We start from the raw sequence: 72,089 nt of genomic DNA, 5'->3' as shown, positions 1-72,089 counted from the left end.
GGTCGCGAATGAGGAGCATTGGGGGGCCTGCACTTCGTGAACACGGCCAGTCATTCGCGAACACATAGTGAAATAGAGGTGGGGGCTGGGAGTTGACTGCTGCTCTATGCGAACGCGATAAAAAGATCGCAGACGCGGAGGATAACGGGGGCTAGCCTACGTGAACGCTTAGATCAACTCGCGATCGCGTAAGCCATTGAGGCTTTGCTCTTCGTGAACGCATCAAGTTTCACGTGAACGCGATGCACACCTGACGCCAGTGATTAAAATAGTCCTAAATACGGGATTTTGGTTCATTCTTCAAATTTTCAAAGCTAGAAAACCCTAGAGGCGATTCTCCCATTTTCTTCCCCAATTTGTTGGTAAGTGATTCTAACCTACTTTCTTTCAATTTTTCCATTACTTTTCATAAGATTTCAACCTAAAACCTAGGATTTTAATGGTGGAAATTGGGGGTTTGGGAAGAATTAGGGATTTTTGTAAAATTGGAGTTTAGACCTCAATTTGAGGTCGGATTTTGGAACAAAATACATAACCGGGCTCGGAGGTGAATGGGTAATTGGGTTTTGGTCCGAATTTCGGGTTTGGAGCAAGCGGGTCCGGGAATTGACTTTTGTTGATTTATTTAATAATGACCTAAATTGAACCTTTTTCATTCGTGGGTAGTTCCTAAAGCTTATTTTGAATCATTTGGTTGATAATTTGCTAGATTTGGTTGGTTTGGAGGCTTGCTCGAAATGAGAAGCCGTAGTTGAGTTTTGAGTTGGTCTTTGGAGCGAGGAAAATATTGTGGTTAACCTTGACTCAAGGGATTAGGATTTGCTTGCCTATTTGCTACTTGTTTAAATGTTGTATACAATGTATATATGAGGGGACGAGTACTTATGCGTTGTTATTGGGTTAAAGCATGCGGGTGGGACTTGTTTCTTGTCATTTATTTCTTTCTTTGATCATGATATCCATACTTAGACTAGTTAATTACTAAATTGATTATTCTTTCCGCATTTATGGGCTATCTGTGATAATTGAATATTGTTTTTGAAGAAGTGATTGGTGTTGTGGAACCATTGTTGACATAAGACTTGATCTTGCTTATTCTATCTCCCTGTTGGTATATGTTCATGGTTGCATGGTAAGGGAGAGTGTTAATGCACGAAGGGTGATGCCGTGTCGTATTTGAGTGTTAATGCACGAAGGGTGATGTCGTGCCATATTTGAGAGTTAATGCACGAAGGGTTTTGCCGTGCCTTGTCTATTATTCATGATGAAATTGAGAGTAAAAGCACGAAGGGTAATGTTGTGCCATATTTATCATCTTATGGTGAGATTGAGAGTAAAAGCACGAAGGGTAATGTCGTGCCATTATTACTGTTTCATGGTGAGGTTTAGAGTAAAAGCACGAAGGGTGATGCCGTGCAGTTTTATTCATTATGTTTGTTCATTTTGTTGGTTGAAAGTTTATTGACTGTTTCTTATTATCATTCCCTGTTGTAGTTATCGTATCTTGTACCCCTTTCGCATGTCTCCTCCCACAAGTACTTATTAATTATTTATTTGTTGTTATATTGTACATATATTTCCGTCTGTACTGGTTTATTTACGTAGGTGTCCTGTCATAGCCTCGTCACTACCTCGTCAAGGTTAGGCTCGACACTTACGGAGTACATTGGATCGGTTGTACTCATGCCACACTCTGCACTTCTTGTGCAGATTTTGGTACTAGTCCCAGTTGTTCGTGAGGCATACCAGCTCAGATTGGCATTTGGAGACTCGAGGTAGATCTGCTGGCATCCGTAGACCTTGAATTCTCCTTCCATTTCCCCTATTTACTGTTCTTTTCATTCGAGACATTTGTATTTATTTCAAACTGTAACGACACGGCCGGTCGTTTTGAGTATTACAACCCCGGTTCCCCATTTTCTTCTCAAATTATACTTTACAGTTGTTGTGTGACTTGTCGGGGTAATTGGTTCGAGTCCAGTGAGGTTTTGGAATGAATTGGAACACTTAGTTCCAAGGTTTAAAGCTTAAGTTAAAATAGTGATCGGATGTCGACTTATGTGTAAACAACCCCGGAATAGAGTTTTGATGATTCCAATAGCTCCGTACGGTGATTTTGGACTTAGGAGAGTGTCCGGAAAATTATTTGGATGTCCGTAGTGGAATTAGGCTTGAAATGCTGAAAGATGAATTTTTAAGAAGTTTGACGGGGGGTTGACTTTTTGATGTCGTGGTCGGAATCCGATTCTGGAAATTTGAATAGGTCCATAATGTGAAATGTGACTTGTGTGAAAAATTTGAGGTTAATCGGACGTGATTTGATGTGTTTTGAAGTTTCAAAGTTCAATGATTTCGAATTTAGGTGTGATTCGTTATTTCAATGTTGTTATGTTGGTTTTAAGGCCTTGAGTAGGTCTGTGTTATGTTATGAAACTTGTTGGTATGTTCGGACGGGATCCCGAGGGGCTTGGGTGAGTTTCATATGGTTAACGGAACAAATTTGGACTTAAGGAAATGTTGGATCTGCTGCCTACTGGTGTGATCGCACCTGTGAAGTTTTGATCGTAGGTGCGAAGCCGCATGTATGTGAAATCAGTTGCAGAAGCGGCCAAGTGTGGAACTGGGCAGTGCTCGCAGGTGCGAGGAATTTTCCGCATCTGCGAGGCCGCAGGTGCGAAGGTGTTAGCGCAGATGAAGACTGGGGCTGGCATGGGGCGAACGCAGGTGCGAAGGGGAATGCGCATCTGCGATCCCGTAGATGCGAAAAGGCACCGCAGATGCGAAATTTGAGAAGGACAGATGTTTCTGCAGGCGCGCAATTTTGTCCGCAGAAACGAGGGTCGCAGGTGCGACCCCTTGTCCGCAGATGCAGAAATCGCTGGGACAGAACCTTAAATTCGAGGGTTCGACATTTTCACCTATTTTCGGGTTTTGGAGCTCGGGTTGAGCGATTTTGGAGAGGAAATTTTTCACACAACTTGGGGTAAGTGTTCTTAACTCCCTTGTGATTATATTCCATGAATTAATCTTCATTTTAAGTGTAAGATTATTGAATCTTCAAGAGAAATAGAAGAAAATTTCTATAATGTCACAAAATGAATTTTTCAAGTTTTAATACCGATTTGGAGTTGGATTTAAGTGAAATTAGTATGGTTGAACTTGTAATTGTATGGGTTGTCGTATTTTGTGAGTTTCGTCGGATTTCGAGATGTGGGCCCCAAAGATGATTTTTGGGGCGTAATTTCAGATTTTGTGGAAAATATTAGCATTTTGATATGGAATTAATTTCTATAAATTGTGTGGACTAAATCAAATTAATTGTGGTAGATTCGAGCCATTCGGGAGTTGATACGCGCATAATGGGATTTCTGGAGCATTGTTTAGCTTGCTAAACATTGAATTCGGCTTGTTCGAGGTAAGTAACTCTTCTAATCTTAGAGTTGAGGGTATGAATCCTGAATATATGTATTTCGTGAATTGTTGGGAGGTGACGCACTTGCTAGGTGATTGGCGTGTGGGCGTGCACTATAGAAATTGTGACATAATTGTTTCTGTGGAATTTTGTAGTTAAATGATCTTGGCATTTTCCATGCGGTTTTATGAGTTAAAGAAATTGAGCTGAAAAGCATATAAAAAATCATGTTGAGGCTATGTGCCAGTATTATTGGGACCCACAGAGGTCATATTGCTGTGAATTATTTGTTTTAAATTAAAAATTCATACTCAGTCATATTCATTTCATTGCATATCATATCTCAGTCTCTGTTGTTATTTAATGATACATCATATCATCATTTTTGGGCTATTTTCATGACATTGTGAGCCCGAGAGTCTGGAGAGATTGATGAGCGAGTGAGGCCGAGGGCCTGATTGTGAGGATTATTATGTGGATCGGGGATGCCCGCCTGCAGCATGCTTTATATACTTTATGATTATAGCACGTGAGTTGTCCGTGTAGCACGTGAGTTGTCCGTGCAGATTATAGCGCTTGGGCTGAAGGAGCCCCTCCGGAGTCTGTACACACCTCCAGTGAGCGCAGGTACCTACTGAATGCCGAGTGCCGAGTGTCGAGTGCCGAGTGATTGGGAGGCATGAGTGATTGTGAGGTATGCTCGAGTGGCATGAGTGATTGTGAGGTATGCCCGAGTGGCATGAGTGATTGTGAAGAATGCCCGAGTGGCAGGAGTGACTGCGAGGTATGCCCGAGAGGCATGAGTGACTGTGAGGTTTGCCCGAGGGGCTGTATATGAGTGATGTTCTGTCCGAGGGGCTGTTTATGATTTTATCACTGAGTTGCATCGCATTGGCATGCACACATGACATACAGGCATAGAGATGTATTTTTTCTCATGCTGTACAATATCACATCATTCATGATTTCTCACACATTATTTTTTACAGATGGGCATAGTGATGCATTTGTTTTACATGGGTTATCCGGAAGGAAAATGAAACATCTTATTTATTATTGAAAATATTTTGGGAGAAATTACTGTTTTCAAACTATTTATATTTTTGGCAATTTCGGCAAACGATTTGGGTTTTCACTGGTGTATTTGAAAGGAAGAACTATTATTTTTGAAATCATGATTTGGCTGAACATTTTATCTCTGAGTTACTTCTGGTAATATTTGTTGTATGTTATTATGGACTGTTGTGGACTATTGGTTATGGACCCGACCTTGGTAGAAACTCGTCACTACTTTCAACCTACGACTAGGTTTGTTACTTACTTAGTACATGGGGTCGGTTGTACTGATACTACACTTATGCATATTGCGTGCAGATGTTGGCTGCTATTGTTGTTGTGCTCGGTTGCGGGACTTGAAGATGTACATGCATTCCTGTTGTAGCTGCCTCTTGTTCAGGGTAGCCTTAGATTTATAAAAGCTCTATTTATGTATTATTCAAACAGACTATGTATTTATTTCATTTCCGCTTTGTATACTCTATTCTTAGAAGCTCGTGATTTGTACTACCAGTTCTTGGGATTGTATAAGATTAAGATCTTTATTCACTTAAATTGCTTTAATAATTATTATTGGAATTGGATAATTAAAAGTTGGCTTACCTAGCGGGTTGGGTTAGGTGCCATCACGACTAGTTAAATTTTGGGTCGTGACACAAACCCTATTTTGTAGAGATTCTAGAAGCTTGTGAACTTGTAACTACAGATCCGGGTTGTACTTAGATATTATTGGTTTTATGTCATTTGTATTCCGTTTTGGTTTCTTTTCGGCTTAATTGGTTTTACTTAATTGAATTGATTGAAAATTGGCTTAAACATCCTCTAACATTGGCTTGCCTAGCAAGTGAAATGTTAGGCGCCATCACGGCCCCAAAGGTAAAAATTTCGGATCGTGACAATCGCATAGGCCTTATTATTAATTTGACAAATTACTCCTTAATTTCTAGTTAATTAGACTACAATGTTAATAATTTTGAATTAATGCTATAATTCGAAAAATGAAGTATTTATAAATAATTAATTACATTAATTAGTAATGTGTATAATAGTTATAACTTTACTATATTTTATTGAAAATTATTAAGCTTATTTAATTTAATTATAAAGGGGATCAAAAGAGGCTAAAGGCTATAATTGCAATTCTCTATTAAACATAAATTGGCCATTCTTTAAATCAAAACTAGCCCAATATCCAAGCCCAATCCGGAATTAACCCAGTCCAAACAACCCCTCCAATCCACCCTGACGATCCATGCCACTCTCTTTAAACCAATCACAGCATGCCACGTCACCTTTCCCATCCCCTCACAAAAGAAACACAACTGATCCGAGCCGTCCATCCCACAGATCAACGACTCTGAATTTGTCTCCATTTTCCTTTTAATTTTAATAGCCCCAGCGAGCTTAATTTTGGCCATTGAAACCAAGGGATCTAACGATTCTCAAATTTTGTCCATAAAAAAGCTTAAATCCCAAATTATCAGGACCGTTGATCCAAAAGATCAACGGCTCAGATCCCTTCCCTTAAGTTTAACCTAAGAGATGACCCCAACTATTCTCCTAACCCTAATCATTTCTGCTTTGAACGACCGCCTCTCTTTCCCCTTTCGTTCACATTTCTCTCAACCTCCTATGAAGATCAATCAACAGACCTTGCACAAATTCGTGCAAGGTTATCATATTTCTCAACAAATCATCTCCCATGCCTCCTTATCCGTGAATCTCGTTGTATTTCCTTCTTCATTGATCAAATCTAAAATGCCTAACATGGCCAATAAAATCAAAGCACTCATTTTATCTTCGTTCTTTAAAATCCAAACTTGCAGAATCATCTGCTTTGTCCCTAGGCTGTGAGACCAGTGATTCACTTTCTATTTTCATTGATTAAATTCAAAACCCCTCAAATTTGAAACCCTAGCTTGAAGGTGTAACTTCAAATCGCTTAAATCATCTTTCGCTCCCTCAAATCGGAGCATGCATGGAGTTTTTCAAAGGATTCATTATGAGGATTTTTTACCTAGAGGTCAAACGTAGTGACCTCTAGGTTTTAAATCTTGACCGATGGTCCTCTGCCTTCAACGATCAATCTCCCTTCTCAGGTAAAAAACTTCGTTGTTTTCCCTTCTACTCCTCTCTGATTTCACTCATATTGCTCACAACATCAGCTCATCATCATCTTCTACTATCTAATTTGAATTCTGGTGAACCCTAGAGGTATTGAATGCCACTATAAAAGGAGCCTTCGATGCTCTCACCTAACAAGACCAGACCTAACACAAAATCAAAGTAACACTAAAATTTTCATAAAACAAAATTTAGGTTTCCTTACTGATTTCTGGTTTTCTCTATTCGTTTCTGAGTGCTTTCACTGCTCAAGCTTGAAGCTTTGGGTCCTAAGCAATTAGAAAGAATCTTTTTTGGTCTGCTGACCTAGAGAAGGTCAGTATACCTCCAACCTTTCTCTTTTGATTGTTTTTATTCAAGTATCATGAACATGCTGTTATCTTTTTATTAATTGTGTTCTTTTATGATGTTTGTCATTAGTGTGTAGATGTTATTTCCAGTTCATGATAGTGTGTCGTTAATTTGTGGTCATGTTCCATACTTTTAGATATTTTAATTGGTATTGACTGAGTTGCTATGTGACCTTAATGACTTTTATTCTGATTTTAAATAGTCTACATGATTAAGTTTTCTTAATGTGCCTTAATGACTTCTCATGTTTGCCTAGACTTCATATTTTCTTTCAATGATTCTGTTGTGATCTCTATCTCTACCACACTGTTTCCTGCATTCTGTTGTTCTGTAGTCGAGATTGTTGTTTGATAATTCTAACTAGAACAAACCTGAAAGATCATAATTTAATCCCCCACCATTTAGCTCAAGCATGTGAAGTTTAAATGTTTAAATGATTTCCTTCTTTATGTGAGTGTTTGCCAACTCTAAAAGCAGCTTGTGAGTCATTGCTATGAGAGTTTATGTCTATACCTAACTGTTAGTTGCATCTCTAGGTTTCTCTATACGAAACAGTCTTATTAAGGTAAACCTTTATGAACATCAGTAATCCTTCTACATATATCCTGTTATGATCAAGTTATATTTTCATTAAAAAAAAAGGTTATAGTTATGTTTGTTATAGTTGAATGATAACAGTTTTCAAAGCTGAGCATAACTACCTCATGTTTAGATGTAAATCTTAGTCTGTATAGCTGAGTTAAACCTGTTTGGTATAATACTTTCCTTGTCTTTAATTCCCTTTATGACATTACTGACTTGGTCTCATAATATGTGAAACCTACCATGTCTATGTAAGATCATAACCTCATTTGAAATATCTATGTGTAGTTGATTAAAAATATTGTACCATTGTTTGTCTTCATGATCTCATGTCCTTGTACTTTGTTTTAAAATTGCACTCAGTCCTCTCTTTCCCTGCTAATCTGAACTGAATCTGATATGTAAATCCTAAGGGAACTTCTGATTTCTACTACTTGGACATAATAGTTTACCTAAGGTTAATACTATCGTGAAGATGTGATCTTGCCCTTAATTCCTAAATGAAGTGAAATTGATAAACTGTGATCCTGTTAAGTACCTTTAAGAATTCCATGTTTGAATTTGTAAACCTGTAGTCATGCTACGAGTTTTGATCATGTTCTAATAACTTTAATAACACATGCAGAAGTTGTTAATTATGACTGTTTGTCTGAACCTTTACTAATGCTTTAAATAGTTCCAAGTAATATTGTTAACCTATATGTATGCTGGTGGTAAGACCTAAGCTAACCAATCTATGATTAGTCTGCCAAGGTAGAGTCATCTGTATTTCTAGGTTGCTGCATATCTGAACTATGTGCTCTTTACCTATCCTTTAAATGTGATCCCAGATATTTGGTTCTTTAACAGTAATACTATAGTGTTTATGCCCCCATATGTGTTTGAAATATGACCTTCAGACTTGTTTAATATGTGTTTTATTCATTTAGTGTTGGAAATGTAGTTATAAAATGAAACTGTTTTTGTGTCCATATGTTATTATGTCAAGAGAGAAGTATACTCATGTGGTAGGTTGTATTTTGATAGTTGGTTTACATTGAAAGGGCCTCATTGGCACTTAAACTTATGGAGAAAAATGATTCGTCAGTGGTTAAGGGTATTTGGGAGTAGAGTTTAACTCTAGGTTGGGCTTCTCTCCCCGGCACAAGCATAGCCCTGGGCCTTGAGACCTTTGGGAACTTTGAAGTGTCAGGGGATTTAAAGAGGGCATCAACCTTTAGTGAAACTCTCTCCTTAGCCCTTAATCCATTGACACTTGTTATTTTCTTTGGATTTAGTGTTTAATGACAATGAAAGGTTTTCAATATAAATTATTTACCATATATAACCACCACATTAGTATAAGTTCTCATAGTATTTGAGTATTGATAGCTTGTTATATATTTTGCTCCAATCATTTACTTATGTCTTTCATGCATGATTGAACATACAGAATCTATATCTAATGACCTTCTCTTTCTTTTCTTTTTTTGAACATGCACATTTTATTTGGGCCTGCTGAGTTCTTGAGGAACTCAGGCCCAAGTCCAGCATTGTTGTATTTCCTGGAAATTCAAAGTCAGTTGTCACCGTCCCTATTACTGCTGGGCCTGCCTCTTTGAGGCCCAGATACCAGAGTCAATCCTCTCCTTTAAACTCCTTTATTATTTACTGCTTCGTTACCTTAGTTTTACTGCCTTGTCGCACTTTGCTGCATCCTTGTTGTTATTTTATCTCACATGGATATTACAATTATATATTGGATTGAATGCTTTACTTTATACCTTAAGTCATATAAAACTTGGGCAAACCTTAAAAGAACATAGGATTAAAAGAAGTATTAGTTAGTAACCAAACCCACATTCACTAATCATAAGTTATTCTGTTGTGTTTTTCGCTAACTTTTCTTAAAGATTTTGAAGCCCAAAGCTTAGCAAAGGACGACAACTCTTCTTTCAAAAAGAAAAAGAAAACCAAAATAGAATCACAAGCTTTATCTTCAAAAGGGAAATCAAATCATTTTGAAAACATGAAGTGTTGTCACCCAAAAGGATTTTCAAAATGGTTTTCTTCAAGTCTAAAAATTCAAGGTATATCTTAGACCTACTCCCATAGTACCCTCATCTCATTAGAACAGTATGCACCTATATGCTTTAGGAACAAGTGTTTTAATTTAGTTCTCCTTTTCACATACTTTCTTAAAATACAAACATCATATATCTCTTTCAAAAGCTCTTTTCAAGTATATATGCACTAACATTATTTTTCTCTATAAATTCATACCCTTTTAAACTACACCCTCCCTTTGTAAGAATTGTGTCCTAACATATACGGTAAGCCATATCTTTAGAACACTAGTTAAGGAGTAGTATAAATAATTGATTCCAGATCTAGTCTAAGTCCTATGAAGTTGCCTCAGGTAGATTTTAAGGGGTGCCTAACACCTTTCCCTTAGAAGAACAAGAACCCTTACCCCATAATCTCACCGGTTAGAAGACTAATAAAGAATATGACTTAGTAATTAAATAGGTACCTTAGTATACCTTTAAATATTAGGTGGTGACTCTCTTTCATCAACAACAGAAAAACCACAAGTTGAATCTTGTTTTGACTAGTGCCAAATAGGATGCAACAATAGGCAGTTGAACAAAGTTACAATTAAGAACCAGTACCCACTACCGCGCATTGATGACTTATTTGACCATCTTCAGGGTGTTAGGGTGTTCTCTAAGATTGATTTGAGGTCTGGGTATCACCAGTTGAAGATTCGGGATTCTGATATTCTGAAGATAGCATTTAAGACCCGTTATGGTGACTACGAATTTCTTGTGATATCTTTTGGGCTGACCAATGCCCCGACAACATTTATGCATCTGATGAACAGTGTATTCCAGCCATATCTTGATTTTTTTGTCATAGTATTCATTGATGATATACTGGTGTACTCATGCAGCTAGGAGCATCATTAGCAGCATCTGAGGATTGTACTCCAAATGTTGAGGGAGAAGAAGTTAAATGCTAAATTCTCCAAGTGTGAGTTTTGTATTAATTCTTTGGTGTTCTTGGGGCACGTGGTATCCAGTGAGGGTATCAAGGTAGATTCAAAGAATATTGAGGCAGTTCAGAGTTGGCCCATACCGTCTTCAGCTACTGAGATTCAGAGTTTTCTTGGCTTGACCGGATATTATCATTATTTCGTGGAGGGTTTCTCGTCCATTGATGCACATTTGACTAGATTGACCCAAAAGGGTGCTCCATTTAGGTGGTCTGATGAGTGTGAAGAGAGCTTTCAGAAGCTCAAGACTGCCTTGACCACAACTCTAGTTCTAGTTTTACCTTCAGCATCGGGTTCATATATATTGTATTATGATGCTTCTCGAATTGGTATCAGGTGTGTCTTGATGCAGGAAGGTAGGGTGATTGCTTATGCTTCATGTTAGTTGAAGCCCCATGAGAAGAACTACCCCGTTAATGATTTAGAGTTAGCAGCCATTGTTCATGCATTGAAGATCTGGAGGCATTATCTCTACGGTGTGTCTTGTGAGGTATTTACAGATTATCGAAGTCTACAACACTTTTTTAAGCAGAAGGATCTAATTTTGAGGAAACGGAGATGGTTGGAGCTGTTAAAAGACTATGATATCACCATTTTGTATCATCCCGGAAAGGCCAACGTGGTGGCCGATGCCTTGAGTAGAAAGGCGGTAAGTATGGGTAGCCTTGCATATATTCCATGTCACGACCCAACTGGAGGGTCATGACTAGCATCCGGGCCATACTTGTCGAGCACCAACGTATATTTTATCTAACCTTCCTTATTATCTGTAAGGGCCGACAAGATCAATATAAATGGTAGACATGGATCATGAACATCCAACAATGAAAGATAATGTCATGAACATACATAACATGGGACGACAAGACTGTCAAGAAACTATATATAAGGTACGAGCTACCATGAGTCGACACCTGTCTATGAGCCTCTAAAGGAACATAAGTTCTACAACATTGCCGGAACAGGGCCCCGACATACCCATAATGTCTATAACAAAAATGCATACCAAGACCACGGCAAGTCCGGAGAAGGGATCTCGCTAATAACCGCTGAACTGGACAGCCTACTATGGTGGGGGAGTTGCGTCTACCCGTCTATCAGGACCTGCAGCACGACATGCAGCGTCCACAAATAAAAGGGACGTCAGTACGAATAAAGTACTGAGTATGTAAGGCAGGAAAGCATAAGTAAGAAAAGTAATGTAAACAGGGATAGGGAATATACAACCTGTGACATCTGGGTACCTCTGAGGGCTACTGACATGAAACACATGATACATACATATATATACATAAACTTTTAAAACATACGCCTTTGTGGGCATCACCATCATCATATCGTACCCGGCCGTAATAGGCTCGGTAAAACGTACCCGGCCATCATAGGGCTCGGTAGAATCATACCCGGCCACGTGGAGCTCGGTAAAACCCAACTGATCAGTGGTTGCACAATAGGTGCCGTACCCGGCCAACTATAGCGCGGCTCGGTAGAGTAAAATAGATACATATATATGATGCATGCTGGACTCATTGGAATCACATTTTGAACCTTTCGGAGTGACGTAAGGTCGGTATCCTTCGTACACGTTATTAGGATTAAATCTTCATCAAGAATCTTATAAGAATCAGGAACTACCAACAACATTGATAATATAAGAATAAGAGAAGTAACGAGCTCGTTCATTACATTATGTACAATCGGAGTCGTGCAAAAGAATGAAGGGGATAGCCTCACATACCTTGTATATACTTCCCAACCTCAAGCTATGCAAATGTCACGACTCCTTAGTCTACAATAAGAGAAATGACACTATCATTATCGTTTAAGCGTCGTAACTATTATGTATCGACCGCAACCTATTTTACGATGAAACGGACAGCACCTACCCTATTTATATGACTTCACACAAGTCAATACAATCACCAAACAGCCCAAACAACATCATTAATAATCATATTGAGCCTCCCAAAACAGTCCACCAACCAACAATATTACTACCAAGCCTTTCGATATATATTTCACAAGTTCTAGCTTCAACAACTTAGCCGCAACTTGGATAATCTTAAATATATATATATAGAGTAAGAGGTTCATTATTTAAATAGAAATAACAACTCCAATTTGACCTTAATTTTCCACGAAATATCTCTCCAATTCTGCCACAAGAACAAGGAAGCGAAACTAGCAATCAATTCGGGTTTTTCGGCACTAGAATTACTTTAGAAGACTTGAAATCACCTAGGGTTGATATTAAAAACCTGAAGGAGTATTTAAAGAACATAAAACACTTAAACAACCTCCCACAGGAGTTGGAACAACACAAAAATCAGCAATAACAAGAAGAACAAGAAACTTACTAGCGCCACGGGATTCCCGACTCTTGATTTGTGTTGTTTGCCCTTTGTTTGGGTCTTGGATCATGAGAGAACCTTGAGAGAGTGTTTTTAGGGTTCTAAGGTCTGAATATACTGAAAATTAATGACTTAAAACGGGGTTGAGGTATCTTATATATATCCATATGTCTTAAACCACCTATGTGGCCCCCATAGAGAGCTGCTTGGCGCACTCTCACGAAAACGCAAATATCTCTCTATTCCGAGATCGTATCGACGAACGGTTTAATGTGTTGGAAACTAGACTCATAGATATTCAATTTGATAGGTAGATCACCCTATAATTCCAAGTATATTGGTAGAAAAATGTAGTAACATTTGACCTAAAGTTTAAGTAAAATTATAAACGTAAGTTGCGACAACTTTTATCGACTTTGTTTCATAACTCGCTTGACTTCAAGACTTATGATACGGATATTATATGATTCAAATACATTAAAACATGACCTCTTGGGACAATTAATCACCTCTAGTGTTACCCGAAAATACGGGTTACAACATCCTTGATTCGTTTAACTTCTAATACTTGTTAACCACTCTTATACACCCTTGTATCGTTTAAGACCAATAGGATTAACTTCTTATCATCTCAAAGATAATCTCTTCTTGGATTTACGTCGACTAACTTAAGGCGTGATCTAAGGTATGCAAATTTGGGTTGTAACACCCTCTCCCCCTTAGGAACATTCGTCCTCGAATGTAAGGGTTTATGGGGTGTCTAACTCATCGTGGATTCCGACGGAAATTTCCGGCTGAGCTTCCCCTATAAAATGGACACTAGCCAAACTTGCAAGCAGTTAAACCCAACCTATGGCCTTACAAGACTATACAAAGCATTATGGATATGTACATTATCTGCATATCACCATTTTGTATTAAAAAAAAGAGTATTCACAAGCTATTGCTTACCTCATAGAGCCGTTTCACCTTATAATGCGTCCTTCTTTCCCCCGGCATCCTCGTTATCTTCACTCTGGAATAGGTAAGGGTATTTAGACTTCATCTCCTCTTCTGCTTCCCATGTCATTTCTTCTATATTCTTGTTCCTCCATAATACTTTGACGGAAGCTACATCCTTTATTCTCAGCTTGCGGACTTGTCGATCTAATATAGCCACTGGCACTTCATCATATGATAGATCCTCTGTAACTTGTACATCTTTGATAGGGACAACCCGATAAGGGTCTCCAATACATTTCCTCAACATAGATACATGGAATACCGGGTGTACAAATTCCAATTCGGATGGCAATTCTAACTCATAAGCAACCTGTCCAATTCGTCGAAGAATTTTGTACAGCCCAATATACCGCGGACTCAACTTACCCTTCTTCCCAAAATGCATAACACCCTTCATCGGCGAGATCTTCAGGAAAACCCAATCACCAACCTCAAATTCCAGATCACGACGTCGGACATCGGAATAAGACTTTTGCCTGCTTTGTGCCGTCCTTAGTCGCTCTTGTATCACTTTCACCTTCTCAATGGCTTGGTGAATCAAATCTTGCCCATATAATTCTGTCTCACCGAATTTGAACCATCCAACTGGTGATCTACATCTCCTCACGTACAGTGCCTCATACGGGGCCATTTTAATACTGGAATGGTAGCTATTATTGTAGGCGAATTCTATAAGTGCCAGATGGTCATCCCAATTCCCTTGAAATCTAGAACATATGCTCGTAGCATATCTTCAAGCATCTGAATGGTACGTTCAGCCTGTCCATCAGTCTGCGGATGGAATGCAGTGCTGAGATTTACTTGTGTGCCTAAACCCTTCTGAAAAGACCTCCAAAAGTTAGCCGTAAATTGAGCTCCTCGGTCTGATATAATAGATACCGGCACACCATGAAGCCTAACAATCTCCTTGATATACAACTTCGCATAATCTTCAGCCGTGTAAGTTGTCTTAACTGGCAGAAAATGGGCAGATTTTGTAAGTCGATCAACTATCACCCAGATGGAGTCAAACTTATGATAAGAGCGAGGTAATCCAATAATGAAGTCCATATTAATCACCTCCCATTTCCAGGTCGGAATCTCTATATTCTGAATCAATCCACTAGGTTTCTGATGCTCGATCTTTACTTGTTCACAATTGGGACACTGAGCTACAAATTCTGCAATAGACTCCTTCATGTTATCCCACAAATACTGCTCCTTAACGTCATGATACATCTTTGTCGAGCCGGGATGGATAGAATATCGGGACTGATGAATCTCAATCATAATCTTCTCTCGCAACCCTGCCACACTAGGCACACATAATCGGCCCTGGTATCTCAGTGTCCCATCTCCTCCGATCTTGAAAGCTGTAATCTTACACTGCTGAATTCCCTCTCTCAATCTTACTAAGGTAGGATCTTCATATTGCCGTGCTTTTACCTCGGCTACCAAAGATGATTCTGCTGTATTCTGTACAGTAACACCTCCGTCATCAGAGTCCAACAATCTGATTCTCATATTGGCCAGCTGGTGAAGCTCTTTGGTCAACCCTTGTCTACCTGCCTCAATATGTATTAAGCTTCCCATTGACTTACGGCTGAAGAGCGTCTGCCACAACATTGGCTTTACCGGGATGGTACAATATCTCGACGTCGTAGTTTTTCAGTAATTCAAGCCACCTACGCTGCCTCAAATTCAACTCCTTCTGCTTGAAGATGTATTGTAAACTCTTGTGATCTGTGTAGATGTCAACATGGACGCCGTATAAGTAGTGTCGCCATATCTTCAAAGCATATATTACTGCAGCCAATTCCAAGTCATGAGTCGGGTAATTCTTTTCATGCTTCTTTAATTGTCTTGATGCATAAGCAATCACCTTCCCATGTTGCATCAATACGCACCCCAAACCTATACCCAAGGCATCACAATATACCACATAACCTTCTGTTCCTTCTGGGAGAGTGAGCACTAGCGCGGATGTCAATCGATTCTTTAGCTCCTGAAAACTATGTTCACAAGCATCAGACCACTGGAACTTGGTATTTTTCTGTGTTAACTTAGTCAAGGGTGCTGATATAGAGGAAAACCCTTCTACAAACTGCCTATAATATCCTGCTAGCCCCAGGAAGCTGTGGACTTCTAACGGTGTTGTAGTTCTCGGCCAATTCTTCACTGCATCGATCTTCTGAGTGTCGACACTAATACCCTCATCAGATATCACATGGCCAAGAAATGCTACTGAGTTCTTCAAGAATTCACATTTAGAGAGCTTAGCATATAACTTATGATCCTGAAGGGTCTGGGCATAAGCCTGAATACGGGAAATATCCATGCCCTCTACCAAGGAGGCTGTTGTGCACTCATTTATCAGATGTGGTCCCAACCCGTTCACGAACAGGTGCACCCTATCACTCATCTCGGCCACCATATGGGGAGTATACCTTGCTAAAGAATCAAACTGTATACTATACTCTCGTACACTCATATTACCCTGTCGAAGGTTCAAGAACTTATCAGCTCTAGCTCGTCGTATCTCAGCTGGCTAGTAGTGATGAAGAAAGGCCTCAGAAAATTCCTTCCACACGGCTGGAGGAGCATTCGGACCCCTAGATCTCTCCCAACTATCATACTATAAAATCGCTAAATCCCGTAACCGATAAGAAGCCAACTCTAATGCCTCCGTATCACTAGCATGCATAACCCGTAATGTACAATAAACCTGATCAATAAATTTTTGCGGGTCCTCCTTGGGGTCTGATCCGGTAAACACTGGAGGGTCTAGATTAATAAAATCACGAACTCTCGCACTAACCGATTTATCAGCAGCACCGGTATTCTGCCTCTGAGCTTGAGCAGCTACCAAGCTAGTCAACAACTGCACCGCACTGCGCATATCGTGGTTTGTAGTGCCAGACGGAGGAACTGGATGTACTGGGTGCCTCCTAATATCCTCTGGAGGAGACAGAGAGGTATGAGACGGCATCTCTCTCTGAGGCTCACTTTGGCCTGCTATGGCTGGAGGCACCTGAATGTTACCCTCTCCCACAGCTGTATCAAGTCGTTTACTAATCGCTTGCTTCCTAGTCGAAGGCATCGCTAAAAGAAAACAAGGTGAATATTAGATATGAACACTTATGACTCAACTCTACGCACGATCTAGATTCAGGAAGAAGGTAACAACCCTAGATGTCACGTAGCCTCCTGATTATAAATGTGGCGCGCTACACATCCATAATCAAAACTCTACTAGACACGGCTCATAGACAACCCCTAGGACAGACTTGCTCTGATACCAAGTTTGTCACGACCCAACTGGAGGGTCATGACTAGCACCCGGGCCATACTTGCCGAGCACCAACGTACATTTTATCTAACCTTCCTTATTATCTTTAAGGGCCGACAAGATCAATATAAATGGTAGACATGGATCATGAACATCCAACAATGAAAGATAATGTCATGAACATACATAACATGGGACGACAAGACTGTCAAGAAACTATATATAAGGTACGAGCTACCATGAGTCGACACCTATCTATGAGCCTCTAAAGGAATATAAGTTCTACAACATTGCTGGAACAGGGCCCCGACATACCCATAATGTCTATAACAAAAATGCATACCAAGACCACGACAAGTCTGGAGAAGGGATCTCGCCAATAACCGCTGAACTAGACAGCCTACTGTGGTGGGGGAGCTGCGTCTACCCGTCTATCAGGACCTGCAGCACGACATGCAGCGTCCACAAATAAAAGGGACGTCAGTACGAATAAAGTACTGAGTATGTAAGGCAGGAAAGCATAAGTAAGAACAGTAATGTAAACAGGGATAGGGAATATACAACCTGTGACATCTGGGTACCTCTGAGGGCTACTGACATGAAACACATGATACATACATATATATACATAAACTTTTAAAACATACGCCTTTGTGGACATCACCATCATCATATCGTACTCGGCCGTAATAGGCTCGGTAAAACGTACCCGGCCATCATAGGGCTCGGTAGAATCATACCCGGCCACGTGGAGCTCGGTAAAACCCAACTGATCAGTGCTTGCACAATAGGTGCCGTACCCGGCCAACTATAGCGCGGCTCGGTAGAGTAAAATAGATACATATATATGATGCATGCTGGACTCATTGGAATCACATTTTGAACCTTTCGGAGTGACGTAAGGTCGGTATCCTTCGTACACGTTATTAGGATTAAATCTTCATCAAGAATCTTATAAGAATCAGGAACTACCAACAACATTGATAATATAAGAATAAGAGAAGTAACATCAATATCAATCGTTTCATAAGAAGGGCAGCAATGTAAGTACTGCTAGCTTCTAAGAGTAGAGTATCTTTGGGAGCTCGTTCATTACATTATGTACAATCGGAGTCGTGCAAAAGAATGAAGGGGATAGCCTCACATACCTTGTATATACTGCCCAACCTCAAGCTATGCAAATGTCACGACTCCTTAGTCTACAATAAAAGAAATGACACTATCATTATCGTTTAAGCGTCGTAACTATTATGTATCGACCGCAACCTATTTTACGATGAAACGGACAGCACCTCCCCTATTTATATGACTTCACACAAGTCAATACAATCACCAAACAGCCCAAACAACATCATTAATAATCATATTGAGCCTCCCAAAACAGTCCACCAATCAACAACATTACTACCAAGCCTTTCGATATATATTTCACAAGTTCTAGCTTCAACGACTTAGCCGCAACTTGGATAATCTTAAATATATATATAGAGTAAGAGGTTCCTTACCTTTAAACAGAAATAACAACTCCAATTTGACCATAATTTTCCACGAAATATCTCTCCAATTCTGCCACAAGAACAAGGAAGCAAAACTAGCAGACCTTAGAACCCTAAAAACACTCTCTCAAGGTTCTCTCATGATCCAAGACCCAAACAAAGGGCAAACAACACAAATCAAGTGTCGGAAATCCCGTGGCGCTAGTAAGTTTCTTGTTCTTCTTGTTGTCGCTGATTTTTGTGTTGTTCCAGCTCCTGTGGGAGGTTGTTTTAAGTGTTTTATGTTCTGTAAATACTCCTTCAAGTTTTTAATATCAACCCTAGGTGATTTCAAGTCTTCTAAAGTAATTCTAGTGCCGAAAAACCCGAATTGAGAGCTGCTTGGCGCACTCTCACGAAAATGCGAATATCTCTCTATTCCGAGATCGTATCGACAAACGATTTAATGTGTTGGAAACTAGACTCATAGATATTCAATTTTATAGGTAGATCACCCCATAATTCCAAGTATATTGGGAGAAAAATGTAGTAATATTTGACCTAAAGTTTAATAAAATTATAAACGTAAGTTGCGACAACTTTTATCGACTTTGTTTCATAACTCGCTTGACTTCAAGACTTATGATACGGATATTATATGATTCAAATACATTAAAACATGACCTCTTGGGATAATTAATCACCTCTAGTGTTACCCGAAAATACGGGTTACAATATCCTTGATTCGTTTAACATCTAATAGTTGTTAACCACTCGTATACACCCTTGTATCATTTAAGACCAATAGGATTAACTTCTTATCATCTCAAAGATAATCTCTTCTTGGATTTACGTCGACTAACTTAAGGCGTGATCTAAGGTACGCAAATTTGGGTTGTTACATTCCAGTTGGTAAGAGACCAACCAGTTCGTGAGGTTAGATGTTTCGGAACCTAGTCGGTTTCTTGTTTGCGTGGTTTCTCGGTCTTCTTTGTATGAGCACATCAAAGAGCGTCAGTATGACGACCCCTATTTGCTTGTCCTTAAGGACACGGTGCAACACGGTAATGCCAAGGAGATTTCTATTGGAGATGATGGGGTGTTGCAAATATAGGGTCGGATTTGTGTGCCTAATGTAGATGGGTGGCGTGAGTTAATTCTTGAGGAGGCCCACAATTTGCGGTATTCCATTCATTCAGGTACTGCGAAGATGTATCAGGACTTGAGGCAGCACTATTGGTGGAGGAGAATGAAGAAAAATATAGTAGAGTATGTGGATCGGTGCTCGAAGCAGCACTATTGGTGGAGGAGAATTAAGAAATATATAGTAGAGTATGTGGATCGGTACTCGAACTGTCAGCATGTGAAGTATGGAGAGGCCATCCAGTCGAGGAGGCTACTTGGGAGACTGAGCGGGAGATGCGGAGCAGATATCCACACGTATTTGAGACTCCAGGTATGATTCTAGACCCGTTCGAGGGCGAACATTTGCTTAAGAGGGGGAGAATGTAACGACTCGGCTGGTCTTTTTGATTATTATAGCCTCGTTTCCCCATTTATCGCTTTTTGTATGTTCATTTGTTGTTATGTGACTTGCTGGGTTGTTTGGTTTGGTTCTGGGGATATTTTAGAGTGAATTGGGATACTTAGTCCTAAGGTTGGAAGCTTAAGTTGAAAGAGTTGACCAGAGTTTAAATTTTGTGTAGACGACTCCGGAATAAAGTTTTGATGGTTCCGATATCTTTGTATGATGATTTTGTACTTAGGAGTATATTCAGATATTGATTTGGAGGTCCGTAGGTTGTTTTGGCTTGAATTGGCAAAAGTTAGAAAGTTAAAGGTTTAGAAGGTTGAGAAGTTTAAACTTTGTTGATATCAGGTTCGAATTTTGGTTCCGGGAGTTGGAATAGGTCTGTTGTGTCATTTATGACTTGTGTGCAAAATCTAAGGTCAATTGGCGCTGGTTTGATATGTTTCGGCATTAGTTTTAGAAGTTGAAAGTTTATTAGTTTCATTAGGCTTGAATTGGGGCGTGATTCATGATTTCGATGTTGTTTGATATGATTTGAGGCTTCGACCAAGTTCTTATCGTGTTTTAGGACCTATTGGCATGTTTGGACGGGGTCCCGGGGGCCTCAGATGTGATTCGGACCAAATTCGACTTCATTTTAGACTTGTTGGACTATTGATTTTCCGGTATCTGTTTCCTTATACGCGTTCGTAAGGGAAGTGTCGTGATCGTGAAAGGTCTTTTGGTGACTGGTGGAATTTGTACTTCGCGCTCGCAAGAGAGGAGACGCATTCGAGAAGGTTGAGGTTGGTTGTGTCGCGTTCGCGTAGAAGGGAGGTAGGGCTCGGGTGTTTATTCATCACGATCGTAGTGGCTGGACCGCGATCGCGAAGCTTTATGGTGTTTGGTCATCGCGTTCGCGACTGGGCAGTCGCGTTCGTGTAAGAGGTTTCATCAGGTGGAAATTTTTGTGCTTCGCGAATGCGAGGCATTTTTCGCGTTCACGAAGAGGAGCACCTGGGCAGAAAGTTTAAAACCCAAATCGAGGGTTAGAGTATTATTTTCACATTTTGGGTTGTAGAGCTCGGTTTTGGACAATTTTGGAGGGGATTCTCACGTTTTGGATCGAGGTAAGTGTTTTGACTCAGATTTGTTCATTTATCATGATTCCGTCCTTGTTTTGTGTCATTTATTTAGTGAATTAAAGTGAAGAAATGGGAGATTTTATGGAAACTTTTCAAAAATGAAAAATAGAGGTTTGAAAATCAATTTGAGGTCGGAATTGGATGATTTTAGTATGGTTGGACTCGCAATCGAATGAGTGTCTGAAATTTATGAATTTTGTCAGATTCCGAGGTGCGAGCCCGGGGTTGACTTTTTGATTTTAATCAAGATCAAAACTTTATTGTTTGAAGTTGTTTCCTACGACATTATTTGTTGATATTGAGTTGTTTGTGACTAGATTCAAGTTGTTTGGAGGCCGATACGCATGGGAAGGGCTTGTTGGAATTGTGATTTGCGCGTTTTGAGGTAAGTAACACTTCTAAACTTGGAACTGAGGGTATAAATCCATGCAAAATGTGTTATATGGTTTGTGTTAGGGTGACGCACATGCTAGGTGACGGGCGTGTGGGCATGCACCGTGGTAATCGTGATTCGGTTGATTATTTTAGACTGTGTTGTTATCAAGTCTTGTTCTATTCGTAAAATCCTTACTTCTTAGAGTAATTGAACTGTAATTCATGTTAGAAAACATGTTTAGGTTATGTGTTTATTCTGTTGAGGCCTAGTGAGGTTATTTCTGTTGTTTTGAGTTATCTGCTTTAACTGCATTTATGTGCTCAGTCATTATCCTTCATTTTCATATCATATCTCAGTCTCCATTATCATTTACTGTTACATTACATGTTCTTATTGTTTGGACTGAGTAGTATGAGATTTTGAGCCCTGGAGACTTGAGAGATTGATGACTGAGTTGGACCTGAGAGCCGAGTTGTGAGTGTTATTGTAGATCGGGTTGCACGCCGCAGCAGACCTTATTGGCTTAGTTATTATTGTGGATTGGGCTGCACGCCGCAGCAGGCCTTATAGGCTTTATATTAGCGCTTGGGTAGGATCCACCCCTCCGGAGTCTAACACACCAGCAATGAGCGCAGGCACAATAATATATATACACGTGCTTTGGTAAGGGGTATTGATGCCAGACACTCGTACAGTGCTGAGTGATTGTGTGTGTGTGATGAGTGGGTATTTGAGATAGACAGATTTAGTACTATGAGAGTGTGAGTACCTAGGAATATCACCGTGATACCTTACATTTGACATGCATATTTGACATGTAGGCATAGAGATGTACCATTCCTCATGCTACATATACTTGACATGTTCTTATTAGTGTTGGTCTTTAATTATGAACTTAAAAGCATGTCTAAATTTTTGTACCGTGAACGAGCTGAATGTGAAAGATTTTCTGAGTTATTTATTATCATTGTCAATACCTTACATGTGTTGACATTATATTGGTTCTGACTATATCCTTCTGAGCTCGTCACTGCTTTCAACCCAAGGTTAGTCCTATTACTTATTGAGTACATTGGGTCAGTTGTACTCATACTATACCCTGCACTTCGTGTGCAGATCCAGGTACATTTGGACGCGGTAATTGCTAAATTGGTGCTAGTACCTGCTCGGAGACTTTGAGGTAGCTGCTATGGCGCCCACAGGCCTTGATTCTCCTTCCTTTTATTTTCTTCAGTACTGTTCTACTACTCAAATGGTTGTACTAGAGTTTGTTTTATATTGAGATGTTGTAGTGCTCATGTACTCGTTGACGCCAGAGTTTAGGGTGGTTGTAATAGCATTTCAGTTATTTTATAAGATATTTATGAGATTTTCCGTTATTTTGTTTATTAAAACGTATTTTATTCAAATGATTAGTTATTATGTGGTTGTCGACTTGTCTAGCAAGTGTGTTAGGTACCATCACGACAAGTTGGGATTTTGAGTCGTGACATCTGCTTTGCTAGATCATGTGGATTTTGTTTATATTCCTAGAAGTCTAAACAAACTAGTACATAATTTAGCTTAAGTTTCTTATTACTTTGTTGAGGGAAGTATTTTTCCCAAGTTGGACCGCAAAGGATGCTATGAGCACCTTTGCTCAACTTGTTTATTCTATGCATTAATATAATATCTACCTTTAACGAAGAAAAAATAAACATTGATAATTGTTAAAAGAATTATCTACCCATGCATTTTATTATTGTCAATATATAATAGTTTTATATAAAGGAACAAAAAGCACATACATCAATTAATTAATAGGTAAATACTTAGATATTGAAAGAATGAAGATCAATTTTTTTTGTTTCTCACTTGATATTAGATAGAGGTGTTCATAGTTCGATTTGGATCGGTGTTTTCCTAAAAAGGAACCAAATTATGTAAGTCGATTTTTCAACTATTGGAACCACACCAAATCAATTAAGTTGAGTTTTTATCGATTCGATTTATGTCGGTTTTTATCGATTTTTTCTTAAAGATGAGACATACACTATCAAATAAATATTTCGGTGACTACATTTCAACGTAATACTATCAAACCAATTGCTATTTGAGAAATCTATCATTTACCTAGATATACTGATGAACTGAATCAAATAGTAATGAATAATTTAAGGACTCAACTAAAAATAGATTATTTTTTAACATGAAATAAATTCTAGTAATTAGCAAAAGAAAACTACAACTAGAATATAAAGGCAAAAAAAGTAAATTATTATAATAGCAAAGAATTAGACTAAAAGTGCAAACGATTAACATGTACCATAAAATTTTAGAAACTTTGTATAAAAATATACATATATATAGTTATAATAATAAATTTTAAATAGCTACTTCTATAGTCGGTTTGGTTTGATTTTTTCGGTTATTTTTTTATTAAAACCAAAACAAAATCATATTTGTTCGATTTTTAAAATTCAAAATCAAAACCAAACCAAACTAAAAAAGTATTAGTTTTTTGATTGGTTTGATTTGATTCAGTTTTTCGGGTTTTATGAACACGCCTAATATCCGATATTCTTTTTGGGCCCCGACTAATGACTAGTTCAGACGATTTAAAAAGTAAAACGCTCCATATTAAAGGCAATTTTATTTTCAAAGCTTTGTCTCATTAGACTTATCGAAGAAGTACTAATCACCCACAACAATCTTGATAATAAATTAAAATTCATTGAAGAAGGACCAAAAGTAAAATTTCCCCAGAAACAAATGAAAACTTGTTGGGAAAAAAGAATATAAAATAAACAAATGAAAAAAGAGAGTGTGAAAGAAGCATAATATTTGGAGAAAGGCAAAATACTCGTAACCCAGTAACCATCAAAGGCAAAGAAGAGGCAAAGTGGTTTCTCTATTTCTCCCCCACCAATAATCATAAAAAATAATAATATCAGGTTTGTTTCCTCTCTTTCTTTCACTTTCACTTCCATAATAATTTTCACTCTATTCTTTTCTTGAAATATTTCCCTTTTTTCCTTTTCTTATGTAAGCTGATTCTCCCTATGCTTTCATTTTTCTGTTGAATTTTTGTTTTCTGCTGTTCTTTATTCTTTTCTTTTTCTGTAGCTGATGAGATTCTTTTGCCTTGTAGGTCTGCTGGTAGATATGTTTCATAAAAAAATAATTTGTTAATTGTTGAAGGGTTTTAGTTCTGCAATTTGATGGGTTTTTGATCTCTTGTTGTTTTGAATTTTGGGGCTTTTTTGTTTCAGGGGTGTGCTGAAATTTGCTTAAATTTGAGTTTTTGATGGATTCTTAGATGGAAGGAATTGATTTTTGAGGTATTTGATCAGTTTTGGGTGTTGAATTGTTAATATGGAAGAAGATAAGGCAGCTTTCAACATTAGTGAAGAAGAGACTATTTGTTCAGTGGAAACTGTACAAGTGAGAGGTGAGGGAAGCAATGGGAAAGTGGTATTTTCAAGAGAAGCTCCACTTGTACATAATAAGGACTTAATAGCAGGAGGCTGTAGTTGTGGAGTCAATAAGATTAAATCAAGGCTAGAAAATTCTGATTCAGAAAATGAGAAACTGGGTCCTGAAAAAAAGCTTAGCAGACAAGATAGGATTGAGTTGGGGCGATTGTTCCAGGGTGCTGTGAGCGGCCATGATTGGGAGCTGGCAGAGAGTTTGATCCTACTCGCTGATCCCCAAACTCTGAATGATGCTTTATGCATTGCTTTGGATTCAATCTGGTTTCTAACTAGTCAAGAGGAGTTGCATGGGATAACGGGTTTGATTAAGATGATTATTGGTAATGGTGCATATGACTTCACTCGGGCTGTCCTAAGGACTTCATTTCTTGCTTCTTGTGTTTCTGCGTGCCAGAGTCAAACAATGAGCCTTGCAAATACTGTCACTGTAATGGCACAAAGGTCAGTGCTTTTGCCCATATTTGAATGCTTAAAAGAATAGTAGAGAAGGTCTTTAATTTGCTGTTGAATGTTTTCCCCATATCTGAACTATACATGTCTAGTCAAAATAGTAGGATTCCAGTGCAGTGTAGCAGATTATTTGAAATCCGACTTCTTCCATCCCAGATATTGGCCAACGTGTATACATAGCTCTGACATAGTTTTTCTGTAATTTTCTCCAATAGTCATATAAAAGAAGCATGTGTCTCAGCTTCCAACAACCCGTGGAATTCTTGTTTGAGTTATTTAATCTATATGCTGAAAATCCTCTTTTAGACCATTTGCTAAAATGTACGCATGAAGAACCTGAATTTTCTTGTTATTGAAATAAACAAACAAGCTTTCTACATTTGCTGGTTTGTTGCTATTATCCATAGGATGTCAAAATTAATACATAGGATAACATAAAGTTTGAAAAGTTTATTCTTCATGTATAGGAATTTCCTTGGTATAATCTGCAAGGTCAAGTAACGTTTTTCTTTCGTTTTCCCTTGATGTCTTATTTTATAGATGTTTGTGGCACTAACATATTTACCACCACTCTCAGCAGGTTGCATGAACGACTGCAAGAATGCAATGGAGATGAAGTTTTGAAGGTTGAAGCTGGTGCTAAGGTTCAGAAGTTCACTGAATGGGCTCTTAAATGTATAGGTTACCATTCCCGCTGCCAAGGAAAGAGGTATAGGGTTGGGCATAACTCTGCTGTTGAAATACAACTGCAGTTATCAGCTTTCAAAACATTTCTGGATCTTGCTGGGAACCACCTTACTGGAAAGGACTTCACAGAAGCATTTGATGCAGCTTGCTTTCCGCTTACACTCTTCTCTAGTTCATTTGATACTGGCTGGGCATCAGGAGTTTCAGCTACTGCAATTCAAGGATTGCTCGGCATGTTGGTGGAAGGGGGTGCGGACAATGTCAATCAGTGCTTTCTTGAAGCATCGCGTTTTGGGAGCACAGAGCTGGTCCGCATTCTTTTGCAGGTATATTGATATATATTTGGATTTTGGAGTTTTATGCTTTGACTTTTATGTTTAGAAGCATGCATCGATCCCCTTTTTCAGATTTGTACTTTCTAAAGATTCTCCTTGGTGACTGTCTTTGTAATGATGTTTCACCTGTCATGGATGTTCTGTTTGCTTTTTTGTTATTCTCAGCCTTAGTTTTTGGGTTGGGCTTACAAAACACTGTTAGTGTTTTCTATCTGTTCAAATTTCACTTTGATAAGTAGATACAAAAAAGTAAATAAATAAAAGAAAATGCATATGAACCTTAAAACACAATCGAAATCTCAACGAGAAATGCTTATAATGGATCTTGCTTTACTTCCCCGCCAGGGAAAGTAGACACCTAGGACTGTCTAGCTTGCTGGGACACTTAGGTTGAAACTACTTTGGTCGTGCTATTTATTAAAAAAAAAAAAAGGTTAGTGCCCTATTGGCCCTTAATAAAAATAACTTTTTGCATGAAAACTTGTTAATTCTACTATTGTCTGTAACAGAATAAAAGGCAGAAAATTGGGAAATTGTTCTGGGTTCTGGAGGCTAAGAAGGACCAGGCCAAAACCTTAACATCTGTTTTTCACTTTAGTGCACATGTTTGTCAAAAGAATACCGGTGAATACACCTTAATGTTTCTAGCCATTATACGTATAATTTTTTCTCTGTGTGTGTGTGTGGTTCTCAGCATACTCCTCTTCTTAGAAACTGTTGCTTTTGGGATGTTAGGTGTTGCTACACTGCGTTAGTGCTTTGTGATGAATTCACCCACTGGAACAAAAAGGCCATTGAACCTCGTAAATTGGGGGCACTATGCTGTAAGATAATAGATTGCAACTTCGAACTGTTAGTTTTCTCTGCTAGTTCCATTGTCTTGAAGGCGGAGATGTAAAGCATGAGGCGGGAGTGTTTTACCTTTAGCGACCCAAGGTGTAAAGTGAAGAACTGCTACAATGTGTTATCCATAAGAAAATGCTATATGACACTGTAAGCGTGGTGAATACAACATATAGATGATTAAGAAAAAATGGAGAAACACTTGTCAGAAAGAAAAGAATGTTCCGATATTAGAAGCTAAAAAATTTCCTTATCCAAGTGAATAAGTGGACATATTATAGACTTCCTAATTTTTGAAAGTGTAGGCCTTTCACTTGGTCTGTAGATTTCTCAACTGTAATCATCACTTGATTGGTGAAGTGCATGTAAATCATCACATAATAACTTGTGTCAAATTTCAACCTTTAATTATTTGACGAGACATTTTAATTTGACTCTATATTAATCAACTATGACTCAACCTCAAATTAGTAGATTCCAACTATATGAATGTTTTGTATCCATTCTGCTCTTTTCAGGTTCATTTCATTTCATACTGATTAATTTATCTCTTAAGAAAAATAAAGGTTCTTTAAAAGTAGAGTTTCTCTATATTTATCAATTACATGGACATAGAAGTCTCTGAGCAGAATAAAGGCTACTGACAAACACTAGCCTAATGTAGGTGTTGAAACAACTAAGCTTTAATCTCAATTGTTTATATCGTTTAATATAGATTCTTTTGGTTCTATTATGTTTTGTTCTTAGCTAAGTTTGCACTGTTGCATGCTTCAAGAGTTTGCTGGTTTTGCAAGACAACTTAGCTCCATGTGATCTTAGGTCTATCTCAATTCTCATCCCCTTTTGTTTTCAATCATCATACGCACCTACAGGCTATAAACGGTAATACCTAGGATAAGGACAAACCATCTTAGAATACTCTCTTTTTATCCTTTCTGTGTGCTACTTGCACTATCAGTTGGATGTTATCATTTATAATTTTATTCAATCTTGTAAGATTGTATATTCATTTAATATCTGCATTTTTATGGCATGAATCTTGCGCGTATGTTGGGCCTTAGATCACTGCTAGTTTCGCTAGTGTTCAATAGAATAGTCTTTTACTTTATTAGATATATTTGTTTTACATAGCACTTCCTTAGCACTTTTCCGTATCTACCATGCTATTTTAATTCTTTCTGTTCCATTTTATGTATCATGCCATTCACTTGGAAGAATAAGTCAAGACTCTAGATGTCTATATTGTTTACATTTAGGCACCAAAATTCCATATAATTTCACTTTACAATCTTCACGGGGGCTAAATTTGTGGTGCATATATCATGTCTTACTTTTACTTATCTGAAAATCAATAACCACTGCTCTCTGGAGTGTTTTTCTGTAGTTCCCAATTTAGATTGATTCCCTTGCTAGTTTTTTCAATCACCACAATATCATCTGTAAATAGCGTGCACCATGGGACCTGTATACTATTGGTTACTCTTCTATAGTTAGCGTAAGCAAGTATGACTCAAAGGTAGATCTCTGGTGTAGTTCCTTAATTTTCGTCCACTGCATCGCCTTTCACAGTTCTCAAATTTGCGACCATTTTCTCCATATCCTTCTTTTTACATATGTATTTTACTAATATTTTATATGAATTCCTTTCTTTCTCAAGCATTTACTAAAGCACTTCTCTTATGATTTATTTAGGTCAATGGATATATTATAGAGATCCTTCCAGTTTTTCACTTCATATCTTCAATAATATTAAGGAGCAAAAGGTGTGTCCAGTTGTGTGACTAGGTGTATTCTACCGTAGCCTAATGGAACTAACTTCAGCTTTCGTGAGAGCCCTGCCATATTGGGTTCATATTGCCTTGGAAATGTCTCTTAATGAATTGACAAGAGCATGAATTGCCATTTCATATATCCCCCCCCCCCCTCTCTCTCTCTCTCTCTCTCTCTCTCTCTCTCTCTCTCTCTCTCTCTTGTAAAGTATGTAGCATAGCAACTGTTAGAACAAAGGCTAGCATGAACACAGAAAAAAATTGAATAGAAGGGGAGTTCAAGTTGGGTAGTACACATAATTGGATTTTCTGGTATATGGCATTTTATACTGTGAAGAAACATTTAGGACCATCAAAACAAAAGACGTGGACGACATTTTCTACCAAATCGGAAGGTTCAAAGGATACAAATGATAAGTTACGATAATTCAACATAACAACAAAGATCAGGAAAGCATTTAAACTACTGAGTGGTTACAAAAGGATGTAGTATGGTACTTGCCAAAAAAAGCTTTGCTTGATACTAATCACCTAAATCTAGGTGTCAAGTCTTACCAATCAATTTTAACTGGAAAAAAGGAAGGAGGAGGAAATTGGAAAACTTGATATAATTGTGAACATCAGAGTATTTTGGTTGTCTCAAATTTCATATTTTCATGACAAATTGACCCAATGGATTTCTTGGAAAATTGTCTTGTATCCCTGGACGAAGAAGTTAAAATTTACGATTTAGTTCCTATCAGTTTGACAGTTTTCATTGTTGGACACACTTTTGGGTGGTGTCAAAGTGGTTTGCTCCTGATTGAGTGGCCCTATGTAGTGGCTTCATTATCCTTGTCTTGTGAAGCTACCCTTCGTTAGCCAATACCAGCAGCAATTCCTCTTTCTCTCTATGAAGAATGCAACATGGTTTCAGAAGCCTAACATTTAGGGATAAATTCAATGTTCTTCCTGCTTCACATCTTGCAAGACGGTTGAGTGCATACCTCTGTTAATATTGGACATCATGCTGTTTACCAGACAAAAGAAAAGCGTAAAAGCAAGGTAACAAATTAGGTACTACCATCTATATGATTGTAAATCCTCACATATTATTCATGGAAATAATAGGTCATCCCTTTTCAAAATAACCCCGCAGGCCCGCACTAACTTGTGTACTGGCGTAGTGACACTATTTTCCCTTTTCAAAAGTAAAAAAGGGGAAAACGGAATGAAGGGCCTAGTCCTTTCAATTTCGGAGTTCATGTGAGTTAGCAAAAGAGAAGGGAGTGGAACTGCAGGCTTCAAATTATAATATCCAATTACTATCTTTGTTTCTTTATGTTTGCAAACTACACTCAAGTGCAGTCTTGTCTGGAGTTGGAGACTGTGATAAGGATCATTTGGTGTTTCATGATTGGCATGAGAGATTCACTATTTGCATACCATGATTGTTGGTGGGGATTGCAGTTAGTCATTAAATGTTTGAAGTTCTTTGTCGTTATCCTGGTTTTGAATGCTATGGATGGTGGTCTAATTGGGTTTGTGTCATACACTGATCTGTCTTAGTATTTATGTTGCTCATTATGCTTGATTTCAGTATTTTCGATTGGTGGACATGAATTTGGAGGATGCGTTTTTCTTTTATATTTCTCTTAACTTTTTTTTGCTGTGTTCTTTTCCAATGTATTCGGAGGGAAAGTGGTCTGTCATTCTCATCTTTTGGTTGTTTTGGTTCTCTTGTAGATTGCTCAAAGGAACAGCTTGGATGTTGATGTTGACCTGGCTTTGGGATTTGCTTCCCATTATGGTAAAATCGGAACTATGGAATGTTTGGTGGAAGAGGGGAATGCAATGGCTTTCTTGGGCCCTCTGATGAGAGCTGCTGAGAGGGGATCCCTGCAGGTTGTCGAGTGGTTCGTCAAAAGGGGATGCAGAGACATGGAACTATGTCTAGCCCTCACAGCTGCGACCTCCAGTTGTCAGGTTGAAGTTGCTGCATATCTCCTTCCGCACGTTCCGCAGCATATTCTTGCTGCCCTCAGCATCGAGATTCTTAAGGCTGCTGGTGAAAGAAGCGGCGGGTCTCTTGATGGGGTAGCGTTTCTTCTGCGTTCAGACTTCCTTGGTGACCCTGTTGCTACTTATGCTGTTGCCGACAGTATTGCTAAATCTGATGATGATGATGATGCTGTGACTCCCAATCTTAAGAGTTTCCTTCAGGAACATTGGTCGGAAGCTGCTTTCTTTGATGGGCTTAGGCAAGGACAAGAACACTACTTAAACCTTGTGCGTATTGTGAAATGGGGTGAATCTCCCATCTGTCTGAAGGATCTTCCTGGGCCCTTGAGGGTAGCAATAGCATACCTGCCACTGTATAGAGAAAGTGTTAAGGCAGGGGGCTATCTGCTACCTCAAAAACTTAGGGGACAGCTCGTGGAAGCAGCCAAAAGGCTTGGCGGCGTAATACTGGAAGAGGCAAACCAAGGGAAAGAACTATTGGCTGTCTTAGAGCATCATCTTCCTCCTTTTTTGCTAAATGGATCTTATAATTAGCATCATACTACACATTCTAAGTTTTGAAAATTTCACATCTCCCCTTTCTCTCTCTCTCCCGTCACAAAGTATAATAACACAAATAGTTGGGTTGGAAAAAAGGAAGAAGCCTCCATAGTTGGTCAATTTTCTTATTGAACATGTAGGTAGAACTTTGTTGGCTTAGTTATATATCTGCGCGGAATTCTGAAAAATGCTTCCTTGAATGTGTATGTTGATGATATGTAAGCAGAGGGAACCATATTCAGAAGGGTTGGTAACTCAAATGGGCATTATATATTAGTTAGTTCCCTGGTGGTTTTGTCTTTGATCTTGTCTCAAAGAGTAGTCCATTAAGTGGATGGCCTCTAGATTTATTTATTTCTCCGAATCAAGACTTCTATTAAGTCATTGAGGACATGATATGCCCAAAGAAACGTACATCATTTTGCAAGAGATTCCTTGTACCAAAACACATGAACCTTTGAGAGATGCAAGTAAAAGTTTTAGGAATATAACTTGGTCCAAATAAGAAAACATGTTCCAAATATCTTCACAAGCAACATGCGCATCCAAAGTAGCCTTCTCTTTGACATATTTGCTACACTTGTCGCACTAGAGAAGATATGTAGTTTCCTTCCGCAACTAAATCGGGGATCTATGGGCATGAAGTAGAGTACCATTTACATCCATAGAGCAACTAACTCAAATACTTTCTTTCTTCGTATCAACATGTAGTGTTGCATCAATAAATAAGCACGTTAATGAGAACTCATAATTATTATGTAAATGGCCATTCGGTGCATTAGCAAGTTTTTTTTCAAGAAATTCCTACTTATTATGTAAATTCCCATTCGGAGAATTAGCAAGTATGTTTTCGAGAATCTCATTATAGTAAAATAAAGCCTTTGCCACACTATTTGGAGGTTCAATTAATTCATATTATAACATCCAAGATTTCTACACTTCAAAATATGTCACATTATCTGTACACTAAAATATATCACATTATCTTTACACTCAAATTTAGCACATTAACAGAATTAGAACAATCTTTTGCTATTTTGATCTTATCATTTCACCATAAAGAAAATTCATCATTATCAAGGCAATGTTAATTCATAGGGCTCATCTTCCATAGTTTTTGAGAATCAGGACATGTGAAAACATATGTACGACAGTTTGACTATCTAAATCACATCTCTTACAAACAACTATCATGATTTATTCTTTTACTAATTAGATTATTAATGTATACATTATTAAGCACCCATCTTCTAACGAAAAGTTTTTGTTTATTTTTGATTCCCCGTTGCTCACAAAAAATCCCAAAATGCTTTAGGAAAAGCGTGGCTGCTAGATTATGCAAGGTTACCACAAATTATCACCATGGTTTGCTTAAGCTTTTTGCAACATGATTGTTTTGGGTCAAATTTAGAATTTACAGGTGGACGTCTCTTGAGCAGACACGTGACAATGACAGGATGGAGGTGAGTCAACAGATAGTTAATATCGGATACAGAGATGTGATCGGTATTGAGCGAATTCCAAGGACACAAAGATCGGGGAAGAGAATTTGAAAGCAAGGTACCGGTTGGAGGAAAAAAGCATTAAAGGAGCCGTCGTTACGAAAAATTTCAGCATTTATTCCCAACGTTATGCAACTATTAAGAGAAGATTTTATTCATCTTTAAGAGGGCGAGATTTAAGTATCTTGTCACCTCAAATTTCACTATACATAATAATATTTGTACTCATTGTAAGGACACGAAATACAAGAATCACAAAGGCTATCTTTCTTTCTCTTATGTTCTTAAGTTTTATACAAGGCTGTTATCAAAGCTTTCCGGTTAATTACCTTTGATTCCGGTGGGATCAATATGAATTTTAGGCTTGTTTTTTACTAAATTATCTTTATTTTTTTAATTCTTTGTCACTTTACTAATCAGATCATCTTAATCAGGGGTGGATCCACCTCCCGGCCTACGGGTTCACGTGAACCCAATAGATTTTGTCCAAACAGTGTGAATGTGTTCGAAAAATTTACTAAATATCTATAAATGTTTGAATGTGAACCCAGTTGCTATAGAAAATTTACTCGTAGTTGTTGCAGGAACTCAAAAATATTAAATCCTATATCCGCCTCTGATCTTAATCCACGTGTCTATAAATCATGTATACAAATTCAACTGTATATTTTCAATGACCGGTTTTAACCTCGTAAGTGTATAGACTTTGTAAAAAAAAAATCTGGGAATCCACGAACAACACTCCTATACCACTAAGACCCGCGACATTAGGAATGCATGGATTTTCCAAACACAAACATTTTCACCATTGGCAACTCTTCATCATAAAAGAGGATACTGTAGAAAGAGTTATTTGAAAAATATTTACTGTTCAATATTCTTGATAGAATTAATTAATTCGGATTGAGTAGAATTCTCCAAGCCATATATCATATATAGCTTTATTGATAGCCTTCATATTTCTAAATTCATCAACTGACTGCCAGGCTGAGGCTATGTCAGCTTCATTTTATCTTTTTAAGTTAAGTGGAAAGTAATATTTATTTACAAATGTGATATACTTAAAAATCGGAAAGAAAAGATAGCCCAGAGCTCTTGTAATGTCATGGTTAGGAGAATGATTGACTTATGTTGGATCTATTATACACTGTTTTATCTTGCATTTATCCATAAACAAAATAGAGTAAAAGAAACTAGAATTTTTTTACATATTTTTAAAGTGACAGAATGTTTGAGAATAAATAAGTAGATATATATATATATATATATATATATATATATATATATATATATATATATATGTTGGTCGGGAGCCCATTTCAAGTGTGATTAAATTTGAATCAGACTTGGCTATATATATATATATATATATATATATATATATATATATATATATATATATATATATATATATATATATGTTGGTCGGGAGCCCATTTCAAGTGTGATTAAATTTGAATCAGACTTGGCGAGTCATGAGGATTTTGCCCAATTACCTCCAAAGTATAATGAACTTGTCATATCAGTGAGGTAAAAGAAATGCAACAATGTAATCTTCTCCTTTTTTTAATTAATATATGAAATTGTACCTTGCACTTGGCAAAAGGGTTGAGGATGGGTGAAATCAAATCAGTTCGTCACGTAAATGAAAAATCTATAAATTTCTCATCAGTTTCTGCTTTCTAGCTTAGAATTTAGAGCAATTTGAATATTTGGTTTTTCCATGTGTTTGCCCCATTGCAACAATATATATATATATATATATATCCTCAAAACTTGATAAGAAGTTTATGGAGAGAAGCACACAAGAATTCTTCCTTACAGTGGTGTTCGGTGTTACAAAAGTTATCTTGAATCCTTCAAAATAATATGTGATTGCGATAAAAGTAGACTAGATCAATTGCAATTAAGCATTCACCATCCCAAAATATAGACTTGTTGTTGGTCTGCCTTTAAAGTATAGAGATCAAAATGGAAGAGGATACATATATTAAATTCAATACTTCAATATATACTACAATACATATTACATTGCCTGAAAGCAGAAAGTATTTGGTACTAACAGTTTAAAAAAAAACCTACAAACTAAGATGTAAATAAGCAAGGCTACATTATATTGCTGGTTAGGTAAAGAAATAAGAAATGAAAGGAACTCATTAATTAATTTGTGTAACCCAAAAATCTATGGTGATGAGACATACGTATAAGAAACATTTCTAAGATTGGAAGAAGGCATAAAAGCCAAGAACATTAGAAGAAGCAGAATTAAAATGGGAAGTAAGAGCAGCATAAATGGTGGAGGTGGCAATGGTGGAAGGATCAATGGCAAAAGTAGCAATGATGCTGTGAGGCAAAGGAGCAGAAGAAATGATTCCAAACTGAAATAACTAATTGACAACACTTTTTTCCCATTCCCTGCTTGACAAGACAAGGATCTTCTATATTCTGCTAGCTTTTTTCCTTCAACAAAACTCATATTCTTTCTAGGGAAAGTAGCAGCAGAAGCAGAGTTGTTCATATACTGATGATGTTCCAAATTGAAAAAGCCTTTTGATGATCTTACTTTAGCTTCGGATTCTTCACTCATGTTCATTTGAATGCAGTATCAAGCCCAAATGTTGAACTAGGCTCTTCAAAACCCCAAAGTGCGGAGGAAAACAGAATCCAATTCAAGAACAAAATAAGGCAACAACTGCAGAAGATTGTGGATGTTACGTTGAAGCAGCTGCTGAAAATTCAAATTCAGGTTCCTAAATGTGCACCACCAAGTAAGAATTTGTAGCTTTTCACAAGAACAATATCAGTTCCTCTCTCTCTGATCTTCCAATGCAATACCAAATAGTATATCAAGAATTGGGGCTTGAGTTGTGTTGGGTGTATTTACCAAAAAATAGTGCGTATGATGGAAGAGAAAGAAAAAGATTGTTCAAGATTTGGTATTGGAAAAAGAAATGTCAAGTATTCAAAATGTTGACGTTGATTTTTCTTGGGAAATTGGCCTCTACTTTTGGTTGGGGAGATTTGGATGGATTTGGGGTGGTTGCACTGTATTTTGAAACAAGAATATATTAGTGGTTTCTTGAGGCCATTATACTTATTATATATGCCTAATTATGTTAGAGAGAGAGTGGTCGGATTCAGTGAATTTCCATATCAAGTGGGGGCAGCTGATTTGCAACTTGATGTTTTTGGGAAAAGAAATATAAAAAAAGATGTCTCCTTACCCAAGGTTCTTCACCCCTGGCTATTGGCCAACCCCCCCCCCCACTACCTCTTTTCTCTCTCCCCCTCACCCCATGACATGATTTGTTTTTCTTAAAAAAAAGAAGATCTACTTAATTATGGTTAATTCATACTTATCTTCTTCTTTTTTTTTTTGCCAATTTAGTAGTTCACTCGTCCTATTTTATATAAAGAAGTTCCAAATATAATGGTCAAAGCATCTAATTTTTTATGTGAAAAGTATTACTTTTTTCCCCAATTTATGTGTTATTTTTTATTTCAAAAAGAATAATATTTTTTATATTTTAATAATAAATTAATATTTTATTTTTCCTTAATATAATAATTTATAGTCGGAAATTTACATGGCTTGTTTTAGATAAGTCTTTCTTAAAATTTGTGTCTGTAATATAAGTTAGTGTAGGCAATACTTCAAAGTATTTTTAAAAAAATGTAGAAAATTATAGTTAAGGACAATTGTTTAACTTTTTAAATAGTAATGATATCACATCAAATGAGACTGGAAAATTATTCATATGATAAATTAATATTCCACAGTTTAGTGCATGAGGATTGAAATTATTTTCAAACTCGGCGCCCTCAAAACCCCAAAAAGTTAAACCTATTATTTTATCTTCTTTTTACCTTTGCGGTTTCTTTTGGAAGAATGGCACACACTATTATATATGGAAGGGAAGGGGGAGAATTCAAGAATCAGAGCGGCAGTCATCGGTCAACACCAGTATTATTCCTTTTTTTAAAATTTTCACGTTTATTTCGTTGGAAGCTGTTTTTGGTAAAGAGGTTTCATTCAAATTCTTTCAGCAATTAAGTATTCAATTCATGCACAGTTCGGACCTATCTCGGTAACTTCTCGGTCATTTAAAATGAAATAATCATGAACAACAAATTAAATAGGACTAGGATTTTGCATTCATTCTCCAGAAAATACTTATCGTTAAGCTGCCATTTAATGAAATGATATCATTTCTTTAGTCTGCAATTAAATCTTATAATCAGTTGAATATATATATACTTTCTACTTTCGGCACTAGCATCAATCACCGTTTTGGCAATAGACTTTGGTTCCAAAATTTGAAATAATGTTTGGAGATCATTTCAATAACTGTTTATATATCAAATTGACACATTATTTCAACTTTAAACTTGAAACATAAAATTTGAAGTTTAAAAACATGTTTTATGAAGTTTTTAAGTTTTTCAAGTTTTCATTCACAAAATTTTAATTATGTTTTCATATCTAAATACAATTTCAACTTTCAAATAACTTTTTTCAAACTTTTGTTTTTAGATCTCAACCAAATCATAAAGATTGTATTGATTCTTATCAAAGAAAGAATCGAGACTATTCAAACAGGCATAAGTGAACTAAAAGACATTCTCGTAGCAATTGGGATTCTATTTCAGTTTATGGGAAGTAGTATAGGAAATGTAATCGGAGGAAAAATCGATCAATGACAATATTTTAAAGAGGAATTTACATAGAATATAACCTTTCTAATATTTATTTAAGTTTCCTATAACTATTTTGATAAAATTACATATAATACAATTTATTTTAAACTTTACAACTTTTCATATTCCTAATATATCTATGTTGAGATTCTCTCACCTAAAATGTATCCTAATATATCTCTTAAGATTCTCTCTCATCTAAAAGTATCTATCATAATAATTTTCCTCTAATTTCTCCATTAATGTATTGTATATTGTATATTTCTTGTATAAAGTATATGTTACATAATTAAAATATACAATAATATATTGTATTATATAGTATATTATATTATACGGTATATATATATATATATATATATATATATATATATATACACAAACACTGAACTGAGGAAAAAAAAGAAACATCATTGATAAATATACTACACAGAGTATAATATATATAAAATAATATATATCATGTATATATTAAAAATATACAATATTATATTATAAAAGAACTTGGGGGAAGCAAATAGGGTTTTGCGTTAAGAAGAATCAAATTTGGGGAATCCTTTGATATTTTTGTATGGCGTATATCATAGGGGTTCTAATAGAGAGAGAAATAATTTCGTAAAAACTTTAATACTAAAAAAGGCATGTTTCTTTATGGTAAGAGATATGATTTTATGTAATGCATAATACAAGGGGATATGGTTTGATTGATGCATAATACAATGGAATATGGTTTGATTGGTGCATAATATATGGATGATTAAGGCAAGTGGGTGTTTATAGTGGTAATCAATATTACTTCCTTCGGTCCACAATAATTAATTTTTTGATCTTTTTGTGTGGTCCAAAATAAGTAATTTTTCTAGATTTCAAGAATAAGTTAATTATTTTTTTCTATATTGCCCTTGGAATAAATAATGTTGGAGTATGTGTTAGGGGTGTATATATGAAGAGACAGTAAAGGTTAATATGGTCAAATTCATTGCTAATTAATATTCAAAGGTGAATTTCTTAATCTGTGTGAAAACATCCAAAAAATCACTTATTGTGGACCGGATGGAGTAATAAATTGAAAATTTTTTAGGGACAAATAAGGATACATTTCAGAATAGTACTCCTCATTAATAGGGAATCTGCCATATTTTTAGAGTGTATCTTTTATATTTTGTTGTAGAATTTGTAATTTTAATACAAGTTGTAGATTATGGAGTATTTTATAAATTCATAAGTAACTACGAAAATTTTCCTATTTTAAACACTGACTAGTGTTAACATTCAGGGGATGTATGGTTGGTGGATTGGGAGAACTAATCCATGTATAAGGCATGTGTTAAAATTGTTTACCCATAAAATGTTACATTTGAATTTGTAACGTGGCTTATAGACAAGCGAATCGATTTGATAAAAAATATATATAAATAAATAGGAACGAAAATTAGATTAACGAATGAAATTAAAGGAGATAACAAGTCTGATTAAGGACTTAGCCTTTCCGATGAAAAGAGCGATAATATTTCAAGTGTTTCAATTCAGTGTAATAAGAGAATAGATTACAGCTTTTGTATGCAGAATGTCTTATGTCCCTATAATGGTCGTTAATCCTGCTATTTATGGCGCTACTTAGAGAGACAAGATCCTAAAACCAAGCTCCTTTTGAATGAGAATAAAAACGTCATTGATGGGTGCATAACAGCTGGCTTTGAATGCAAATATTCTCTATAACGGCTGCTCATTAAATGATATCCAATGTCAAACCTTTGAATCTTTATTATCAGCTATGTTTCCTTCGGGATCCATCCTGTACCGGTTACACACAATGCACCCGTTGCTAGTTATTTGCTGATTCATCTTTTGCCTGTCTTCGATTTCACGTGTCATCTCGCCATTCGACCACCCGTTATCAACCAATTTCACCCCATACAGATAGTCCCTCCACTTTTCGGTGACGCAACTTAGTGTTACCGGAAAGTAGATGAGAATTCTTTTCTTGGCGTGAAAGTTCCTGAACGATCTCTGACACTTGAAGGGACACACGTCTCCTCGCATTTAATACCCCGAATACGTGTTGCCCCGTGATTGAGCAAGTATTTTTGTCGGTTTTCGAGGTAATCATTGTTGAAATCCAATTTTGCCCTCATATTGTTTTAAATAGTTAAGGGTGGCAAGTGGGCCGGTCAGGGACCGACCCGGGCCCGCGGGCTAAGTGGTCTCGTGGGTCGGTTCTTGCCTAGGAATTGTTAGGACCGGGCCTGTTTGGCTCGCCAAGGGACCGGTCCGGTCCGGTCCCTTGGCGGGCCAAACGGATATTGTTTTTAAAAAAACTAGCCGTTTGGCTATTTAAAAAAAGAGTTGTTGGGCTTTAAAAAATAGCCATTGGCTATTTAAAAAATAGCCATTTAACCCCCCTCCCCCAACTCAGTTTTAACCCCAAAATTTTTATAATTACACTTTTTTCCTATTTTCAAATATAAATACCTCCTTCATTCTTTCATTTTCTTACAAAATCAATATCAATCTATCACAATCTCTCTCTAATTTTCTTCTATACTTTCTACTATTGCTTACTTTATTCCAAAAAATAGTCAAAAAATATTGAGGATGCTGCTTTGCCCGGCAATGGAAGCGGCGATCACCAAGCTACTCTTTTGCCACCACCAACGGAAATTCCTCCGAACCTTGAAGGATTTATGAAGTTTGTAAGATATAGCATGTAACTTTGTCATGACCCAAAACCTACCCCGTCATGATGGCGCCTATCGTGGAACTAGGCAAGCCACAACTCCACATCCCAATAAAGAAAAATCTTTTAACATAAAGACGGAAGTAATTTAATAATTTAGGAAAGCCTTTTTGAAAACAGAATTATCCAAATTATGATACAATCCATCCCAAAACCAGAGTGTCACAGAGTACATGAGCGTCTAAATTATAATACAGTCCAATACAATGTCTAAAGAAATAAACTGAAAATACAACTGGTGATAGAGGAGAAGAGTCAAGGCCTGCGAACGCCATGCAACTACCTTGGTAGTCTCCGAACTCTGAAACGGCAATCAGCAACCGTCGCCGTGACCAAAAACGCGTGGATCTGCACACGAGGTGCAGGGAGTAACGTGAATACATCCAACTCAGTAAGTAACAAGTCCAAACTTTGGACTGAAAGGTAGTGACGAACTCAACCGGTACAGATAAAAATAAAAATAACTAAACAGAAACGTAGGCATGCTTTCAAATTAAATAGGCAACTCAAACAGTAAAGTGAAGCAGATTCGAACAGTGTAAAGAATATAACTCTACTATCTCTACATGCCAATGCACATGCTGTATGTGATGCACCATGCTGTCAGCCTCATGTGCTCACACTCTCGAATGCTCAACCACTCGGTATTGTACATGGCCCATACGGCCCAGGGAAGATCCATCCCAGAACATATACATCACTGACTATAAGTCACCCAGTACCGAGGAAGGCCAATCCAGCCTTGTGGAGAAGATCCATTTCCAGGTATCAAGTACTTCAGACAAGATCCATGTCCAGGGAAGATTCATCCCTCAATAATATCAACCGCACTCACTGGGGGTGTGTACAGATTCCGGAGGGACTCCTACAACCCAAGCGCTATCACAAAACCAGTATAATTGTTGCGGCATGCAGCCCGATCCCATAACCGTCACTCATAATCAGGCTTTCAGCCTCACTCAGTCATCAATCTTTCCAGTCTCACTCACGGGCTCACAATATCATGAAAACTAGCTCGAAATAATGATATGATGTATCAATAGACAACAACTGAGACGAAGATATGATATGAAATGCATGAATATGGCTAAGTACATAATATCAATAAAATCAGTGAGATGACAACAATAAAAGACCACTAAGGGCCCCAACAGTACCGACATAAAGCCTAAACATGATATCTAGCATGATTGATAGCTCAATTACTTTATCACAAGATGAAAACACGGATATCAACAAAATATAGTTACTATACAGTGCCATGGAATCAACCAGGTCACATTTTTCACAGTGCACGCTCGCACGCCCGTCACTTGGCATGTGCGTCACCTCAATACCAATCGTATAGCACATAGTTCGGGGTTTCGAACCCTTAGAACCAAGTTTGAAAGCGTTACTTACCTCAAACCGAGCAAATCCTACTCCGAAATGACTTTGCCCCTCGAATCAGTCTCCAAATGTCCCGAATCTAGCCACAAGTAGTACAGTATAATTAATATATGCTAAAGGAATCAATTTTACAAGAAAAATACCAAATTATAGCCAAAATTCAAAATCGACTCAAACCTGCCCCCGGGGACCACGTCTCGGAATTCAACAAAAATTACAAAACCTGAAAGCCCATTCACTCACGAGTCTAGTCATACCAAATTTACTGAAACTCGACCTCAGTTTTCCCTCCAAAACCCCAAAGTTCACTCTCCAATTCCCAAGCCCTAAATCCTAAATTTCCAATTCCAATTCCTAATTAAATGATGAACAAAGCCATAGATTCACGGAATTTATACCATTATGGGTTATAATCACTTACCCCAACGTTTCTCCTTGAAAACCTTCGAAACATCGCTTCTCTCCCGAGTTTCTCAAGTCCAAAATTGAAAATGAAAGACAAAACCTCGAGCTGGTGCTTTTCTGCCCAGCAATACCGCACCTGCGGTCCATTGATCACTTCTGCGATGCTGCACCTGCGAAAATTCCATCGCATGTGTGGATTTCACTTAATATCCTGACTTCCCTCCTACGGCATCAAGACCGCATCTGCGCCCTACGCATGTGCGGAAACTCTCTCGCTTCTACGTTCAAAACGTGCACTTGCGCTTGCCTGCCCGCATCTTCGAGTCACGCAGGTGTGGGAATACCTTCGCACCTGCGGTTCCTTCCCAGGTCCTTCATGGCCGCATCTGCGGCTCCTCAGTCGCTCCTGCGGGCTTGCACCTGTGGCTCCCACCATGCAGGCGCGGAAGACACCAGAACAAGCAGCTTCAGCTGCTTTTCATCAACTCCAATTCTTCCGTTAACCACCCGGAATCACCCCGAGGCCCTCGGGACCACAAGAAAACATACCAACATATCCTATAACCTTATACAAACTTAGTCAAACCTTTGGATCACTCAAATCAACATCAAAATACCAAATTACGCCCAGATTCAAGCCTAAGAACTTCTAAACTTCTGAATTCCACAAACTATACCGAAACCTACCAAATCACGTCCGGATGACCTCAAATTTTCCACACAAGTTAGAAATGACACCACGAACCTACTCCAACTTCCAGAAATCCAATCCGACCCCGATATCAAAATTTCCACTGCCGGCCAAAATTGCCAAAATTCTAATTTTTGCCAATTCAAGCTTAATTCTACCACGGACCTCCAAATCATATTCCGGACGCGCTCCTAATTCCACAATCACCTAACGGAGCTAAAGGAACCATTAAAATTTAATTCCGAGATCGTTTACATATAAGTCAACATCTAGTTGACTTTTCCAACTTAAGCTTCTAATAAAGTGACTAAGTGTCTCAATTCACTCCGAAACCACTCCGGACTCGAACCAACTAACCCGGTATATCATAATATAGCCGAAGAACACAAAAAGAAGCAAGAAATGGGGGAATGGGGCTATAACTCTCGAAATGATCGGCCGAGTCGTTACATCCTCCCCCACTTAAACATATGTTCGTCCTCGAACGTGCCAAGAGTTGTTTTTAAGCCACCAAATCACTATTCCATCTTACCATGCACGTACCCGGGGTTGATCCCACGTCACCCTATCCTATATAGATTTGATAACACCACATAACTGAAATTTCTTAATTCTACCTAGCCCACAAGCTTTAGAATCCAATTTCCAACATCCGAAATTTCTTATAAGGTCGGAATCCAGCAATCTATACACTGTATAAGTGTGAACAAGCTGCACCAAAAGCCGTAACCATAACTCAAATTCTTAAAACTTCAAATACCACATAGCTCAAATGCTCGAAGCAATGATTTCTAATCACCATAGATGCTCGAAACAACCCCGTGCCGGTAATAAACCTCATATCAAACATGTATCCATTCTAAAACCTTCGTACACCACCGATGATGAAATAAACACGCAGAGACTCATAACCATTCACCAAATCTAACCAGTCGTGGAGCTCTCTCTCCTTCGACAAGAACCATAGCAAATTCCTAAGCCGACTTTAGTTATTATCCTTCCAAATATGCCACAATCAAATCTGATAGCACCCATCCTAGATCTGACGACTTCATCTTATCAAATACAAGCTACTCTACTGATATGCCACACCAATACTATCTAAAGCCACAACCCGCGCAATCCGTGCACCGATAAGCAACCTTCCAAATGTACTCAATCACAAAAATGATTCAAACAAGAGAATCGTCCCGTAAGCCCGACGGGTATCACCCCAACGCAATGCTAAGAACACATCACACACCGTAGAACCATAACACATGAATCTAACACAAGTATCATATCTTAACATAACTTTGCTGCTATACGCGACCCCATCGAAACACTGATCCACATGAAATACCTCAGCCACCATGCTCAAAATCAATAACCACGCGCAATCCTGCATCAAGTACTCGAAGTGCATTACCATAGCCATGGAGAAGCAAATGACACAATACCACACAAACCCGAAAGAACATAACCAATGCGCAACCACTCATGCATCACCCAAATACCCATCTCGCGCAAATTTCCGCTATAAGGCCCCAATAGAACTGCACCATGGGTGCATACAATCAACGAATCATAATCCCTCGTAGCATAGAAGAGTAACTCACCGAACATATCAAAACACGAATAAGCTCAACAACAACCGAATGACACATCCATCAACAATAGCAGTATGGAGCCAACTAATCCGACTCAGTGTAGAATACACATCCTAATTGGGCCTACCAATGGACCCCTAAATCAACTCCGGGCACCCCCACATGGATCAATAACCCTCTGAAAGCCCACAATGACTGAATCATAACACATATCGTCGTCTAGCTAGCTTCGGCCATGACTTTACAGTCCACAATCATGGAAACAACCTGCTTTTGAGAACTCCCAGTCTCCAAATCTATATAACACACAAATCCCATATCTGATCCCAACTCCACCGCCAAAATGTCTAACACACCTCTCATACACGATCATCCACGAGGAATACTTCTAAAATTCTTCCGTGCCACATAGAAAAAGTGAATATCAGCAGTCGATCAACCAGAAAAGTATCGCAATACCAATGAACATTCGTAAATCAAAAACACAATGCCCCTTTCAACCGCGCACCCCTCTCAGGGATTACCGAGCAACTATAACATTCATCGAAATATACAACACTGACCATTCTGTCCAGAATTCGTGAACTTGCCTTCAAGAATGAATTGTCTCCTTGTACATGTAAATCTTAATCCTGCACAACACACCACATCTATCATGTCATCACTATACTGGTCTAGCCTACTACCCAGTTGTCCTATTTACTTCGAGTTTCTTCTGAATTATCCTTAATTTGATACTTCTCCTTGTCAGAACTCCATGATCCTTACCCAAAGCTCACCACAAGATACCCTAAAATAATATCACACCACCGTAAGGCCCGTAAGCCATTGTACTCTTCTTAAGTACCTCCATAAATACCTCAAATGTAACGCTCACTTTGAAAATACCTTATGCGAATTTAAAATTATTCTTCTTACCTTTCTTATACTAAAATATAGAATCCATAACCATACAGAATTACTGCAAATCTCAGCACCATTAAATGTAAATTTCAGATTCTAAATTGCACCGCCCAACTGGGCTGAAAGACACGTGCCTCATTAACACAGCAACGCTTGAAGGGGTAACCCTGCCTTAACGCCACCTATCAAATTCACACCTTGTGTGCACTATGTCCTTATAAATAATAATTTAATCATTTCATGATAATTTTTTTCATAAATTGCGATATAACCCGCATTCAAGAAACTTTCTGTCATCCCCGATATCAACCTCTGCAAGTCATAACCAATCAACAAGTATGCCTCAACCCAAAACTAATACCGTACAAAATCGTGCAATCAAATCATAGATAGCAGACTCCCCCACTTGGCTTAAAGCCATATAACAAAACATCTGATAACTCACCATACCCAAGATAACATCTAAATTGACCATACTAAGCAATAAAAGATCTACTCTAGTCTCCAGACTCCCAATAGTCACTACACATGACCGATATACATGGTCTACAATGACAGTATCGCCCACCGACGTAGACACATGAACAAGTAAAACTAGAGACTCATGGGGCATATCCAGATAATGAGCGAAATGCGAGGACACATATGAATAAGTGGGACCAGGGTCAAATAATACAAGGCATCTCTATGGCAAACTAAGACAATACCTGCAATCACAGCATTCGAAGCAATGGCATCTGGTCTGGCAAGGAGTGCGTAGAAACGGGCCTGACTGCCACCTGATCGGCCTCCCCCTCTAGGGCTACCCCTAGCTGACTGAGCTCAACACCGATCTGGCTGGGCGGGTGATGAAGTAACTGGTGCCGAAGTTAAAGGCTGACTCCTCTACTGAGATGAACCTCCCGAAAAGCGGGGACAATGCCTTTTGATATGACCTAAATCTCTGTACTCAAAGCAACCTCTCTCTGCAAATGGTGATGGGGACTGAAGGGAACCTCGAGCACTGGAATAACCACTAGAAGGTCATGATATAGATGAACCCTGAGCTGATGGTGTATGCGATGAACTTTGAGATGGTAGCGCACCAAATGATGTCTGGACCTGCTGATAACCATGGGGCCCATGACCGGATGATGCACCTCGGTGCACTGGGCAAGCTGTCTGAGCGTTCCTGAAGGGACGACCTCTACTGTGCTGTAACTGACCCCCAAAAGGAGCACCACTAAATCCTCCCTGCCCACGAGGCCTCTTGGCCTCCCTCTTAACCCTCTCCTGACTACGAACCATCTCAATCTGACGAGTAATGTTGACAACCTCATCAAAAGTAGCACCATACACTCTCTCTCTGGTCATAAGCAATCACAGCTGATAAGTGAGGCCATCTATAAACCTTTTGATCCTCTCCCTGTCTGTGGGAACCAACCAGATAGCATGACGAACCAACTCCGAGAATCGCATCTCATACTGCGTCACAGACATATCACCCTGACGAAGCTGCTCAAACTATATGCACAGCTCCTCTCTGCGGGACTGAGGCACGAACTTCTCCAGAAAGATAACGGAGAACTGCTGCCAGGTAAGGGGCGCTGCGCCGACCGGCGTACGCCTCTCGTAAGCCTCCCACCAACTGAAGGCAGCCCCAAAGAACTAAAAGGTAGTGAGCGAGATCCCACTGGTCTCCAGAATACCTGCTGTACGGAGTATCCTCTGACACCTATCCAAGAAGCCCTGCGCATCCTCTCCCTCTACACCACTGAAAAGATGGAGGCCGGAGCCTCCCAAACCTCTCCAATCTACGCTGCTCATCCTCGGGCATAGCAGGAACCACATAGTCCTGAGCAGCTACAACCGGCTGGGCTGGTGGTGCCCCCGGTGTCTGGAATCTCCGTACCACCTGCTCTGGTATGCGGGCAACGGGAGTCTGAGCACCTCCCCCGGCCTGAGAAGTGGTTGCTGTAGCCGGAATAGAGACCGCCTGAGCAAGACTGGTACACATGGTCAGAATATGAGCTAAGGCCTCCTGAAGGCCTGGAATCGCAATAGGCACAATTGGTGCCTGAGCTGGTGCATCAACAACTGGAATGTGGTCCTAATCTGGGGCAACTGGTGGATCTGAAGGTACTGCCCCAGCTGTTGTGTGGGCTGCACCTCTACCCCTACCGCACCCTCGGCCTCTCGCGGCCTTGGCTGGTGGTACTGGTGGTTGTCCATCCTGCCCGGTAGTACGAGTTCTCACCATCTGTGAGAGAATGACACAACATATGTTTAGTTACTAGAATCAACAGATTCGCACGATAAGAATTCAAGAATGTAGAGTTTTCCTAAGGGTTCTACAGCCTCTCAAAGATAACTACAAACGTCTCTGTACCAATCTGCAAGACTCCACTAAACCCGCTCCTGACTCGTGAGACCTATGTAACCTAGGCTCTGATACCAACTTGTCTCGACCCAAAACCTACCCCGTCGTGATGGCGCCTATCGTGGAACTAGGCAAGCCACAACTCCACATCCCAACACAGAAAAATCTTTGAACATAAAGACGGAAGTAATTTAATAATTTAGGAAAGCATTTTTGAAAATAGAATTATCCAAAATACGATACAATCCATCCCAAAACCAGGGTATCACAGAGTACATGAGCGTCTAAATTATAATACAGTCCAATATAGTGTCTAGAGAAATAAACTAAAAATACAACTGATTATAGAGGAGAAGAGTCAAGGCCTGCAAACTCCGTGCAGCTACATTGGTAGTCTTCGAACTCTGAAACCGCAATCAGCAACCATCACCGTGACCAAAAATGTCCGGATCTGCACACGAGGTGCATGGAGTAACGTGAGTACATCCAACTCAGTAAGTAACAAGTCCAAACTTTGGACTGAAAGGTAGTGACGAACTCAACCGGTACAGATAAAAATAGAAATAACTGAACAGAAACATAGGCATGCTTTCAAATTAAATAGGCAACTCAAACAGTAAAGTGAAGCAGATCCGAACAGTGCAAAGAATATAACACTGCTATCTCTACATGCCAATGCACATGCTTTATGTGATGCACCATGCTGTCAGCTTCATGTGCTCACACTCTCGAATGCTCAACCACTCGGTACTGTATATGGCCTAGGGAAGATCCATCCCAGAACATATACATCACTGACTATAAGTCACCCAGTACCGAGGAAGGCCAATCCAGCCCCGTGGAGAATATCCATCTCCAGGTATCAAGTACTTTGGACAAGATCCATGTACAGGGAAGATCCATCCCTCAATAATATCAACCGCGCTCACTGGGGGTGTGTACAGACTCCAGAGGGGCTCCTACAGCCCAAGCGCTATCACAAAACCAGAATAACCGATGTGGCATGCAGCCAGATCTCATAACTGTCATTCATAATCAGGCTCTCAGCCTCACTCAGTCATCAATCTCTCCAGTATCGCTCACAGGCTCACAATAGTATAAAAACTAGCCCGAAATAATGATATGATGTATCAATAAACAACAACTGAGACGGAGATATGATATGAAATGCACGAACATGACTGAGTACATAATATCAATGAAATTAGTGAGATGACAGCAAGAAAAGACCACTAAGGGTCCCAACAGTACCAGCATAAATCCTAAACATGATATCTAGCATGATTGACATCTCAATTACTTTATCACAAGATAAAAACACGGATATCAACAAAATAGAGTCACTATACAGTGTCGTGGAATCAACCAGGCCACATTTTTCACGGTGCACGTTTGCATGCCCGTCACTTGGCATGTGCGTCACCTCAATACCAATCGTATAGCACATAGTTCGGGGTTTCGAACCCTCAAAACCAAGTTTGAAAGCGTTACTTACCTCAAACCGAGCAAATCCTACTCCGAAATGCCTTTGCCCCTCGAATCAGTGTCCAAATGTCTCGAATCTAGCCACAAGCAGTACAATTTAATTAATATAGGCTAAAGGAATCAATTCCACAAGAAAAATCCAAATTATAGCCAAAACCCGAAATCGACTCAAACTCGTCCCCCCCTCCAGGCCCACGTCTCCGAATCTAACAAAAAATACAAAATCCGAAAGCCCATTCACTCACAAGTCTAGTCATACCAAATTTACCAAAATCTGACCTCAGTTGCCCCTCCAAAACCCCAAAGTTCACTCTCCAATTCCCAAGCCCTAAATCCCCAAATTTCCAATTCCAATTCCTAATTAAATGATGAACAAAGCCATAGATTCACGAAATGTATACCATTATGGGTTAGAATCACTTACCCCAACGTTGCTCCTTGAAAACCTTCGAAACATCGCCTCTCTCCCGAGTTTCTCAAGTCCAAAATTGAAAATGAAAGACAAAACCTCGAGTTGGTGCTTTTCTGCCCAGCAATACCGCACCTGCGGTCCATTGATCGCTTTTGCGATGCCGCACCTGCAGAAATTCCATCGCAGGTGCCGATTTCACTTAAAATCCTGACTTCGCTCCTGCGGCCTCAAGACCGCATCTGTGCCCTGCGCAGGTGCAGAAACTCTCTCGCTTCTGCGGTCAAAACTCGCACCTGCGCCTGCCTGCCCGCATCTGCGACTCACGCAGGTGCGGGAATACCTTCGCACCTGCAGTTCCTGCCCAGTTCCTCCATGGCCGCATCTGCGGCTCCTCAGTCGCTCCTGCAGGCTCGCACCTGCGGCTCCCACCACGCAGGTGCGGAAGACGCCAGAACCAGCAGCTTAAACTGCTTTTCATCAACTCCAATTCTTTCGTCAACCACCCGGAATCAACCCGAGGCCCTCGGGACCACAACCAAACATACCAACATATCCTATAACCTTATACAAACTTAGTCGAACCTTCGAATCACTCAAATCAACATCAAAATACCAAATTACGCCCGGATTCAAGCCTAAGAACATCTAAACTTCCGAATTCCACAAACGATGCCGAAACCTACCAAACCACGTCCGGATGACCTCATATTTTTCACACAAGTTAGAAATGACACCCCGAACCTACTCCAACTTCCAAAAATCTAATCCGACCTCGATATCAAAATTTCCACTGCCGGCCAAAATTCTAATTGTCGCCAATTCAAGCCTAATTCTACCACGGACCTCCAAATCATATTCCAGACGCGCTCCTAAGTCCACAATAACCTAACGGAGCTAACGGAACCATCAAAATTCAAATCCGAGATCGTTTACACATAAGTCAAATCCGGTTGACTTTTCCAACTTAAGCTTCTAATAAAGAGACTAAGTGTCTCAATTCACTCTGAAATCACTCCGGATTCGAACCAACTAACCCGATATATCATAATATAGTTGAAGAACACAGAAAGAAGCAGGAAATGGGGGAATGGGGCTATAACTCTCGAAACGACCGGCCGGGTCGTTACAAACTTGTATGAACAAACATTAGTATGTATTATGTAACTTGTATTTTGGCACATCTTGATTAGTTCCTTTTTCTTCTCAAATGTGGTATTAGAACCTTGTTGTGCTCATTCCATAGGAGGGAGGAAGACTAAGAAAGATATTGCCATATTTTTTATTGCTATAATAAAATTACAAGGCATTGCTTTGAATATCTTTTTACAATATTTTTGTCTTTAAATTTGAAATAAAAAATTAGATCATAATTCTATAATAAATTTACAAGGCATTGCCTTAGATATTTTTTTTAACATCTTTTTGTCTCTAATTTTTATTTAACTTTTTTTTTAAAATCACAACTTAGCTGTTGGGCCCACTTACCCTGCGGGCCCGACCCCTTTTAACCCGGGACCATGAGTTCGTGGGCTCGGTACCGGGACAGTTCCAACAAAAAGACGGTTTAGCCCGGGATCTCGGCCCACGAGATCGGCCCACTTGGCCCGTTTAGGGTCTGGACCGGCCCACTTGCCACCCCTAACAATAGTATATATACTTTCAAAATGTCATTTTGCATCATTACTTAATTTACAAGAGTTATACAAGTATTTTCCATAATTTTTCATAATTTTTAGAGCTTTAAAATTGATTTCTTTGCGTTTAAATTACTTGATTATTTATTAATTATCTCTTTAAATTATTTTGAGATGATTTAATCATCTTAATTTATTATTTGTATTCACATATAGGCTTTATAATATTTTACCTCATTTTACATAATTATATTAGTATTTTTTAGGCTATTTACACAATTTTTCAATAATAGCCTATGTGCTAAGCATAATTATTTTATTAACAATTTTCGTGTATTTTAATTTGTAGCCCAATTTTAAGTTACTTTCGGACCAAAATCAAGGCCCAAACACCTGACCCAATACCCCAAGCTGCCCTGGCCCAAATCAAACAACCCTTTTTATCTCTACCCGGTCGGGATCTATTTACTCGACCCGCCCCACTTCCCTTTAATCACGGCCATTGATCTTAGATGATCAACGACCCATAATAACCCCTACCTTTTCCTTATAACCCTTTACCCTGAAACCCTAACCCATTTTCCTCACTCAGCCGCCCCTGCATTCTCTCATCTCCACTCTCACACTAAACCCTAGCCGACCATAGAGATCCCTTCTTATTCTTTCCTTATACGCATCCATACGCGGGTTTACTTACCTTTTCTTGCTACTATTACTCATTTTATGGTAACTTTCGTTACCGTTTCACTTATGGCAAGCCAGATTCTCACAAATCCGGCTTTGATTCTACGGTTCTAGGTGCTATACTGGTTCTATGAACTGGAGAAGAGAAAATCTCTCCTGTATATGGTATATCCCTGTTGATTCCGCCATGATTGGGGCTTGTGAATGATTTGCCCTAAGTTCGATTCCAACTAGGGTTTGGATTCCGATTTTTCTTTTACTAGTTCTATTACAGATTGCACGCGATATTTTCTTTCCTGATTTAGGTTTAATTAATTATTTTCCTTGTTTGTTCGTCTTAATTTGAACACTATATGAACCCCTCCCCAATTTCCCCTTTGCACAGACCTTATTCACTGAAATTAACTACTGTTACTCTCTTTTTCTCTCATTCTATATACTATTTTGAAATTTGAGACCTTGGCCGGCTGAAAGCCAAGGCTGCCAGAAATTCGGTTGTTGCTTTTTCTCGGTGTGAGCACTGCCTAGGGTTTACTTGATACCCTTGTGAACTCTGATGCACTGGGATTTTGGGTGTTGCTGTTCTTTTGCTATTGACGATTAAAGTACTGCTGGAAATTGTTCTTCTTACTTACTTGTCCGTTAATTATGTAACTGGTAAGTACCTTGACTCTTGCAATTCTATTTTTAGTTGTGGTCATGACCTGAATACTATGCTTGTTCAAAGTTTCTGAACCTATGTGATTACAACATGTTGTTGCCTTTGTTTGAAATCCTATCTATTTCAAAGCTAGCCTATAGTCCTATATTCTTTAGCACCTAAAATTGCTTAAATCCTGCACTTGGATATTTTCCCACTGTATACATATTTTGACTATCTTGAATCTACTTAGTCCACTATGTCTATGCACACATGAGTTTCCTATGTATGTTGCTTGCTCATATTTATGTATTGTTCTGAACTATTGTGTTAAAACTTTGGGGTACTTACTCATGCCCACATTTTGCTCGACTGTACTTCTTTATGCTAAGTCATTTAAGCATAACTTGCTACTTGATCATGTATGTATTCTAAACCTTTCAGACAAAGCATGCTACTTGTGAACTCCTGTCCTTATTATGGTTGCTTACTTTACCACCATCTTGTTCTGTACACTCACATATGCTAATGCTAGGATTGCTCAAGTTTAATGCCTAGGGAATCTTTGATGTGCAAAATTGAACTTGCTATATGTGATCAATTTGTATTAAACACTTGTTTGCTGACTAATTGTGGTGTTGAGTTTGTGATAATGTTGACCCTGAGCTTCTGTATTAGGTTTCTTTAGTAACACCTCTACTTGTCCTGAATTGGTCTACAACTCTTAGTTATGCCCTGCCTTGAATTCTTATGAAGACTATAGTGATATCTACCCCAAAGAGGAGTCTCTCGAGCATGTCATTATCATTTGTTATTCCATGTTCAGCTCATTGATTTGTGGATTCATGTTTCCTATAACTACTCTGGTGCATCCTGAGAAATCCATGCTTTGAACTTGTTTGCCTCACCTATGTGCTCATTGTAAGGTTTTTATACATGTATGTTGTCACCCCTAAGGTGACACTTAAAAAACTTTTCTACTGATGATTGTAATAATAGGAATCCATGTGTCTTTGCCTGAACCCTGATCTATTTGAATGACGCGCCTTATATCCCCATGTTCATGTTATTCGCTAATGGGTAAGCAAGGTAATTGTTTTCATGTTTGGGGCATGGCTCATTGGGCTGTGTGTATTATTGGATCTAAGCATTAATCAGACGGGCTTGCAATCCTGGATATCGGGCCTGTTAGATATGCAAGAATACGGTTGGTGAAGGCCCATAAGGGCACTACTGGGTTACTTTGTACTTGTGTTGGGCCTGTAAATGTTGTATTTGGGCCTGTAATAGCCCTATTAAGTTTGTATTTGTTTTATTGTTCTAATTGGGCCTGTAATAATTTGTAAACAACAATCGGGGTATTAATGAATAGGGGGTTGGGGTATTCTAATACTTGCATGAATGGGTTGAAAACATGCCTATAGGGTCTGCGTGATCTATTTGCTATTTTGTTCAATATGCCTATATGTTATTTAGTTTCATATGCCGTACACTGATAGAAATCATGTCTATAGGGGTCACACACGCTGCACTTAATTTGTCTGACACGGATACTTTATTCAAAGCATGTTAGTTTAAGTATTTGCTGCATTTATTCCCGTATTTGCTACTGAATGCTCCAGACAACATAGTGATCACACACTTTGCTTAATAGACAACATGCCCATAGGACACTATAAAACACGCCTTTGGTATACTCATCTAGATACCATGACTATAGGGCTAACTAATTAATCAACTGCTTCTATTATTTTCCTTTATACTGCCTCATTTAGATGATATGCCTATAAGGATAAAGTGTTACAATACCAATTCTAATTATCAACTATTAGAAATCCTATCTATAGGATACTGTCACCTGCCTAGAAAGTATGCCTATAGCGATAAAGAATTTAAAATCAAGCCTAATTGTCAAACATAAGAAAACCTGCCCATAGGATGTTTATCGATGACCAGAAATCTGTCTGCATGCTTTTCTTGCTTATGTGCGAAGGTTACTTGAGCCGCTTTTATTACAATTATGTGCAGTCCTATCTGTTTTGATTGCCGCCTAGTTTTATCATTTTGAACAGCTGAGTTGAGTCTAGAACTACCAAATAGTAGGTCCAAAACCTCCTGGACCCTAGGCATGAGACAGGTAACGCACGCATAGGGCACGAATTATAATTGAATTAGAACGCTTTTAAGTAAATAACTTCAACATAGTGATCGGGTAGCAGGAGATGATAGTCTGTGCCCCCTAAATAATATGATCTACTCCTACCTAAAGGAAGTTACAAAGTATTATTTATGTTGCACGGGGTGATCCTTTAGGCTAAAAACTTAGGACCCTCCCCCCTTTTCCCTTATATGATTGCTAAAGGATTTAGTCATTAAACATAGACCGGCGCAATTGTAATCCTTGTGATCTTTAAAACTTGTATCAATTATTCATGTAGTTTAATGATATTTTTCCTTACACTGATTTATGTCATAATAGGACTTTCAATTTTCTATCTTTCTTTACTTATATGCTTGCCTAGTTTAATCATATAATCCACATAGCGTAAAATTCGGCCGGGAACCACAGTTGTGGACCTCGAAGAGTGCCTAACACCTTCTCTTTGAGGTAATTTGAGCCCTTACCCGATCTTTGGTTGCGTTGACTAGTCAAATAGAGTTATTTGCAAATAGGTGCCCTAACGTACCTTAACAATCATTAGGTGGCGACTCTTCTCTTTTAACACCCTCATTTAAAAGAGTTGTCACATGTCGAAACCCACTTTCGCGAGAAAACGGGACGCGACAGCATGGCGACTCTGCTGGGGATACTTAGGATCTTACCATAATGAACTTGACTTGTGTGGATTACTTTCTTTTATTTTTCTTTATTTGTTTTAAAACTGCTATTACTTGCACCTCCCTTCCCTTATTCACCTTTATTTGTTTTAATTTGCTACGACATGCACATCACTTTCCTTATTTTTCTTTGTTTGCTATGACATGTATGACTGCCCTCCATTTCTTTTCATCTTGACTGCTACATTATCCTTATTTCCTTACTTGCTTCATTACGTTCTCGCACATTTTCATGAGCCAAACTGACTTCTTTCTTTTGTCTTTCTTTTCTTTTCTCTTCTGTTCATGTTCACTTTTGCTATTTTATTTACTGCTTTTTACACGCAAATACTTGGCAATGTGTTATTATTTCTGCATAAAGCATACTCCACATCATGCTCCACTCGTGCCAATTATCAACAAAGTGGCGCTTGATGAGTGTCTGCGCTTTCCTGAAAATTACCCTTTTTAAAATCAGAAAGGCTTATTTGTGGTAGACTAGTCGATCATCGGTGCAATCGACAGTCCCGTATCTTTCCCTCTCAAGTTGTCCATTTGGGAGTACCAATCTAGACCATTCTAGAAACCCTACTCCAACTTGAAATGTACATGCATCATGGTAAACCTAGTATGGGTTGGAGCGTTATTAACGTAACAACCCGCTAAGATGAACCTTGTCCAAAGTCTGACGGTATTTCCACAATCCCAATGGACACTATCATATTATGTGGATTACTTGGAGAAAATAGGCCAAGATATTGATCATTATTGCGTAAGTAGTCAAATTTGGAGGGGGAAAGGGCTAACCTTTGTATGTTTGCAGAAAATGAAGCATGAAATCCCTAGGTTCGGTATAGTCCAAAACATCCCACCTTTGCTACTTGACTGGTGGAAAGACCTTACACCTTGCGATAAAAATTATGTGAGAAGAGTACTTAGTGACTTGCCATCCTTGCTAAACATTCGACCAAATAGGGAAATGATTGAGGCCGCTACCATGTTCTGGGATGAGAAAAGAGCTATTTTTTGATTTGGAAATATAGAAATGACTCATCTCCTAAAAGAAATAGGAGGCTTCGCCAAGTTGCCATGGGATAGTCCGGGATTACTGGTACCAGAGAATTGCACTCCCCACGGTTTTTTGAAAATGTTGGGTTTTAAGAAGAATGATGAGTTGCTCTGTCTAAAGAAATCATATATCCCTTTTGAATTTCTTTACGAGCGTTATGGGCATAGCAAGTCATATCGTCTTCACCATGATGAACTAGCCATTACTTCATTGGGATGGGTGCACCGCTGGGTTTATGTGTTCGTCGTCTGCTTCTTGGGGTTGTTGATATTTCCAATGAAAGGGTGAAGGATTCATACTCGCTTAGCCATGGTCACCAGGACCTTCATGGATGGCATTGAGGGACAAACTTATACCATCATCGCTATGATCTTAGCTGAGATGTACCGCGCTCTAAATCGGTGCAAGGAGGAATTTGAACACTTTGAGGGTTGTAATCTGTTACTACAAGTCTAGCTGCTGGAACACTTTCAGAGAGGAGAGTACCGCCAAGAGCTTCTTCAAAGGCCACTGAATGACTACATAGCCAACCATCACCCAAAGAAAATGACGTTTATCCCAGACTGGTTTGCACAGCCTAGAAATGCTGTAAGTTGGGTGTGTTTCTTCAGCAATCTGACAGACGAGCAGGTAGATTGGATGTTTGAATGGTTTCCTAGTAGTGAGTCCATCATCAGGTCAAGGGGGACTACTCATTTGGTACTTATCGAGTGGCGAGGAATATATCCTTTTGCTCCCATAAGGTTAATGAGGCAAGCGGGAAGAAAATAGGTCATACCTCAGGTTTTCAATATGGGCCAGTACAAGGTAGATTTCAAAGGAGATGTCATTCTATTTAAGTTCGAGGCGCAACATATGTGGAACCAAAAGATCATTGTGGAAAGAGAAACCATTAAGCCATACAGGTATCACGCCGGTCATATGTACTACTATCTATCAATGCTGGAAGACGACGTAGCGAGAGACGTCAAGCCAGGAGTCAATCTGAAGGACAAGATCATAGATGAAGTAGCTGAGGCACAAGTTAAGTATAGAAGGCTACACAAAAGGGTGTTCGAGTCTGAAGCTAAACATCTGGAACAACACAAAGTGAACATGGAGAAGATAAAGGAATGGAAGGAGATTGCCACTAAGTCAACCGAAAGATTGGAATTCTTGGAACAAGGATTGATGGAGCTAGAGAGGAATATGAGAAAGAGACTCTCGGATTGCCAAGGCATGGATGACGGTGAAGGAGGACATCTAGCAAAAGCTTACTTACTGTTGGATATGCGCGATCTGGGGAACCTGATTGATGGGGTCAAAAGAGCCAAGCATAGAGAAGGTCCTTCAGGGACCAAGTAGACTAAGAGATGCTGTTCTTTACTGCTTTCTAGCATAGATTTAGATTTCGATGTAATAAGGCTAAATGCCATTAGTAATTTTATTATTATTGTCGATTTAGTAAAAGTTTGTTTTGACTCATTTTTCGCATTATTGAAAAGAAGCAATTGTTGGCATCAATTTTCTCAAAGTCTATGTGTCGCTTAGGCCTACCTTAGGCACAATGAGGTCCCAAAATTAGGACGTGAATTATTGCATGACTTTGTGAAACATGTTTAAATACTACAAACATTCTTTTATTTTCACATTACTAACTTGGTTGCCTTTTGCTTTTTTTATTCTTTTTTTTTCTTTTTAATTATTCCCATTCTTAAAGGTTGGTTCATGCATACTGGCATCATCAGCATACCACACCAGATTCAGAGGTCCTCTACCTCCTCCTCCACCTAGCGACCCGAAAGGCAAAGGAAAAGGGAACATAAATGATTTAAGTGTCAGGAAAGACAATGCAACTGTGGCAAAAAATGTGGAAACTTCAGATGGCTGAAGTACTCCGGGACAGAATGAGTTGGTCTTACGTTCGGAGCAGAAAATCCTGGAACTCTAGGGCGAGCTTGAGCAGGTATGGAATTTGGCAAACCTCTCCCTTACTCTCAATGTTCCCGACCTCAACCAATAAAACCCGACTACCCAGAACCAAACACCACCACAAAACACACAAAACCAGAACTCACCACCAAATCCTCCCGCACCAAAACAGTATCCCGCACCTCCCCAGAACCTTAACCCGCCACCAGTACCAACCCCTCAATAACAATACCATCATCCAGCTCAATACCCGTAAACCACTACTTATCACACTCCCCAAAATGCACCACAACCTACTCCCGATCCCCATAACTCGACCAATGACCACCCATATACTCGAGTTCTAGGAACCCATCAAAGCAATCCGATATATGTGGAAACCTTACCCCATACCCCTCAGCAAACCCTATATATACCCGACTCGACTGAGAAGGACCTGCTCATTAATACCATGGCAGAGGAACTCAAGAAGCTCACTAGTAGAGTCCAGAGTGTTGAAGGTGGTAAAGGCGTTGAAGGTCTAAACTATGAGGACCCATGTATTCAGTCGGATGTGGAATTGCTGGAGGGTTACAAACCCCCCAAGTTTGAAATGTTCGATGGTACTGGTGATCCGAAGATGCATTTGAGAACATACTACGACAAGCTTGTAGGAGTGGGCAAGAATGAACAAATCTGCATGAAACTGTTCATGCGAAACCTTACAGGAGACGCCTTGTCTTGGTATATCAGTCAAAACCCAAAGAAGTGGGTTAGTTGGGTGAGTATGGCGTCAGGTTTCATGTATAGATTCAGGTTCAACACGGAAAACGTGCCAGACGTTTTCTATATTCAAAACCTCAAGAAGAAGCCGAAAGAAACCTTCCACGAATATGCTACTCATTGGAGATCAAAGGCTACAAAGGTAAGGCCGACACTTGAAGAAGAACAAATGAACAAGTTCTTTGTTAGAGCTCAAGATCCGCAGTACTACGAAAGGTTGATGGTCATTGAAAATCACAAGTTCTCTGACATCATCAAGCTAGGATAGACAATAGAAGAAAGAATTAAGAGCGGTATGGTAAACAATTTTGGGGCGTTGTAGGCCACGAATAAAGCTTTGCAATCAGGAGGTATTTCAAAGAAGAAGGAAGTGGGTGCTGTGATGGTCACCCAGGGCCCTAAGTCTCCCCTCATATACCAAACACCTCCACCCACATATCAACCCTCACCCCCGAAATACCAATACCCTGCCACCTACCATACCTACAATGCTCAACCTGCATATTACCATTCACCTCCACACGCCCGCCAAAACTACCCGAAGCCACATCCAAATTTTGACGGCAGAACTCCTAGACAATACACCCCAATTGATGAACCCATAGACCAACTGCATGAGAGACTGAAGGCTTCTGGTTATGTTACTCCTATTCCTGTTGTTGTTGTGGAAAATCCCTCCCAATGGATCAACCCGAACAAAACATGTGCTTATCATTCGGGAATGAAGGGTCATATCATTGAGGAGCGTAGCACGTTGAAAGACAAGATTTAGATGATGATCAACACTAAAGTCATACAGGCAAAGGAAGCTACACCAAATGTTCGTAACAACCCTCTCCCAGATCACAGAGGTGAGGGAGTAAACGTGATAGAAACTGATGAGGAGTGGAATTAGGAAGGGTCCATCAGACTTATTCGAGAGAGAGACACTCCTAAAACATCTCTGGTCACCCTCACACCAGTTGTGGTTCAAACCCAAGCGCCATTTGAAGTTGAGGTAGCTACACCCTTCACTGTGATAGTAGGTCCCACACCATCTTACAAGTATGATGTCGTCCCGTGGGATTACGTTGCGGAACAAAGAAGAAAGGGAAAAGCAAAAATAGAGGAAACAGGTGTCGCTCAAGGTATGACTAGAACTGACAGAGTTTATACACCTGGGAATCTCGGAGGAACAAGAAAGAAAGCTGCACCTAAGCCGCCTGTTGTCGAGACTGGCACTGGCGATCTTTGGAGGAAGATACAAGCAAAGAAGTACTATGTTGTTGACCACTTGAACAAAAATCCCGCTTAGATATCCATCTTATCACTATTGCAAAACTCATACACGCACAAGAATGCTTTGATGAAGGTGTTGAGTGAAGCTTATGTACCCGCCGACATCACTAGTGGAGATATGGCTAACATGGTCGGACAGGTATTGGAGAGCCACAAAATAATTTTCCACGAAGACGAGTTACCACCAGAAGGTTTGAGTCACAACAGGGCATTGCACGTCACAGTGCAATTCGAAGATAAGTTCATTGCCAGGGCCTTGATAGATGGAGGTTTGAGTCTGAATATATGTTCGCTGACCACTTTAAAAAGATTGGGTAAAGGCCCGCATGAGATATGAATGGGAAGCATGAATGTGAAAGTATTTGACGGATCTCAGAGAGCTACTATCGGAGAAATCAACCTCAATCTACAGATGGGTCCGACTTGGTTTGATGTTGAGTTCCAAGTGCTAGATATATCTGCTACTTACAATCTATTATTGGGACAGCCATGGATACATGCAGTCGGGGCAGTGGCTTCAACTCTGCACCAGGCTGTGAAGTTTGAGTGGAATCATCAGGAGGTGATCATCCATGGAGATGGGAGCAACCCCATTTACACCAACCAGACCGTTCCAGTCATCGAAAACAAAAGGAAGCTGGGTGGAGAAACATATCATCACATTGAACGGGTTAACGCAATCGAGAAGGGCCGATGGCGGAGCAACAAGATAGAAAGCATATTGCTGGGGATGGGGTATGAACCAGTCAAGGGTCTCGGAAAAAAGCTTTAGGGGATCACCAAACCTGTACAACCACAGTACCATGGCAAGACTTTTGGACTCGAGTATGAATACACATGGCAAGAATATCAAGATTGGACACCACCATGGCGTGCTCCTTATTATCCACTGGAACAACCCGTACCACCTCTACACCAGGCATTCCATCAGACTGCCATGATGTGGGGATCTGAGGAAGATGAGGTTTTGGCTGGTATGAGGAAGCTATTTCTAGATGAAGAAAACATGGAGTGCAGTGCAATTATTAAGGAGGAGGAGGAGGAAGACCTTACCATTCAGACCATGGAAGAAGGAGTTATTCTCAAGAACTGGACCGCTACACCATCCCGGGCCCGTCGAGTTCCTGGGTAGCCTAGCAAATTAGCATGAATTATTTTCAAATAGTTTTGACCCTTTGAAACATTTTTCAGTATTTTGTTTTGAAATAATTACTCAAGCCATCGAGTCGTACTTGTTGACGTTTTTCAAAAATTTTATTAATGCATTACTGCTTTTTATATTTATTATTATCTTTCTATATTTCTATTCAGCATAATTATTACATTTCCTGATGAATCTACGACTGTGACATGTAATGAGACAACGCAACATAAGGGCAGTGATTCAGAGGATCTAGAAGATGATATAATACCTGAGGAAATCGTCAGAGAAGTAGAGAACTTTGAAAACAAACCAAAGTCTAATTTGGAGGAAATTGAGGCCGTCAACTTAGGGGATTCCGAAATGGTCAATGAAATGCGTATACGCATTCATCTATCACCATCTAAGAAGGAGGAGTATATCAGATTCCTAAAGGAATATGAAGACATCTTTGCATGGTCCTACGATGATATGACTAGTTTAAGAACATTTATAGTAGCTCACAAACTACCCACCAATCCTATGTGTCCACCAGTAAAGCAGAAAGTTCAAGTCGGATATGAGTTTGAAGATAAAAGAGGAGGTCACCAAGAAAATCAAAGCCAAGGTTCTCCAAATGGTCGAATACCGAAATTGGTTGGCCAACATTGTGCCAGTTCCAAAGAAAGATGGGAAAGTTAGAGTATGTGTCGATTACCGAGACCTGAACAGGGCAAGTCTTAAGGATGATTTCCCGCTTTCCAACATACACATACTGATTGACAACTATGCCAAACATGAGCTCCAATCCTTTGTGGATTACTTCGCAGGATACCATCAGATCTAGATGGATGAAAAGGATGCCGAAAAGACAGCCTTTATCACACCATGGGGAATACACTGCTACAAAATAATGCCATTTGGTTTGAAGAATGCTGGGGCCACCTATTTTAGGGCCATGAGGACTATCTTCCTCGACATGATACACAAGGAAATAGAGGTGTACGTGGACGATATTATCATCAAATCTAAAAGGAAATCGGATCACATAGCAGACTTGAAGAAATTTTTCGACCGGCTTTGAAAATACAATTTGAAGTTGAATCCTGCAAAATGTGCCTTCGGAGTCCCTGTTGGAAAGTTGTTAGGATTCATTGTCAGTCACCGAGCGATTGAGTTAGACCCATCAAAAGTCAAAGCTATCCAGGACTTGCCGCCTCCAAAGAATAAGAAAGATGTGATGTGTTTTTAGGGCGCCTCAACTACATTAGCCGCTTCATAGCACATTCAACCGTGATATATGAGCCAATCTTCAGAATGCTAAGGAAAGATGCTGCAACAAGCTGGACTGAAGAATGCCAGAAAGCTTTCGACAAAATCAAGGAGTATTTATCTAAACCATACATGTTGGTCCCACCAGAACCAGGAAGACCTCTGCTTCTTTATTTGTCCGTGTTAGATGGGGCTTTTGGTTGCGTTCTAGGACAACATGATGAAACGGAGAGAAAGAAGCAGGCGATATATTATCTAAGCATGACGTTCACACCTTATGAAGCCGGTACTCTTTGTTGGAACTCACCTGCTGTTCTTTGACATGGATAGCTTAGAAGTTGAGACAATATTTCTGTGCATACAGTACATATCTCATATCAAGGATGGATCCGCTAAAATACATCTTTCAGAAACCCATGCCTACGGGTAAGTTAGCGAAGTGGCAAATATTGTTGAGTGAGTTCGACATCGTCTATGTAACTCAGAAGGCAGTCAAAAAGCAAGCATTGGCGGATTACATGGCATAAAATCCCGTAGATGAAGAATACAAACCATCGAAAATGTATTTTCCCGACGAGGAGGTATCATTTGTAGGAGAAGATATTACTGAGGCATACGGAGGTTGGAGGATGTTCTTAGACGAAGCAACAAACTTCAAAGGAGTAGGTATCGGAGCTGTCTTAGTATCAGAAACCGGTCAACACTATATGATATCCGCAAAACTCAGGTTTCCATGCACCAACAATATGGCAGAATATGAGGCCTGCATACTGGGACTTAGATTGGCTACTGACATGAACATTCAGGAGTTGCTGGTAAATCATAGATTCAGATCTTTTAGTGCACCAGGTTCTAGGGAAATGGGCTACGAAGAACACCAAAATATTGCCATATTTGCACTATGTACAAGAGCTGATCAAGAGATTCACAAAGATAGAATTCAAACATGTTCCAAGGATTCAGAATGAGTTAGTAGATGCAGTAGCCACTTTGTCTTCCATGATACAACACCCAGACAAGAATTTCATCGATCTTATCCTAATAGGAATTGATAAGCAACCAACTTATTGTGCTTATGTTGAAGAAGAGATTGACAGAAATCCGTGGTTCCACGACATCAAGGAGTATTTGGAAAAGGGAGAATACCCAGAGAGTGTTACCCATACTCAAAAGTGCACACTTCGCAGATTAGCCAACCATTTCTTTCAAAATGGAGGAATTCTGTATAGAAGGACTCCTGACCTGGGATTACTGCGGTGTGTCGTTACCAAGGAGGCATCCAGATTACTCGAGGAAATACATGCCGGAACCTGCGTACCCCCACATGAATGGTTTCATTTTGGCCAAGAAAATATTAAGAGCATGGTATTTCTGGATGACTATGGAAACGGATTGCATCAAGTATGTTCAAAAGTGTCACTAATGCCAGATACATGCTGACATGACACGAGTACCACCCAACGAAGTTAATGCAACAAGTTCACCCTGGCCTTTCTCCGCTTGGGGTATGGATGTCATCGGACCAATCGAACACGCTGCTTCAAATGGACATAGGTTCATTCTGGTGGCCATAGACTACTTCACAAAATGGGTTGAAGCCGCATCTTATAAAGCTGTAACTAAGAAGGTTGTAGCAGATTTTGTTCGAGACCGCATCGTTTGTTAATTTGGGGTACCAGAGTCAATCATTACTGACAATGCCGCCAATCTCAATAGCGATTTGATGAAAGCCATGTGTGAAACTTTCAAGATCAAACATCGGAACTCTACAACATACATGCCGCAAATGAACAGAGTCGTAGAAGCCACCAACAAGAACATCAAGAAGATATTGAGTTAAATGGTAGACAATTACAAACAATGGCACGAGAAGCTACCATTTTCTTTACTCGGTTATCGTACCACAGTTCGTACATCAACTGGGGCAACTCCCTATCTACTGGTTTATGGTACTGAAGCTGTTATTCCCGCCGAAGTGGAAATCCCTTCCTTAAGAATCATACAAGAAGCCGAGCTCAGCGATGTGGAATGGGTAGAAGCCGGTATGAACAACTAGCTCTCATTGATGGAAAAAGAATGAACGCAGTATGTCACGGTCAACTCTACCAGAAAAGAATGGCAAATGCTTTCAACGAAAAGGTCAAGTCGAGGCAATTCACACCGGTGCAGTTGGTACTAAAGCGAATCTTCCCACATCAGGATGAAGCAAAGGGGAAATTCTCACCCAGCTGGCAGGGCCCTTACATGGTTCAACGATGTTAACAGGAGGAGCACTTATATTTGCAGAAATAGATGGAGAGATTTGGTCAAAACCTATCAATTCGGACGCAGTCAAGAGATACTATGTTTAAGATTATGTTTGCACTTTCTATTTAATGTAACTGAACTACGCTTGACCTGATTCCAGTTTAAGGGGGGATACGTAGGCAGCCCTGTGGGTTCGGTCACAATATAAGAAAATCTTCATTTTTCCTATGATCAAAAATTGGGGCAAGGTCTCGAGTTTGCCCAATCTCATCACGTTTGGAACTGCCAAGGAATGTGCTGCCTGAAGTATGCATTTAAACTGGGGCAGAATTTTGAGGAAGATACTCAAAATTTCGAAGCAAGGAGGTTGCAACATCTTAAAATGCATCACAGTCACCAGTTAATCAAAATTATTGGATCTCGTACATTATCACATATTTGAAACAACTACATTTCTACAAATAATTTGTCAAATGCATGCTTGTTCTTCGAAAATTTCATTTCTATGGCAGCCAGATGTTACCCAGGGTGACTCAAGCAGGGCCTCAGGACAAGAGTAAAAGCGAAGCAAGGAATCAAGAGCACGAACCAACCTTTCCCTCGCAAAACTCATGATTTTTCTTTAGATGCAGGCACAATGAGTATAACAGGAATGTCCGCAAATAAATATACACAACAGGATCACTATCTTCATAATGACAAAAATCGCCAAACGCAATCACATCTAGCTAACAAATGATTTATCCTCTCACATTTAGTCATTGCTTTTCTTGCATAGGGCTAAGCACTGCCCTCATCATTGCATAAGGCTAAACACTACCTTTCCTGTATGAGACTAAGTATTGTCTCCACTCCTTACATAGTGCTAAACACTGCCCTCACCATTGCATAATGTTAAGCACTGCCTTCCTTTGCATGAGACTAAACATTGTCTCCACTTCTTGCGTAGGGCTAAACACTGCCCTCACCATTACATAAGGCTAAGCATTGCCTTCCTTTGCATGAGACTAAACATTGTCTCCACTTCTTGCATAAGGCTAAACACTGCCCTCACCATTGCATAAGGCTAAGCATTGCCTTTCCTCGCATAAGGCTAAGCACTGCCTTCATAATTGCACTGCCCTCACCATTACATAAGGCTAAGCACTGCCTCTCCTTGCATGAGACTAAACACTGTCTCCAGTCCTTACATGAGGCTAAACACTATCTCCATTCCTTGCATGAGGCAAAACACTGTCTCCATTCCTTGTATGAGGCTAAGCACTGCCTCCATTATTGCACGAGGCTAAGCAATGTCTTCCCTTGCATGAGACTAAACACTATCTTCGCTACACTGCATAAGACTAAGCTTGTCTCCCTTCTTCGCATAGGGCTAAGCACTGCCCTCATCTCATACAAGACTAAGCCTTGTCTTGTCTCGTCCTCGTATATGACTAAGCATCACCCATTTCCTCTATCCATTGATCGATATCGCCACATCTTTGCATTTCATGGGCTGAAACATCGCCACATTGTCTGAAGGTGTCATAGTCCGAAGGCACCATCCTCATAGCCTGAAGACACCATTCCATGGCCTGAGAATCTCTTGAAACTGCACATCATCATTCAAAGGCGTCATAGTCCAGATGCATCATCCTCAGAGCCCGAGGATACCATTTCATGGCCTACAAATCCCTTATCATATGCTTTATGGCCCAGGACATCATGATCTAAGGACATCATCCTCATCGTCTAAAGACAAGCTTCATGGTCCGAAGGGAATTTTCATCATGTTTAAATTTTCACAATAACCTATATATATTCATGTGCATCGTGTTTTAAGTTTTTGTACGTAACTCGGGAGGTAACCGTTCTACAAACATGAGCAATTTTCGCTCCGGTTTCCATTCACACCATCCCTGACTATGTCAAACGTAACTGACGACCATTAATTGATTGCCCTTTTTGTCCCATAACCGCTTAAATACTCGCCTTATATATCCATAACATTCAAAATCGCATCCATGGCTCCACCTGAAATTATCCGTTACCTACGACACTACCCTACCCAAAAAAAGAAACTTTTGAAACATACAACCACTCTTATAACAACTCCATCGGTTTCGTTCGCCGTTGGATCCAGAACTACACACGGCCTGATTCCCGTAATACTAGGAATATGTAGGCAACTCAAGAACCAGGGTACGACCCTATTGTTTTCAAAAAAATACATCATTCCTCACTCAATTCGGACAAAATTGGTCATCATTTTCTTTACCCGACAACTCTTTCATCATTTCGGGGTAAAGAGGGGCAGCTATTGATACCCAATTTTGCCCTTATTTTTTAAAAATAGTATATATACTTTCAAAATATCATTTTGCATCATTACTTAATTTACAAGAGTTATACAAGTATTTTCTATAATTTTCCATAATTGTTAGAGCTTTAAAATTAATTTCTTTGCATTTAAATTACTTGATTATTTATTAATTATCCCTTTAAATTATTTTGAGATGACTTAATCATCTTAATTTATTATTTTTATCAACATATAGGTTTCATAATATTTTACCTCATTTTACATAATTATATTAGTATTTTTCAGGCTATTTACACAATTTTACAATAATAGCCAATGTGCTACGCATAATTACATTTTTTTTCACATTATTTTTTGCCAAATAGCATTTTTATATTTTTGTAATGTTAATTAATTATTTTCAATCACTTTATTGCACAAGTGATATTTTATTATCTATTAATAGTTTTACAAATTATTTTATTAATAATTTTCGTGTATTTTAATTTGTAGCCCAATTTTAAGTTACTTTCGGACCAAAATCAAGGCCCAAACACCTGACCCAATACCCCAAGCTGCCCTGGCCCAAACCAAACAACCCTTTTTATCTCAACCCGGTCAGGATCTATTTACTCGACCCGCCCCACTTCCCTTTAATTACGGCCGTTGATCTCAGATGATCAACGACCCATAATAATCCCTACCCTTTCCTTATACCCCTTTACCCTGAAACCCTAACCCATTTCCCTCACCATCCGCCCCTGCATTCTCTCATCTCCACTCTCACACTAAACCCTAGCCGACCATAGAGATCCCTTCTTATTCTTTCCTTATACGCGTCCATACACGAATTTACTTACCTTTTCTTACTACTATTACTCATTTTATGGTAACTTTTGTTACCATTTCACTTATGGCAAGCCAAATTCTCATAAATCCGGCTTGATTCTATGGTTCTAGGTGCTATACTGGTTCTATGCACTAGAGAAGAGAAAATCTCTCATGTATATGGTATATCCCTGTTGATTCCGCTATGATTGGGGCTTGTGAATGGTTTGCCCTAAGTTTGATTCCAACTAGGGTTTGGATTCTGATTTTTCTTTTACTGGTTCTATTACAGATTGCACGCGATATGTTCTTTCCTGATTTAGGTTTAACTGATTGTTTTCCTTGTTTCTCCGTCTTAATTTGAACACTATATGAACCCCTCCCCAATTTCCCCTTTGCACGGACCTTATTTACTGAAATTAACTACTGTTACTCTCTTGTTCTCTCATTCTATATACTATTCTGAAATTTGAGACCTTGGCCGGCTGAAAGCCAAGGCTGCCGTAAATTCGGTTGTTGCTCTTTCTTAGTGTGAGCACTGCCCAGGGTTCACTTGATACCCTTGGGAACTCTGACGCGCTGGTATTTTGGGTGTTGTTGTTCTTTTGCTATTGACGATTAAAGTACTATGCTTGTTCGAATTTTCTGAACCTATGTGATTACAACATGTTGTTGCCTTTGTTTGCAATCCTATCCATTTCAAAGCTAGCCTATAGTCATGTATTCTTTAGCACCTAAAATTGCTTAAATCCTGCACTTGGATATTTGCCCATTGCATACATATTTCGACCATCTTGAATCTACTTAGTCCACTATGTCTATGCACACATGATTTTTCTATGTATGTTGCTTGCTCATATTCATGTATTGTTCTAAACTATTGTGTTAAAACTTTGGGGTACTTACTCATGCCCAGATTTTGCTCGACTGTACTTCTTTATGCTAAGTCATTTAAGCATAGCTTGCTACTTGATCATGTCTGTATTCTAAACCTTTCAGATAAAGCATGCTACTTGTGAACCCCTGTCCTCATTATGGTTGCTTACTTTACCACCATCTTGTTCTGTACACTCACATCTGCTATTGCTAGGATTGCTCAAGTTTAATGCCTAGGGGAATCTTTGATGTGCAAAACTGAACTTGCTATATGTGATCAATTTGTATTAAACACTTGTTTGCTGACTAATTGTGGTGTTGAGTTTGTGATAATGTTGACCCTGAGCTTCTGTATTAGGTTTCTTTAGTAACACCTCTACCAGTCCTGAATTGGTCTACAACTCTTAGTTATGCCCTACCTTGAATCCTTATGAAGACTATAGTGATATCTACCCCAAAGAGGAGTCTCTTGAGCATGTCATTATCATTTGTTATTCCATGTTCAGCTCCTTGCTTTCTAGATTCATGTTTCCTATAACTACTCTGGTGCATCCTGAGAAATCTATGCTTTGAACTTGTTTGCCTCACCTATGTGCTCATTGTAAGGTTTTTATACATGTATGTTGTCACCCCTAAGGTGACACTTAGAAAACCTTTCTACTGATTATTGTAATAATGGGAATCCATGTGTCTTTGCCTGAACCCTGAGTTATTTGAATGACGCGCCTTATATCCCCATGTTCCTGTTATTCGCTAATGGGTAAGCAAGGCAATTGTTTTCATGTTTGGGGCCTGGCTTATTGGGCTGTGTGTATTATTGGATCTGAGCATTGATCAGATGGGCTTGGAAGCCTGGATATCAGGCCTGTTCGATATGTAAGAGTACAACTGGTGAAGGCCCAGAAGGGCACTACTGGGTTACTTTGTACTTGTGTTGGGCCTATAAATGTTGTATTTGGGCCTGTAATAACCCTATAAGTTTGTATTTGTTTTATTGTTTTAACTGGGCCTGTAATAATTTGTAAACAACAGTCGGGGTATTAATGGATAGGGGGTTGGGGTATTCTAATGTAACACCCCAGAAAATTTTGAAGTATTTCAGTGTATAGCCCCATAAATTTCACAAATGAATTAAAGGTTCGGACCTTTTGGGTTGAACAATGCATCGGAAAGTAAAGGAAAATTTTTGGCAAAAAAGCGCGTTTATGAGGTCCATTATGCAACCGCATAATCACTCTGCGGGTCGCCTAACGGCCGCAGAAGTGAGCAGGAGAAGGGCCAGTCTGGGGGCAATTATGCGGTCGGCTATGCGACCGCATAACTGTTATGCGGTGCATTATGCGATCGCATAACAGTTATGCGGACCGCATAGTGACCGCATACACAGACAAATTTTTGATCGTTTTGGTCTGTAATTATGCGACTGATATGCGGTCCGAATATCTATTATGCGGTCGCATATACGACCGAAGAACCTGTTTCGGACTCCATTTTGGGTTTTTAAAATCCGACCCTACTTCGTTAAATACACGCTTTGGGTTATTTTTGAGCAAAATATTTGATGTTTTAGAGAGAAGGGAGAGTGTTTTAGAGAGAGAGGAAAATCATAGGCTAATTATTCATCAAGTCTTGCTCAAAGCTTGGAAGATTAACAAGGAAAACCCACAAGTTCTTCATCTAAGAGGTAAGGTTCCATACCCTAATTTTCAATTTCGAATTTGCATAGAAGATGGTTGTTTAGGAGTATGATTCATGGGTATGAGATTATTATTTATACATGCTTGTACTAATAAGGTTTGTGGGAAGATTGTTGAGCTCAAATAAGTAAAGATTGTGTTGTGGAGTGAAGGAAATCTTGTAGAAGAACCTTGTAGTTAGATTTGCACACCTAGTATTTGATAAAATGCTCAAATGAGCTGAGATCATGAATATCTTCCTAATAATGCTTCAATTTTTGTTATGTCTCAAAATAGATTGGGATTGCTAGAATTTTCGGAACGTTGTAGTAATTTAAGGAAAAGCTCGATTGAGGTATGTTGGCTAAACTTTCTCTCTTGGAATTGAATTCCATAATGTTTCCGTAAGTTTCAAAGTATGGGTTGCGTATTAAAAGGTTATGGCTTTGAGTCGTGTTTCAATGAAAGATAGTATGCCAAATTGTGTGAGAAAATCTCAATATTCTTAAGACTCTTAATTGCTCATATGTGTACCTAAAGTCTTGATTTGGAAATGACTTTTTGTTGATAATCTATAAAGATGGTTGGAAGTGAAATAAGTTAATTGGGGATATAGAGTGTGGCCAACGTGCCAAGAATTTAAGTTATGATTGTGTCTAGTAATGCAAATGATTTGAGAAGATGCGATAAATAATGTGAAATGAGCCTCGACTCAATTGTTTAAAAATGACTTCGAAGATAGAATTGTCTAAAAGCTTTTGTACTAAATTCATGCCCATTAGTGGCTGCTTTAACTAATACTTTGATTTATAAATATATCTAGTGTGATTCGAGTTCTATATACTCATGTGTTGAAATTGTACATTTTTATTTCTGGGGAAGAGTATTGCAAGAGTAAATGGTGTATTGATTGTTTATGATTTTTCATGTGTGTTTCTATTATTTGTTGGTATGCCTTATTCTTTGGGAAGAAACCATTTGTGTTTGAAGTTTCCATTTCAAATGGATTTGAAGTATATGATTTCTGAAATATCTTATAT

At 39.0% G+C, this 72,089-nt stretch overlaps 3 protein-coding genes across 8 annotated transcripts; 2 read left to right on the top strand and 1 right to left on the bottom strand.

Annotated features, from left to right (window-relative positions):
- The first annotated feature begins 24,462 nt into the window (after positions 1-24,462).
- LOC104110275 (ankyrin repeat protein SKIP35-like) lies at positions 24,463-32,085 on the top strand. Of its 6 annotated transcripts, none has more exons than XM_033659722.2 (4): positions 24,463-24,619; positions 24,938-25,600; positions 26,187-26,622; positions 30,969-32,085. In XM_033659722.2, exons 2-4 carry the CDS (start codon positions 25,041-25,043, stop codon positions 31,776-31,778), a joined length of 1,806 nt encoding a protein of 601 aa, XP_033515613.1. In that variant the 5' UTR covers positions 24,463-24,619; positions 24,938-25,040; the 3' UTR covers positions 31,779-32,085. The 6 variants fall into 6 exon arrangements, with proteins under 6 accessions (XP_033515613.1, XP_033515611.1, XP_070033411.1 ...); XM_033659720.2 differs by having other exon boundaries at positions 24,467-24,619; positions 24,817-25,600; XM_070177310.1 differs by having other exon boundaries at positions 24,610-24,710; positions 24,817-25,600; positions 26,190-26,622.
- Positions 32,086-35,468: 3,383 nt separating this feature from the next.
- LOC138893903 (ARGOS-like protein) lies at positions 35,469-35,873 on the bottom strand. The gene has a single exon (XM_070178569.1). The coding sequence runs from the start codon at positions 35,871-35,873 to the stop codon at positions 35,469-35,471; it is 405 nt and encodes a 134-aa protein (XP_070034670.1).
- Positions 35,874-63,186: 27,313 nt separating this feature from the next.
- On the top strand, positions 63,187-64,807 carry LOC138893902 (uncharacterized). Its single transcript, XM_070178568.1, has 3 exons — positions 63,187-63,427; positions 63,968-64,506; positions 64,571-64,807. The coding sequence occupies exons 1-3, from the start codon at positions 63,187-63,189 to the stop codon at positions 64,805-64,807; spliced, it is 1,017 nt and encodes a 338-aa protein (XP_070034669.1).
- Positions 64,808-72,089: the final 7,282 nt, after the last annotated feature.

This window comes from Nicotiana tomentosiformis, chromosome 6, assembly GCF_000390325.3.
Source record: "Nicotiana tomentosiformis chromosome 6, ASM39032v3, whole genome shotgun sequence".
NCBI lineage: Eukaryota > Viridiplantae > Streptophyta > Magnoliopsida > Solanales > Solanaceae > Nicotiana > Nicotiana tomentosiformis.
This window is presented reverse-complemented; position numbering and strand designations above follow the sequence as displayed.

What these genes read in the sequence shown, in the direction of transcription:
- LOC104110275 (XM_033659722.2), top strand. Translation starts at nt 25,041, where the DNA reads ATGGAAGAAGATAAGGCAGCTTTCAACATTAGTGAAGAAGAGACTATT. An exon ending in GTCACTGTAATGGCACAAAG is followed by an intron (nt 25,601 to 26,186) that starts GTCAGTGCTTTT and finishes CACCACTCTCAG; the next exon opens with CAGGTTGCATGAACGACTGC. An exon ending in TGGTCCGCATTCTTTTGCAG is followed by an intron (nt 26,623 to 30,968) that starts GTATATTGATAT and finishes GTTCTCTTGTAG; the next exon opens with ATTGCTCAAAGGAACAGCTT.
- LOC138893903 (XM_070178569.1), bottom strand. Translation starts at nt 35,873, where the DNA reads ATGAGTGAAGAATCCGAAGCTAAAGTAAGATCATCAAAAGGCTTTTTC.
- LOC138893902 (XM_070178568.1), top strand. Translation starts at nt 63,187, where the DNA reads ATGCTAAGGAAAGATGCTGCAACAAGCTGGACTGAAGAATGCCAGAAA. An exon ending in GTTCACACCTTATGAAGCCG is followed by an intron (nt 63,428 to 63,967) that starts GTACTCTTTGTT and finishes GGTAAATCATAG; the next exon opens with ATTCAGATCTTTTAGTGCAC. An exon ending in AAGAAAATATTAAGAGCATG is followed by an intron (nt 64,507 to 64,570) that starts GTATTTCTGGAT and finishes CACTAATGCCAG; the next exon opens with ATACATGCTGACATGACACG.